General features: G+C 42.3%; 1 protein-coding gene, 1 long non-coding RNA gene and 1 other non-coding gene across 3 annotated transcripts; all 3 read left to right on the top strand.

Moving 5' to 3' along the window:
- Positions 1-2,033: 2,033 nt before the first annotated feature.
- LOC114435972 (uncharacterized) lies at positions 2,034-7,635 on the top strand. Its single transcript, XR_003670667.1, has 3 exons — positions 2,034-2,338; positions 7,377-7,449; positions 7,554-7,635. It is a non-coding gene; the product is annotated as an uncharacterized LOC114435972 (long non-coding RNA).
- A 13-nt stretch (positions 7,636-7,648) lies between these two features.
- On the top strand, positions 7,649-50,699 carry col7a1 (collagen, type VII, alpha 1). The gene is made up of 117 exons (XM_028405202.1): positions 7,649-7,734; positions 7,816-7,972; positions 8,055-8,148; positions 8,241-8,399; positions 8,530-8,687; positions 8,998-9,127; positions 9,210-9,329; positions 10,611-10,766; positions 10,892-11,011; positions 11,095-11,244; positions 13,252-13,368; positions 13,712-13,858; positions 14,007-14,132; positions 14,255-14,401; positions 14,712-14,834; positions 14,916-15,182; positions 15,271-15,414; positions 15,503-15,634; positions 15,733-15,879; positions 16,090-16,227; positions 16,305-16,454; positions 16,552-16,688; positions 16,763-16,889; positions 16,967-17,110; positions 17,492-17,661; positions 17,745-17,786; positions 17,876-17,902; positions 17,984-18,028; positions 18,146-18,265; positions 18,349-18,420; positions 18,513-18,548; positions 18,617-18,670; positions 18,769-18,843; positions 18,952-19,065; positions 19,786-19,812; positions 19,908-19,961; positions 20,071-20,142; positions 20,220-20,279; positions 20,418-20,453; positions 20,534-20,578; positions 21,341-21,376; positions 21,479-21,523; positions 21,598-21,633; positions 21,775-21,810; positions 21,909-21,941; positions 22,027-22,098; positions 22,192-22,251; positions 22,427-22,462; positions 22,551-22,631; positions 22,909-22,944; positions 23,080-23,124; positions 23,245-23,316; positions 23,468-23,512; positions 23,588-23,623; positions 23,726-23,767; positions 23,893-23,973; positions 24,131-24,166; positions 24,297-24,332; positions 24,507-24,587; positions 24,674-24,709; positions 25,807-25,878; positions 25,993-26,037; positions 26,376-26,411; positions 26,657-26,692; positions 27,214-27,318; positions 27,400-27,465; positions 28,429-28,464; positions 28,554-28,589; positions 28,689-28,736; positions 28,827-28,862; positions 29,367-29,492; positions 29,628-29,837; positions 29,913-29,948; positions 30,030-30,074; positions 30,168-30,284; positions 30,360-30,431; positions 30,637-30,681; positions 31,765-31,800; positions 33,206-33,241; positions 33,319-33,363; positions 33,452-33,484; positions 33,599-33,661; positions 33,803-33,838; positions 34,437-34,517; positions 34,616-34,684; positions 37,832-37,867; positions 38,003-38,062; positions 38,140-38,184; positions 38,264-38,299; positions 39,035-39,070; positions 39,143-39,202; positions 39,289-39,414; positions 39,513-39,584; positions 39,663-39,698; positions 39,795-39,854; positions 39,959-40,003; positions 40,290-40,325; positions 40,460-40,495; positions 40,778-40,834; positions 40,930-41,001; positions 41,748-41,819; positions 41,950-41,985; positions 42,080-42,160; positions 43,512-43,565; positions 43,705-43,758; positions 43,854-43,916; positions 44,129-44,191; positions 44,296-44,412; positions 45,255-45,332; positions 46,005-46,058; positions 46,169-46,217; positions 46,458-46,466; positions 47,829-47,912; positions 48,543-48,671; positions 49,327-49,494; positions 49,858-50,040; positions 50,107-50,699. Exons 1-117 carry the CDS (start codon positions 7,649-7,651, stop codon positions 50,130-50,132), a joined length of 9,105 nt encoding a protein of 3,034 aa, XP_028261003.1. The 3' UTR covers positions 50,133-50,699.
- LOC114436961 (U1 spliceosomal RNA) lies at positions 45,498-45,662 on the top strand. Its single transcript, XR_003670846.1, has one exon. It is a non-coding gene; the product is annotated as a U1 spliceosomal RNA (small nuclear RNA).
- Positions 50,700-54,395: the final 3,696 nt, after the last annotated feature.

Here is a 54,395-nt window from a genome sequence, read left to right on the forward strand (position 1 = left end):
CAAGGAAGGCAGTTGTTGTTTGTCATCATATACAACCTTACAATTCTCTACTCATTCACAAAGCAAGAAAAATACCAGTAATGTTGTAAACCTTCACAGGAATGATACAGATCATCTTCCCAATAAAACTATGTTGGAGCAGTAAAGATGAGGTTGAATAATAACTACAGTAAGTAGATGAGCTATCAATGACATTAATAGTGAAATTATGAATCATATGTTCACTCTTGATAATAGCAACTTGCAAAAATATTTAAATACTACAGCATCACTTTCTGCCAGCTTCATCGGCAGAAAGGCCCTGCTGCCTGACTGTCATTTGCCACTGTTTGCCAAAGTCTATTTTGGGGGAGATGATATCATCATGGTATCATTTGACTGATATCTCCCTGCACATGCTGCACATGTACGACGCAACACTGTGCACACATATGCTACACATAATACTCATTTTTTATTCCATTTTTGTAAGTCACGTTTGCTGAGCAGGCAGCACGTTTGTCACATATTCACACACTGGTAGTAAAATCACATCCTGTTCTGCCCATTTCAGGAGGAATTCTGCAGACCGGGGGAAATTCAAACAATACACCCCTCAGCCACAACCTCAGGCTGCTGTAGGATTTAGACAGAATGGTGTATATGACAACATGTTGGGAAATCATGTACAAACTAAAACAATTAAAACCACAAGTCATCTTGTCTCGTTTGTCCCTGACCAGCAGAGGCTAAAAAGGCAGTGTCAGGAGAACATACATTCTAGTGCTGGAATGTGTTTTTATTAGTACAGCATGGTTATGGTTTCAGCTTTGTTGGCTGGTTCAAAAGATCCAGAGCTGCACGACACATCTGCCTTGCACAGATTTCTTTAGACCTCTGTCTGCCTTCCTGCCTGCCTGTTTACACCAGCCTCTGTCTGAAAGCATTGAAGAAGCCGAGCTTTAATTTTGAGACTAAAAACACTAAACATTAACAGGGCTTTTGTCATTGTTTCATTTTTCAGCAATGTATTTCACACAACACTGAGTGTCTTAACATGAAGATGTCACTTGATTCTGCACCACCCTCTGCTCATGTGTAACATGAGTGTGAATGGGTGGCTGTCTGTATGTTGCCCTGTGATGTACTGGTGACCTGTCCAGGGTGTACCACGCCTCTCACCTGTAGTTAGCTGGGACAGGATCCAGCACCCTCGTGGCCCAGCACTGCAGGACGAAGCAGGTTCAGATGATGGATGGATGTGTTTAATACCACAGCACTTCAGATTCAGATTGATGAGTGTCAGTGTTGTTTACCTTAATACCACAGTGGGGACAGTGAACACACTGCTGCCATTGTGCAGGTATCACTATGGAAACAATAAATAGCAGACTAATAAGAGGTAACAGTGGAAAGTTGCTCACTAAAGAATGGTGAGGAGTCTAATTAGTGTTGATGTGAATTACAGAGGCTGGAGGGGTGTCAGCTTCTGGGAAGAAGAATCAGGGAGTGTCTGTAGACCGAGTCTAGCAGAGTTCATTTTTGTGAAAAACAAAATCTATATTATGAAGAACCTCGATTTGTTAGGCTACTGACGATCAGTCGCTCTACTCTACCTCCAATATGACACTGTTGTGATACAGCAGGTTTACTTCTCAGCAGTCTGGAACCAACAGTTTTTACTGTAGTAGTACTTCAGGTATTTTGGTTTAAGATTTTGATGGAAAATATATCATTGTCATAAAAAGTTATTTATACCTCTAGCACGGGTGAAAATAAAAGGTCAGATTTTCTTTAACCTCACTTTAAATTGGAACAATTTAGTATCAATATATTGATACTCTGCATGAGCTAATCAGCATGATGTCACGTGACCCTGAGTGGCCACTGTTACCTGCAGGAGCAGCGGAAACGTTTGATAATGTCTCAGCTCCTCATGGTTGCACCGGCAGCTCTACAGTCAGGAGCAGGGAGGGACATGAGGCTGAAAAAAACTGCAGAAAGGGAGCGCTTATAGGACTCTCCTTCAGGCATCCCGACAAGTCTGGACTGTTCTGCTGCTGCCTGTGTTCAGCCTGCGCGGAGCAGGGAAGCCTCTGGAATCAGAAGCAGCGTTCACAGTCTTCAGTCCCCTGCAGGGATGCAGCGACAGGACGGCGCTTTTTGAGCTTCAGTGCAGTGGCTGACCGCTGCGTTAGTGGAGTTGTGACGCCGGACACTGGGAACTGTTGGTACTACTCTGTTTGTGCGTGTGTGTGTGTGTCCACCCACTGCACGGAAAGTCTGGGCTGGATATGCCACAGGTGGAAAGGTGGGGAGCGGCAGGCTGTGGCCCGGTGCACGGAGCAGAGATCCAAAGGTAAGAGCAGGCACAGCCGGGCAGAGGATAGAGGAGGGCTGCGCGCTGTGCTGGCGCCTCTGTATGGATTTACTTATGCAGGACTTCAAAAACATCTTCATGTTGTGTTTGTGTATTTTCTCTGCACTGTTGAGCTCTTATTATTGATCCAACCAGCAGTAAAAGCCTTGACTTTGAACAAGACCAGACAGAACATCCATCACCTCATTTCTGTCTGTTCCTGAAACACACTTACAAAGAAACAATCAGAGGACTCCTCTGAGTGAACAAACTAAAAGCACCTTTATATGAACACCCAGACCTTCTGCTCCTAACAGCCTGTGTCAGAAGAACATAACTGTACAGCCACGTTGACCTCAGCTGAACTCATTTAGTGAGAGGGCATTGTTACACCATGATGCTGCGGCACAGAGAAAGGGACTCTCATGTCTCCTTTTCCTCCTCTTCCTCCTCTGCCTCTGAGTCTTCATCGTCTGTTCTACTTCTAAAGGGCACCCATGTCTTTGTTGTGGTTTGGCTCTCACAACAGAAACAAAAATCTTCCAATAAATCTATAAACTTCCTCTCTGCCTCACCTTCACCGCCTCTCTCCTCTTTTCATTCACTGCATTGTTGCAGACATGCTTGGTTAAGTTTTTGGCATGCCACTGTGGCAGAGGATCGCTCTGGACTCATCCCAAGTGTGTCATCCATGAAGGGCTGCTGCTGGTTACTGTGTGTGTTTATTTGGAAATATTTTCTGTTGTCCTCACATGAGGAGAAAATTACTTTCAGAAGTTCACCATGTTTTATTTATAATGATTAACTGTGTTTGTATTGGATTAAACCAGCTATAAGCCAGGCTCATTTCTGTCCTTCCATGCCCTTGAATGAGAGGGAGAACCCTTTGATAGTAAATTAATTCATCATTTCCCTGATTTGGTCCATCTGGTGTTAGGAGTTACACAAAGCTCGTGAAAGATGTGAATAGGAGGAGCATGGAGGATTATCTGATGCTGCTGTTTATATCTCCTTTATTTAGTTTGGAATAAAACCATTATTGTCTGAAGTGAGAGATGTACTTGATCTGAGAGGTTAAAAGTGAATGGAGGTCTCTGCTGGTTTGTGTCCTCTCCACAGAGCAGAGTTTTCTTCTCTCCTTGCTACCAGCAGCTTTTTAGTTCCAAGTGCTCTGTGAGCCTTTGTAGTAATTCACTTTGACGTCTCACCCTCCTTAGACCCCTCCATGTCCTTGTCCTCTTATGTCACTCTCTGTCTCCTGGACTAATGTGGTGTCGAGGGGGCCTGACTGTTACACAGAGCTGCACTCTGTCACATTGCAGTGGCCCGTGGCCCACCACCCCCCTGGGAGAATGGCATCTCTGCTGAACCACAGCTCTGCCTGAGCGGAGCTTTTGGATCAGTCCTGCCTCTGTACAGCTCCCACAAGAAGCTCTGGGATAAATACTAAACTGTTGCTAACCCCGGAAAAACTTTTTTTTGAGTAAACATCATTGTTTCCTCTTTGAAGCCTCTCTTGAATCTTGTTAAGGGAGCACTCTGCTGCTGTCTCTGTGACCTTTTAACCCACTTGATTGGTTTAATTTCCCAGGTGGCCTATGGTGGGTGTAGTCACACCCATAAACTTCATAGATGTAACATTCCAGGTGTGCAAGCCACACATTTTAGTACTTTTTACATTTTTTTTAATAAACAGTTCAAAAGTGGGCAACTCCCACAGTTGGCATGTGATCTAATTACTGTATGTGTTGTTTGTGAACTTTTAGTTGTCAGCTGGTGTTTTTATTGGTCCTCGATATATATTAATGTCTTTCAATTATAATATGTTATGTCAGCCAGTTAGGCTGAGGATGTAGACTGTGGTCGGAACACCTTACTTAACCCAAAAATAGATTGTTTCATTAGATTTTACAATGGAAAGAGAAAAATAGCTTGAAAAGTCGGCCTGCTGATGTGGTTTATTGGGAGTTAATTGTACATAATTTTGTTTTATAGGTGTGGAAATCTTAAAACTTTTTATCTTAAAAAGGGAAAGGGGGTTTACATTTGGAACGTATTAAGCTTTATGTATATGGACTGGGTTTGGGACAAAAAAATGGGAAGGGTTGGGTTTGTGGGCTTCTTTTCTGAGGGAACAAATGTTAATGGGTAATAATGAGCTTCTGGTACCTTATATACCCTTAAATGTTATGATGTGAGTCCATATATCACTGTGACAGATATTATAGTTACATTGACTTTTTACACTGGTTGTGTATGGATCAGGCAAACACACCTGTCAGTGGATTGTGTTACTTTTAGACAGATTCAGGCTACAGTAGCTGTTTCCCTTTTTTCTTGTGAATACTTTAGATCACCAGCTGCTGATTACTGATGTGTATTTAAAGCTACAGTGTAGAACATTTTGTCTCCTCCTTCTGGCAGTAAGAGTAATTACACAAATCCAGAATATGCTTATGGCTCACAGAATATACTGTAAAACCAGGAGGTCTATAGCTCAGTCTTTAGGATAAAGCTAAGCTAACACAGCTAAATAAAAGAAATTCATTGGTTGTTGTTTTTGAGTTACACTTTTTACCGATGATAGATGATGCTGGCCCTGTCATTACTGTAGCTTACTCTGTTATGTTGGCTCCTAGCTTCAGTTATGGTTAATATTAGCACATCTCTACTGATGTGCCAGCACAAAGTTTGTCTCTTCTTTTAACAGGAAACAGATCATGTTAATGATACCAACTGACAATCACTATGAGAGGCTGTTTTAACGGTTGACATAGTCTTAATAGCTGTAATGTTGGAAATCACAGAACTTTAACAAAACAGGAGACCTTTAAATGTACGTTTCTGTTTTGTGTAAATGTTATCAAGCCTGTCAGCATGTATCAGCTACAGCTGTCTTTTGTGTGGTAGTTCTGACGGCAGCTTTCTGACACTCGGTCTGCTTTTGGTCAGTGTTTCAAACAAAATGCCAAGCCGTGAAACTTCCAGATGATGTTAATGTGCTTTGCATTCCTATACAGACTATAAAAGCACTCCTGTCTGTTGTTGTCTTGCTGCTCCTCATATACATTTGATTCAGACCTCTGAAAATGTTTTTTTTTACCACATTGTATATTTATCTCGGCTACTACCGCTCAACAAACAATAGAGATTATTTTCCTTCAGGACAGCGTCTTAGTCTTCGCGCGTCAGGCAGCTTTGTTTCTATCGAACTCTAAAATACTCCTGTGTCCATCTTAAAAAGTGCGTTCCTCGTCCACTTTGCTTTTTGGAACATGAAACATCTTTATTGTTCATAGCCGTACAACAATTAAAGCTCTGAGCTGCGCTCTCTCACCAACAACGGCCTGAGTAGGTGCTCCTACCTTTGATCTTTGCCGTTATTTTTGCTGCACACAATAAATCATTTTGCGTTAGTAAAACTGTGATTTTTGTTCAGTGGAATGTTTTGGGTAGTTTAAAGTTAGGAAACAAACATTCAGGCCAGATCATATATGTTTTGGACATGGTGGTGTGGGCCAGATGGAACTTTGGCTCAACATCTGTCAGCTATTTGCAGTATACAGTAGTCTGTGCTGTGCATCACTGTTGTGATGACAGTAAAGGTGAAAGGAAATGTCCCAGATAAGTAGTACTGTCTGTCCTCACCTGATGAAAGCTATCACTGAAATGAGCAGACAGTGATCATTCTGTTATAGCTGATGAATCTGATGATGGTAGTAGTGTGATTCTAATGTAATTTCTGCACTCCGTGTCAAAGATATGTTGCCTTTTTTCAACATCGTCCATAAAGGACCAAGGATCTGCATTCCAGACATACACCAACTACAGACAGATACAGAGACAATATGTCAAAAGTTTGTGCTTATATTAATATTTAGTACCGGTAGTAAGAATTCGTTATTTAAGTGTCAGCATGTCAGGGATCTGTGAAGTAAAGTGGCAAATACAAATTCAATGTATTACTAGCAGTTCAACTCCACCAAAAAAGATATTACTTAGAGTTTTCCTATAGATAGCTCAGCAGCCCTTTGTGTCAATCAATCCATGTATTCACAGGAAAAAAAAAAAAAAACATTAGATCCTTCAGACTGTGTGGTTATTTTGTAATTTTATGAACTTTTCTGGGCTGCAGGTCAGTTTAGGTGACTTGTTAATATTTTGTGAATAGCTGAATGATAGTGAAGTTTCTTGATGATTGTTCTCTGAATTATTGTGGTGCTATTTAGGCCTTATAAATTACATTATGGAGGCCTTATTTGTTAGATTTCTTATTTCTAAGAAGAAATCCCTCTTGTCTTGTTTGGACTGGAATGAACTGTTCATACAGTGAGTATTGTTGTCATATACAACTTACATGATTTATTCATTCAAAGTTAGGAACATTTGCTTTTACAGCAGCAATATACAGGCACTGTAAGCATACTAAACATATACCTCTAACGGTAAAACTAAACAGTATAGACATTATTTACAGAAAATAGAAATATAAAATCTAAGTTTCAAATTTGAAAAGCTAAATCTTGTGCAAACTCAGTCAGGGTTTGACTGAGATTCTGCCACAGAGTCTCCCACAGAGACTCAGAACCGTGCTTCAGAAACCACAGAAGCTTCGACCACAGTTAGTCTACATGCTGTCTACATGAGGAACAAATGACACAGGATGGGGACACTGTTATATTTTACTGTTACTGAAAGACTCCTTCCAACATAAAACTGTTATCCTGATTAACCTGTGTATAATGTTTTGTTTTATGTTCTAGACCAGCAGATTTTCACCATGAAACCACAGTGTAGCAATGGCAGCCTGAAAAAAGAGCCAAAAATAAAAGCCAGGCTCTCATTTATTAGAGGGAAACAACATATCTAATAGTGATTAAACAGATACTCTGTTCCTTCTTTTATGTAATAAAAAGAATTCATTCACATGTGAAGACATGAACGAATGTACAAAATAATAGATAATTACATGGATATTATTCTCAATAAGACAAATTGGCGAGGCTGCTTTGTGATCACTTTTTCCTTTGTGTGTCAGGTTGTGAAGATGTGGAGCTGGATTTTTATTCTGGCTATCCTGCTGTCTTCCTCGAAACAGGCTAAAGCTCAGGGTAAATCCACTGCATGTTTAACTTTAATTATCCCAAACCCTGCTTTCATCTTCTATGCCTGTCTGTTTTTTATGTGCTTTATGTGCTCCCTTGTTACTTTGCAGGCAGGTGTAATAATGTGCAGGCAGCAGACATTGTTTTCCTGGTTGATGGGTCTTCCAGTATTGGTAGAACAAACTTCCTGCAGGTGAAGGGTTTTATGGCTGGAATTGTGAAGCCATTTGCCAGCTCTGTCGGCGGGTCTGGGATCCGGTTTGGGGCCGTACAGTACAGTGACACATCAAGGTAAATGGGGAGGTGAATTTTTCTGTGGTACTGTAGAGCTGATGTAGATTTATATATAAATGCACACTTGTCTCGCTGCAGAGTTGAGTTCACCTTCAGCACCTACCTGAACGGGACTGAGCTCGTCAACGCTGTGCAGAATCTGAACTATAAAGGTGGAAACACTCGCACTGGTGCTGGTCTCAAGTTTGTTGCTGATAACTTCTTCAACCCTACGTCTAGTCGGGATGTCCCAAAGGTCTAAGGAGCAGCAACTTCAGAGTATTTTGTATCATTATTTAAGAATGTGTATTTTACATGGTATTTGTTAATTCTTTTAGATCACAATCCTGATCACAGACGGGAAGTCGCAGGACAATGTGCAGGAACCAGCGCAGAAGCTGCGCAGTCAGGGAGTGCACGTCTTTGCAGTCGGTACGTGCCTTACATGCAGTCTCTCTTACTCAGAGTGGTGTAAATTCATTTTAGGCTTGTGTCTGATATATTTCTAACACTGTGTTTGTTAGGAATAAAGAGTGCCGATAGGAATGAATTGGCTCAGATCTCCTCCCAGCCCAGCAGTGATTTCACCTCCTTTGTCGGAGACTTCAAACTGCTCAACACACTTCTCCCTCTAGTGAGCCCTCGAGTTTGTTCAAAAGCAGGAGGAGTCTATGCCAGCGATGGTACATGTGGTCAAAATGACTCAACATGAGTAAAATAAAATTCAATTCATAGTCACATTTATGTATTAAATATTATTATGTGACGATATAAATCTCCTGCCCACTTCTCTCCCCTCCTCTCACTTCACAGAGGCTTTTTCTGGTCCATCCAACATTCAATTCAGTGGCCAGACGACAGACTCTCTCAGGTTTCGCTGGAGTCCTGCCGGAGGACCTGTGAGTGGCTATGTGGTCCAGTATGTGCCACTCTCTGGCCTGGGTCAGCCAATCACAGCGGAACTGCGTCAGGTGAGCACAGGTGTTGAAGAATATCATGTTGACACAGAGGCAGGAAGCAGCACATTCATATGGCCTAGATTGTTTTTAATTGCAGTTTTAGAAGCCAAAGTCAGTCCTGCTTTTGTAGAGGAGCGTGTGCTTTCAGGCTGAGTATAAACATGCCTAATGGGTGGATCTTTTTCATGGAGACACTGCAGAGATTAAAGTGTGGCATAACAGAAGCTGAGAAATTCCATCTGTGAACCCTGGCAGTCAAACACTCTGCAACAACTTGTTCCAGGTATGACTGTTTACAAAGGTGACCTCTGTCTCTGTGCAGGAGACTGTCCTTGCCAGCCAGAGGACCTTCACTGCACAAGAGCTGAGGTCAGGAACTGACTACCTGGTGACGATCATTGCCCAGTACCCTAACAGTGTGGGAGAATCTGCTTCTGCCAAGCAACGGACCAGTGAGTGAAAAAATGAAGGACTCAAATGTCAGCCAAGAGACATGTGCCAAAAACCCTAACGCAACTGTCTCCTCATACTCAGGGTCGTTACCTGGTGTCTCCAGCCTTCGTTTGGTCCAGGCGGGCTTTTTCTCTCTCTCTGTTGGGTGGGATCAGCCGTCATCTCCTGTCCAGGGCTACAGACTCACCTATGGACCACGAGGTCAGGGAGTGAAACTTTGATCACCTGAATTAGCTCAGAATTACTGTAGGTTGTCACAAAAACTCAAATCTTGTCCAAAAGGATTAAGATAAATGGAAAAGAGCCTTACCAGTCAATAATGGTTAACTTCTTGGTGGCAAGTTGGAACCACGTCAAGAATGTGTAGCAGTCTGGGTTGAGTATGATGAACATGAGCTTCTCTAAAACATAACTTCCCTCAGGCACTGGCTGTCAGTAAGGATTTTTTTACTGGCCAGACCTAAAATTGTAAATACTTTTATACATCACTGGTAGTTATGAAATTAGGCAGACCCAGAAAACCTTTTAACATCAGTAATATCTGTCCTTACATTGTCAGAGGTGTGTCTGTGTTTTTGTGCCATGCCAGGAGAGAAAAGTGGCCCCCCGGGGGAGGCTGATAGAGAGTTTCTCCCACTGAACATGCTGTAGGAGTGGCAACCTTTGTTGTTTTTACTGGAGGGGTCTTACTGACAAGTTAGACTGCCACGTGTGTCTAAATGATGACAGAGTATTATCCTGTAATGAGAGGATGGATTTTTCTAGCTGTTTCTGTCAGACAGGGGAATGTTGCCAATAAGTACAGAAAATGATTGTTGTTGTAGTGTTGCAGTAAATTCTTTAGTTGTTAGTTAAATGAGATCTCCTGCTGGCCTACGTGTACCAGGATGCATTGCATGAAAGCATCCAATGCATCCATTATAAATCCCTCCCAAGCCCAGGCCCAGCATGATTGTGGGCACGTTTAACATGATTTTGTGTACAAAAAGTTATCGTGTCTGAAATATTGCTTCACTGTTAAACTAGACCACACAAAAAAACATAAATAACATTAGAATTTGTTGACAGGAAGCTATAATCTGCCCTCTCAGTCCTGCTGGTCTTACTGTTTTTTCCAGTTTATATTTGAGAAACTGATAAAAGGTCTTCTGCAAACCGCTGTCCATCTTTACTTTGGTAAACAAATCTCCTACATTCCCAGTGAACCAGCTTGTTCTTTGAAGAACAACAGTGTGACTGAGGAATCATTAAAAGCAATAATGTTGCCCACATTATACACTTATTTAAACATACAAATAAAACTAAAAGTCATTTGCGCTCATTACACTATGTAAAGGTTTAACTTAATGAAGACAAATCTCATACCCGTGCCTCATTTGCTCAGCTTATTCTGTCTGATGACATACTGTATAACTTGTGTTTGTTCTTAGGACACTGATGGCTCCTCTGCATGTTTTCTTGGTTGTTGTTTTGGAAGTGTAGGTCAGCCAGCAGCTCAGCTTTTAGAGCAGTCACTGTCTGCAGACTCCACATCTGTCACCTTGGAGTCACTTCAGCCCGACACTGAGTATGTCATCAGCCTCTACCCCTTGTTTCCCCGAAACTCTGCATCCCCGTCCATCCTCAATGCCCGCACTTGTGAGTAGAATGTAATTGCTAGTGACTGATGCGTAATAGTGATACAGTCTTCTTGTGGTGGGAGCGGTTTTCAGCATAGTTAGCAATTATTAACACTGCATGCATCGTGTTTGTACTTGTGTCAGTGCGGCTGGAGGCGGTGCAGCAGTTGTCAGTGGAGACGCAGTCAGAGGGCAGCGTCCGTGTGCGATGGAGAGCTGTCAGTGGTGCACGGGCCTACCGTCTAGTCTGGGGACCATTTACAGGTAAGCAGAAGGTGAAGTTGCAGCAACAGAAAACATGTTTTCCAACACGCATAACTATATTCTTTTTTTTAATGTTCACTGAGGTCGTAATGTTGAAACTGTGGAGGTTCCTGGTGACAGCGAGTTCCACACTTTGTCTAGACTGCAGCCCGATACTGAGTACATCATCACCATCATCCCGCTGTATGAGGGAAACGCCGAGGGCCCTGTGGCAACTGCCAGATTCAAGATAGGTAGGTGTGCTGCACATCGTTCACCGCAACATAAAAACATCTCTGTTTTCTGTGAATGTGTCACACCCAGTTCTCATTTTTTTCTGTTTTCCGTCATGTTTCCTAAATTCGTAATTCTAGTTTAAGAATGATTTTTTAGAAGATGCTTTCTTCCTGTTGTTTCCTGCCAAATACAGAGACAGGAAGCAGAGAGGGGAACAAAAAACAGAGATAGAAAAGATGGCCAGCAATCTTCCCTGCTGTTTGTCTCTCTTCTAAAATGTCTGCACATGTTACTGTTTAGCTCTGTTTGAGGAACATTTCTGGCACACCTACACACTCATTACACACACACGCACACACACTTGCACACCATCTGCCTCTCGTCAGTAATACCCGTATGGTGTCACTTCAGTGGGACCAGTGTTATTTGAATGAAGACTGAGTCACTGCAGGGCCACCGTACAGAGCAGAGAGCAGCCTGGCAGGAATGGGGGACTGAAAATGTTTGTGTGGCCATGTTGTGCTCTCAAAGTAGTGTGTACAGTGATGTACATACTGTACACCACTGTAACTTAAACTTTGAGTCCGCTTGATTGTCGCTCTTTGTTGTGTGTTTGTGGTTTGAGATTTATGAGCTTTCTTCCTTCTCGTGAAAAGAAATTTGTTTGACTCTTAAAAACCACAGTAAATGAATTCTTCATTTAATGCAATGAATCAATTAATTAGTGAGTCGTTAACATACATAAAGACATTTCCATTTAAAGCTCATATAACTTTCAATAGCGCTGTATGCACATTGAGGCATCAAGCTATATTATAGAATAACGCATTATTCGGTAAAATGCTACATTTATTCTTACATTGGGTCTAAAGGAGTTCTCTTCAGCATTGGTCTGCTTTTGTCCTTTGACTTCTTTGCCTTCTGCTTGACAACTGGCACTTTACATGCTGATGTATTTTCTTCTCACTTCTAAGAAAAAACTTGTTCACATACAGTATTAGAGGGAGTGTAACCTTTTGCTAACCATTATAATAATGTGTCATCCACTGCAGCCTCAGAGCAGAGGTGTGGCGTCGGGTCTGATTTTGAATATTGGCATTGTTAGTATCATTTCACAACAAATCCCTGAACCCTGAAGATGAAAGATTTCGCAGGAATGTGTGTGTGGGAATGTTACAGCTTTTTGTTGCACAGATGAATTTTGGGTTTGGAAGAGTTTTAATGTGACATGCGTATTCATGATCATCCTCTTTGTTTAGTTGTTCTCAGATGTTGTACACTGGGGGTCCATGTCAAACAGGAAACCACACATGCCCCACAACGTTCACATTGACACAATCTGTCAGGCACAACAACGCAATGAAAAACCATTTTTCCTTAACCTTCATTCTCCACAGAAACTCTCTGAAAACCAGTAACAAGATGTATATCTGAATTAACCTTTAGCACATGTATCTTTGTTGCCTTACAACTTATATTTTTTAATTAAAATGTCAGCAGAAAGTGCAGATTCAAGCAGTTATATAAGTAACGATGTGGTGAACCTAAGCGAACCAAAAATTAGATCCATCATAGTGTTTTCCTGACTTTTAGGCAGTACATCATGAATGTTCTTTCAGTGGTTTGTTTATTTAGACTTGCTTAGAATGCAACAAACAGATGCATACATACTTTGACCTGCCTCTTCACATTGTACCTGGAATACAGATTTTAAGACCATATTATTTTCCCTCTCCACTGAGACACAGGCTGCTGCACTCACAATACACTTCTCAAAGCTAAATGTGTTAGCTGACGAGAATCTGTTTCAGAGTTTATGAATATCAAAAAATATGATTTCTTGGTCTCATCCCTTTTCCATTCAAACCAAAATATCTTTGCTCATATCAAAAGCAGGAGGAGGGAGTAAAATAACATGACTTGACTGACTTTAAAAATTGTAACCTGTCATTTTAACATTTTTTGTTGATGGATTGATGGTAAGAAAGCAATACTTATGACTTATTACATCATTTGTGTTTCAGAGCGTCAGGAGCAGCAGGTCCTCAGAGCAACTACGACCGGCCCCTCCTCCATCCGCCTCACTTGGAGAATCATTCAGTCCTCCCGCGGGTATCGCCTGGAGTGGAGGGAGGGAGCAGGTAAGATGTTCATGCGACATAGATGCTCATTTACCTGTCACTCGAACGTTTGAGTAAGCACAGAGTTTCTTTTAAAGCATGCTGGCCAGTGTTGACAAACATATCATTGAGATTGCAGCATATTTCATGTCAACACACAGAGGGACATATCTAAAACAAGCTTCACACCTCACTGTGTGATAAAGAAATAGTCATTTTTCATCAGATCAAAAATAATATGATTTAAAATCTGACTTCTTTTCTTCATCAAGGCTTCACTTTCAAGTTGCAATAAATAAAAATTCATACTGTATTGATATTATAAGTGCTGTCTCTGATCTTGGAGTGTTGATTTGTCCTCCAGGAGGCCGCGTCCAGAGCCTGTCCTTTCCTAGAAGCACCAGCAGCTATGAACTAACAGGCCTTCAACCCAGTACAGAGTATGTCATCACCCTGTACACCCTGTATGATGGTCGTGAGGAGGCCACACCCGTCTCCACCACATCCAGAGGTCAGGCACAGAACCTGAACTCCTGCTGAGTTTGATTTATGGGTCATAAATGTGCTGGATGTGTTGGATTCCTTGCACACCTAAATATGGTTTCATTTAGGCATGTGTGCTTCTCTTATCACTTTTGCACGACCTCTTGATGTTACAGAGGAGCAGCCAGTGGGAAGGGTGTCCAACCTGCGGGTGGTGGAATCTCTGGGCAGCACCGTCAGACTCGGCTGGACAGGTGTGGCTGGGGCCACACAGTATCGAATCATTATCCTGAACACAGACGGTACAGTACACCCACTTTGTTTAGTATTTTATAATTCATTTTGATTTCTATTGCTCTGATTGTAACTTTAAAAATGCCTTTGGTTGCCTTTTCTGCATGTCGCATGTCTCATGTCATGTCAGAGGGGACTGAACAAATCCGAGTTATCCCCGGAAACCAGACGACCCTCGACCTCAGAGATCTGACAGTGGGCGTGTCGTACGGCGTCAGTGTCACAGCACTGGTGGGAGAAAATGAAGGCGACCCAGTTACTGTGTACATCAAGCCAGGTGAGTTAGGCAGCAACATGATGTACTGCTGTGCTGACATTTCACAGTCAGTTCTCATTTATATTTGTCTTATCTCAAACACATGAAGTACAATACTGAAATCTTTACACTGTAGATTCTTCAGCATTTCTGTGGATCTCTTAGTTAATGCAAAAAAATAATGTTTGCATCTTTGACAGTCTGCAACCTTGGGTGCATTTTTTTCTCTCTGTATTTGCTCTAGAAGTGGGATACTCAGGCTCTGTAATGTTTGGTTTTTCTGCCACAGAAATATCAAATATTGATCCTATCATTTTATTCTCTGTCACAGAGCAAAGTGCAGGGAGAGTGACAAATCTCAGAGTAACAAATGCAAACAGTCGGAGGATTCGCATCGCCTGGACAGGTGTTACTGGGGCGACGGGGTACAGGGTTACATGGAGACAAGGCAGCGGTATGTTTTTTGTATTATCACCTTCTTTAACTTACTGATGATGCATAAAGATGTTTTAAAATTCCATGATCTGCCCTCCAGGTTCAGAGCAATCCCGTGTTCTGGGAGCGGAGCCCACGGCCTTCACCATAGACAACCTGCAACCAGACGAGGCGCTGGTGATTGGCATTGCAGCTCTTGTCGGTCAACGTGTTGGTGAAGTGGTGACACTGTCTGCTCGGACTAATGCCCACAGTGGACCACTGTTGGGGCTTCGCATCACTGATGTCACATCACAGAGGGTACGCATCGCATGGTCACCATCCTCTAGGGCAACTGGCTATAAGATCAGCTGGCGTCGTGGTGATGGTAAGGACACTTTGTGACATGAGACTGATGTGTGTATATGATTACAAGGCAATATAAGGACAGGTATTATTTATTCTGCCCGGTCCAGGAGTTGAAACGATTCGGAATGTGGCTGCTGACGTCTCTTCCTACACCATTGATGGACTAGAGTCAAATTCAGCCTACACTGTCCTAGTTTCTCCTCTTTTTGGCTCTCGAGAAGGAAGCTCGTCCACTCTGAGTGTCACAACGGGTATCTAAATGATTAATTCCAATACATATTACTGCCGTTAAACTTTTTTAGGAAATTTGAGTGCATTTTATTCTGTCCTGGCTGGCAGAATCTGACCAGTCAGTGGTCGGGACTGTGACATCACTGCAAGTCCAGGAGACTCGTGGAGAAGTTGTCAGAGTCACGTGGGTTGGTGTGCAAGGAGCAACAGCTTACCGTGTCACTTGGAAGAGGACAGACGGTCTGTTTTTCATTTTTGTTGTGGTTCTTTTACTTTTACTTTAGGCTAATCTTGGATGTAACACAGTTTAAGAAAATTAGACATATTTTCTACTGCAGGTGGGGAAGAGAGGAGTCAGATGGTGAGTGGAGATGTGACAGCAGTGGATTTAAACCAGCTGGACCCAGGAGCTCAGTATGAGGTGCAGGTCATGGCTTTAGTTCAAAACAGAGAGGGGAATCCTGTGTCCGTCAGAGTCACCACCCGTGAGTCCTGTCTTCACGCATTATTTAATCTCACCCTTGCTTCTGGTTTGAACTTGTTGCACATATGCATTAAAGTGATATGTGGACTAATGTCTCTAAAACTTGACAGTGTTTAGTGAAACATGAAGTCACTTGGACTGCTGTCTTTCTTGTGCCGATAAGTTGTGCACCATCTTGCACAGCTCTCTTGATGTAATGTTGATCTCACAGCTCGTGATTACACCCCATCACCCTCACTACCAAGTGTAACTTTAAGAGTGGACGAGGTTACCCAGAATTCTGTGAGGCTTGGCTGGAATCTTGTGGCAGGTGCTACAGGATATATACTTCGCTGGCAAGAGGAGACAGGTGAGGAATTTTCTTACACACTTGAGACTGTTGAATGCACACTCTCATAGTGATCTCATCATTTTAACTGTTCTCAGATGTTGGACAAGGCTTGTCCGTTACGCTTCCAGCTTCCTCCAGTTCTTACCAAGTGACTGGGCTACGTCTGGGTCAGCGATACAGATTTACTGTGGTGCCCACTTTTGAACGTGGACTTGGATCAGAGAGCTATGTGGAAGAACGCACTGGTAACCAGCATGTGTTCCTTCATTCTTACTAAACATAAAAGCATTTTTCTAAATATTTTTTATTATTTTCAACACTCCTAAACTTCTCTGTTTGCAGTCTGTGTGGGTGGGCGTCTGGATGTGGTGTTTCTGGTGCCTGCATCTACTGATCGGATCAACCTAGCAAGACCTCTGCGTCAACTCCTCACTAGTGCAGCAGGGTCACTCACTGCCATTGGGTCCCGAGACTCACAGGTACTTTTCATTAAACACAGAAGCACAAGGCTGCAAGCATTGTTCCTTTTTTGATCATGTTTTAATTGTTTCAGGTGGGGGTTGTAGTATATGGATATAGACCTAAGATATGGTTCCTGCTCAGTCGCCACAACAGATTTGACACACTGCTTCAAGACATTCAGTCCACACCCTTTGATGAAAGCCCAGGGAACAACATTGGTCAGTTTTTTTGTCCCTTCCTTTGCAGCTTCTCATTATTGTGTGTATTGTGTAACATTGTTTTTCCCCCTCTGCAGGTGAGGCAGTGACCTTTGCAAGGCAGTACCTCCTGACCCCCTCAGCTGGACGGAGACCGAGGGTCCCTGGTGCTGTTGTCATCATTGCTGACAAACTGTCCGCAGACAACCTGACACTTGCAGCCAGCAGCTTCAGAGCAGCAGGTCACCAATAAGCTAGTTATCATAAAACATTGTGTTTGTTTAGCTGGATGTACCAAGTCAGCAGTGGGGAAGATATCAGCCACAAAAGCCTTGTCTCGGAATAAACTAAGGCTGAAGTCTTTTCTGTAGTAGTCCTGGTTTGAGTCCAGCCTGCGACCCCCCCTCTCTTCATCACTGATGATTCTGACCTCTCTCAACTAAAACAAAACAAAAATGCTAAAAATTGATGCTTCTTAAACACAGTTTTTGGTGTTTTTTTAAACACTTAAACAAATCAGCATATGTTTGAACATACATTTAGAATGCTTAAAACACACACTGTATTAAACAAATGCAAATAACCTGTGGAGTGACACTTATCTGGGGCTGTGTGTGTGTTAGGTGTGACAGTTCTAGGAGTCGGTATAGAGCAGGCAGATACTGAGGAGCTGCGTCGTGCTGTGACGGACAGCAGCATCCAGAACATCCTGTATGCTCGTGATGCTGCGCAGCTGGACACTCTGCACTCTGATCTGGCAGACTTGCTCTGTGGTATCGCCAGAATACCAGAGGTAAGAAAAAACCTGGGAAAAAGTTGTGTTCAAAGATAATCTGACATTATAACATTTGGATGTACTGTGTTTGTGTTGTTTAGGTAACTCCAGGTACAGACCAGTGTACCATTCAGTGCCCTCAGGTGGGTTATTCTGCTTTTTTTATTACTTTTAATCACTTGTTGGCCAGACTTACTCCAAGTTTCATATTAATCTTTATTCATACATTTAGGGTGAGAAGGGAAATCGTGGGGAGAAGGTACAGTCCAACATTTTTATTCTTCTTCTTTGAAGTCATATTTCCAGCTGTAAAGGTGACACCTTTTGTTTGACTCCACAGGGTGAGAGAGGCAGAGATGGTGCAGATGGAAGAAAAGGAGAGCCTGTAAGTCATCCTAAACTTTATTTATTCATTCATTCTAATCGTTATAGTGTCATTTTACATTTTTATTTATAATACAGAACAAAACATTCTCACTTACAATATGTATGGATGATGTAGGGCCGTGATGGTTTGCCAGGAAGGGATGGGTCCAGAGGCCCTGAAGGACGCCCGGGTCCACCAGGCCCACATTCCCCATTTGACCCTTCAGTGGTTGTGAAAGGGGAAAAGGGTGAAAGAGTGAGTACAGCCAGGGTCCTAGCAAATGTTTACATATTTGACAAAACAGAACTAAGGTAACAAAGCTTTTGTTTTGTGTGCAGGGTTTCCCTGGTATTGATGGAAGTCCAGGGTTGCCAGGTAGACCAGGTGCCCCTGGAAATGCAGGTGTCCCAGTGAGTAAACGGACAAGAACCCACAGACTGAGTGGATGTGTTCATGTTGTTGTTTCATTTACTATAGTGTTAAAAACATTTGTGTCCTGCAGGGTTCACAGGGTCTGCCTGGTGCCAGAGGAAACCCGGTAAGTAACCTCCTGACCTGCAGAAGTGTCTTGGTAGATGCATGAAGTACAGTTTTTTTTGTTTTTAGGGTGAACCAGGAGGAGCAGGCTCACCAGGGCCAAAAGGAGATAAAGGTGAAAGGGTGAGCTAAAAACCCAACTTTCCAGTGTGTGTACACAAATGAGTGTGCTCAAGCTTGAAGATAAAGTGTGTGTTCACTGTGTGTGGGTGGTGGTTCAGGGTGAACCAGGTTCAGCTGTACCTGAAGGGGGTCTTCCAGGGAGGAAAGGAGAACCAGGGATCCCAGGAATACCGGTAAGAAACTATAAAGCCAGAAAAAAAGATTAGTTTGGCTGTAGCTGTTGAAAGAGGACTCGCTAGCATCCACTTCTATGCACTAATATTTTTATATTGTATGTGAAGGGTACTCCAGGTAGACCAGGCAGTGATGGAGCCAAAGGAGCTCTTGGAGCTGCAGGGACACCAGGTCAGGATGGGCGTCCAGGGATACCAGGAACACCAGGACTTCCCATCAAGGAAAGTCTACTTCCTGCTACTCTCATTCATAAATTCACCTCTTCTCTCAGTCAAAATACTGCAGATTACTGCTGTTTTCTGTCCAGATATTTGAGATTTCTTTTATGTATACTATATATTTAAAACTCAATGTATGTTTGATAGGTTTCATTGAAGCACTTCAGGTTCCTAACTGTTGTTGTCAGACTCATGCACATGGTGGTAGCATTGAGCTGCCTACATGTTTCTTCGGAGGAGCTGCATCCATTCAATGTAGTTTAGAGGTCATTTTATGTTACACAACACAATTTCTAATGTATAAGTTTTTAGTTAAATGTCAGGTTTTTATGAATATATCACAGATTTAGTTTCATTTGAGAATATCCAGCTCTGTCCACAGTTTTTGGCAGATCATAACTGATGCTGATGGCATTTATTCTCATTTCCAGCACACTACCATTGTAGCTGTTTTCAGTTTTTTAATACTTATGGTGGATTATTATTATTATTATATGGTGGTTCTGTTATGTTTCCAGTTACTGTGACTATTGGTCTTCCAGTGTGCTTGAGATAACACAGTATGTGCAATAATAGAGAGGAACAAATCCATCTTCTGGGAAGGTTATCAAAGAATTTTATTCTAAATAAGAGTTCAGCATCCTGTTTGTTCCCTTACCCTCTCTCTCTCTCTCTCTTTCACTGGTGCTCAATGTGTCTTTCTCTCTTGCTATTTTTCTGCAGGGAGATAAGGGCAGCCCAGGAGAGAGGGTGAGTCACACCATCACCAACTTCCTCTCAGTGCAGAAATATCCTAAAGAGCACATGAGTGCAATGATTCTCAGCTCTTATCTCTCTGCTGACAGGGACCTCCAGGAGTAGGCAGCGGGGTGGCCATAAAGGGCGAGAAGGGCTCCCCAGTAAGTGCTGTCAATCACTGGCAATGTGCTGACACATGAAGTGTGCCTGGGAAACCTGTGTGCACACGAAGTGTGTTTTGCATTTACTAATTGCTTTTCTTATTATCAGGGAGTTCCAGGATCTCCCGGGGCTCTGGGTCCTAGAGGGCCAGCAGGAACACAGGGCAGCAAAGGAGACAAGGTAGCTGCAGATTGATTCAGTGTGACTGAGGAATGTGAAGGGCTTTTTTTTAAACAGAATTTGTGGTTGTTTTACAGGGTGATAGTGCTGATGGGCTGCCTGGACTTCCAGGCAAGCAAGGAGAGCCAGGGGACAGGGTAGGCCAATAGCAGTTCTTGAAGAATGGCTGATGGTTCAGAATGATGATGACAGCACACAGCACATCTGCTAAAGCAACACAATGCAACATGTATCTTCAAAAAAAATGAAAACCCAAAATGGTACCTTGTTTTTAGGGTCCCCGTGGACCACCAGGAGAGATTGGCAGTAAGGTAAGACAAAGATGAGAAATATGGGTTAACAGCAGCGTGAGCAGAACAGTGACCTCCGTTAATCTCTTCTGTTCTGATAGGGCAACCGAGGACAAGCAGGTGAACCTGGGTCAAAGGGAGACAGGGTGAGATTAAACCTGTCTGTGGATGTGTGTGTAAATGTGGATAGTATAATGACTGTCGGCAGTGATGCAGGTTTAGAAGTTACATTTGCCGGCAGGAAGAGAAAAAAATAAAAAGGAAATGAAAGAGACTGTGATATTAACTGTCTGAGCCAAACTATTCATTTAAAAAGTTCAGGTTAAAATGTTTAGGGTGGAAACACAAGGGACCTCATTTTACTTCAATCCAGTAAAAATATGCTGCAGAGGCTCAGGGCTTTTTTGGTGAGTTGGAAGTCCTGCTGTGTGATATTATTACTTATTATTACTAGGTGCAAAACCACTGAAAGCTTCCTGATTGTGTCAATAGATGATTTGACCCCCCAGTAATTTAACTAGCTCCAGAATTAAAATATAGACAAGATTCTGGCATGACAAGAACATGTAAACAAAAAGTATTTTGATGGTTAAACTCGACTTGGAGTGAGTCCCAGGAAACAGATGAGCTCCCACAGTTGGTGATGGATCTTTGAGTTAGCAGAAGGCTTTGGTCAGGTGTAAATGGGTTACATGATATGTGGCCTACAAGACATAGTGACATCAGCACAGCAGCCACGCAGATCATTGGATTAGATCTGCTCAGTACTGTATATCTGCATGAAGATCACGACTCCTGCTCATGATGCTGCTGATAAATTTGCAGCACTCACAGATTAGGCTGTGTGCATGTGCTTGTAAAGGAGAATGCAAAACAGCTGATGAGCCTAATTATTTGTGCCCATGTAGGGGGAGAGAGGACAAGCTGGTGAAACTGGGGAGAGAGTGAGTAAAGCGATGCCTGTTCTGGTCTTCATTTAGGTTTTTAATCTTTGACACCCTTTTGTCTTTAAAGAGACTCTGTGCTGAATAAAGTTGTCTTCTCAGGGGGACGCAGGAAATCCAGGCCCCCAAGGACTGCCAGGGTTGAGAGTGAGTGACAGACTGCTGTGTATTATCACTTTGTATTTGTTGCACATTTTGTGAGCGTTTCCATTTGTCGTCAGGGTTTGCCGGGACCCAGTGGACCGCCGGCAGAAAAGGTGAGGCTAATTCATCTAAGTGCAATCACATGAGAAGCAGCAGGTCAATAGGAACGTGATTCCATCATTGAATGATTCATAATCTGATGAAATGAATTTCCAAGCAAAGATGAAAGACCAAGTGAACGTGTCTGTTCCCAGGGAATTAAAGGCGCACGAGGGGAGCCAGGCAGAAGTGTGAGCAATCTGATAAAGAGAAAATCACAGCATATATTCATTAATCTGTCTTTGCCTGTGTGTATGATGACAAGTTTTTACTGTATTATTCAAATCAGGCTCCTGGTCTGCAAGGGGAGAAAGGAGAACAGGTGAGGTATAACACTCTTGATTTTATACCGCTTTTCATTTTAGCAGAGGTCACCTGGAGGTCATGGGTCTCTCCTTTTCTCACAGGGGGAGCAAGGCCAGCCTGGAGTCGATGGTCAGAGGGGAGACAAAGGAGAGCAGGGACATAAAGGAGAGAGAGTATGCTGAATGCTGTGGCAAAAAAGCTTAGTTTGTATTCATAATTTGGTTTGTTCCCAAGTGACACTCTTCATTTGTCTGTCTCTCTGCAAGGGGCCTCCAGGTTCAGGAGGGTCAGGTGTTATTGGTTCAAAGGGGGAACCCGGAGAGCGAGTACGTTCACACTGAAGTCATCACAGTTCAAAGAGCACCATCACAGAGTTTACAGCTGATGTGATAAACCTCTGACAATAACATGCATTATTCATAAAGCTTTCCCTGATACCACCTGTTGGTGCCCCAAAACCCCTCAAACTGAGAATACATAAAACATGTTCTCTTTCCTCAGGGACTTCCTGGTATTACCGGAAGACAGGGTGCCAAGGTGAGGGGCCCACTGTGTCTCCTTTGACCTTTCTGTTTACTGCTGTGTATTTGGTAATGGTAAACCTGTCTTCATACTGTTTTGTTAGGGAGATCCAGGAGAACCAGGAGAGAGGGGAGAGGATGGGCGCCCAGGGGTCCCAGGAAAGCCCGGTCTTCCAGGAAAAGAGGTCAGAGGGGTGTTTCAGATTTGTGAAAAGTGACAGGAGTGCTAGCTGGTAATCCAATTTTACTGACAGGCAACCCTAGCGGTCATGTTGTACTGTAAGTTACTGTATTTCTATTTGAAAAATCAAGAGTGTGTTCAGCCTTTTTCTTTTTTTCAACACGCTGCTCTTTCTAATGATGGCAATTTAGAGGTAAAAAACTAATACAGACTGTATGTATGTTTGACTGCTGGGTTTCTTCCACTGGAATACATTAATAAATAAGCTTTTTTTTTTACAGGGACAGAATGGAGAAAAGGGTGATGAAGGCACTCCTGTAAGTGTGTGCTTTTCCTTATATTTTTTTGTGAATGCCAGTTCTGTCATGCATGGATCAAAAAATCCTTTTGTCCTTGTAATGTTGGAGTCAACATTCATCTCTGTGTAAGGCTTTGTTTTTATTTTTTATCAGGGCGAGTCTGGACTTCCAGGGAAGCCTGGAGAAAGAGGACTGAGGGTAGGACAAATATCTTTGTAGCCTTTTTAAATTTCAGCTTTTCATTTTAAACTCAACAAATGCCTTGTTACAGCAATGAAAAATTCAGTTAATAGACATTGTTATTGACTGCACTTTCAGGGATTGACTGGTCAGCCGGGACGACTAGGAGAAAAAGGAGACATGGGAGACCCTGGAGAGCACGGACGAAATGTGAGGCATACATTTATGTATCCTCGTACAGACAGCTTTTCAATATCCTCTCGCACTATTCTGCACTATTATTGGGGCCTTGAGAGGGGGGGAACCTGTGAGGAAGGTCACCTGCTCAGCATCTTTATTGATCCGTGTGTTACGATTGTAGGGCAGCCCGGGACCTGCAGGACCAAGAGGAGAGAAAGGAGTACAGGTATGTTGTCCTTTTTTCTTTTTCTTTAATGTATCTATCGATGGTGTACACAGACATTTCCATTTCTTCTGCTAGGGACCTCAGGGGCCTCCGGGACCACCAGGAAAAGTGGTATGTCACATAGTACTTTGTAATACAGGTCTCTAGCATGTTCTTAGTACTCAATGAGGCAGTTAACACAGAAGAGGTAAGACTACATGTTTGTATCAACAGGCTGACATCCAGGGCCAGCTGAAAGGAGAAAGAGGAGACAAGGTATGCTCTGAGAGTTTATGCTAAAGAACCAAAAAGCATTAATTTTGAATCAGACTACATAAAAGTTTTGTTAAAATAAAAAAATATGAATATGTAGCACAGCTGAAACATGTTGTGATTCTCAGGGAGACGCAGGTGACCCAGGAGAGCACGGCCAGAAAGGTCAGAAAGGCGAAGCGGGGACTCCCGGAGCTCCAGGTCTGCAAGTGAGTTTTCCTCATTCTTATTCTATGAACATGTCCAATGAGTATCTGATGAGCCTCCATGTATGCATCTGTGTGCACACTGGATGCTTTCTGTGTATGGTATACATGAATGATGATCCTTTTTGACTTCTTACTCTGTCCTATACTGTCTATAAAGGGCCCAGAGGGACAACGGGGACCTGCAGGCACAAGAGTGAGTTTGCTTTCTGTCACTGTTTCTCTATGTCAATTCTTTGTGACTGCAGTAGTTATGTGTCTGTGACTAGATTTACTCAATGCCTTTCAAATTTTATTTACATCACTTTTTCTTCTGATATTTCCAGGGTGACACAGGGGACAGGGGAGCACCCGGAGAGAAGGTTTGGAATTGATCAGTGTAACTACACAATCTGCATAATCTCAGCTGCTGTACTTTACTGATCTGAGTAATTTAATCAAGATTTTAAAAAAGTATTTTTTAACCTTAAACTGTGCACTGACTCGTTCTTGCCGTAATATACACACAATCTCTCTAACCTAACTCTTTATGTCAGGGAGAAAGGGGGGCACCTGGCTTAGACGGACGTTCTGGTCTGGATGGTAAACCAGGCGCTCCTGGAACACCAGGACAGAGGGTACCTCTAATTCTGCCATCTTTATTAAGCTTTTTATGCAGCTCTTCTCTGAGCGGATACACTGTATTTTGTTCTTTGTGTTACAGGGTGATCCTGGCAAACAGGGAGACTCTGGCAGAGATGTGAGTCAAATTACAACCAGTCCTAATATCATATGATTATTATGTTGAGTTTAGTAGAGAGATTTCTCCCTTTTAGTATGTTTCTTCTATAATTCTCTATTTAACATAGTATTAAACACATGTCTATCTCTTTGTTATTGTAGATCAAGTGCATTTTGGTGCATATGCTGCAGAGGGCACTGTGGAGATGCTAAAACATTGTTTTTACCCCTGTGGCCAGTTGCATAAGGTGTAGGGAAATGTATCTACAGACCAGTCCAGTTCACAGGATATTATTATCACAGGATAATATTATGTAATATTGACTGTAATATTGTGCTAATGACTCAACAAAGTCCACAACTGCTCTAAGTCTGTGCCTGTCTTTTCTGAATATATGACACAGCTGCACTGAAGTTAAACAGAAGCTGCCCTTTTTGAGACTTGCTGTCCTGTATCCATTTAATTTAGATTGTATCCGAAAATGCGTTATTTAAAGGACCAGTGTTGATTGACGATTAGTGTCATCTAGTGGTGAAATTACAAATTGCAGGCAAATGATGATCACTCCCTCAACTTTCCCTGTTTGAGCATGTAGAACTTACAGTGAAGTTTACACAGGGCCTACGTAGAGCCAGTTTTGCATGCAGCCCATCTTGTGCAGCATGGATAAAGACCAAGAACCTTTAGAAGAACAACTGCATCATGACAGTGTGATAAGACAAATGCACCTTCAAATGTGGCCTTACTTTAGCGTAGGTAGATCTTCTGTGACTCATCTATCCCAGTAGGGTCACAGAGTTCTCTTTTAAATGCAGCTCTGCATTAAAGGAGGAGTAGCATCACAGCTGGTGATGCAAATAGGAACTTCCCCATAGTCCATACTATTTCATTTAACAATGCTTGATGCAGACTGTATTTCAGTCTTCAAATGAAGACACAGCTAATGTAGCTAAGAGGGGCTCCTTCTAAACACAGTTTATCGTTTGATGAACCCTGTATTCAATTCATGCCAGTCAATCCCCTGATGCTCACTGGCCCATTAATGTAATGTAACAGTGCATAATCAGAGAGTAATTAAAGCTGGAGTTGCACTCTGTTGTGTGTTGTTCTTCCAGGGACTTCCAGGACTAAGAGGGGAGCAGGGTCCCCCGGGGCCTGTTGGGCCTCCAGGCAATCCAGGGACTCCTGTGAGTGAGCACACTCCCACACACAATTTTCAGGCTTTGTTTGTTTCTCTGCTCTCTTTCTGTTTTCAGCCATATTTCCTCAAATGTGTCATGAGGCTTGCTGTTATATTTCAGGGTAAAGCAGGTGAAGATGGAAAACCTGGGTCTCCTGGCAAAACGGTAAGCATGGCTCACAAATCATACAGAAAACATCCACATGTTCAGACAGAGTCAACAGATTTACCAGTGATATGACTGATATATTTTATGTCAAAGTCCAGTAACAGTATAACTATCGTCACCTCTCTGTATCCCTTTATGTTATTCTCTAATTGTAATAGCTTTGGCGTACTCTTTGCTGTTTACTTTGGGAAAGCAGTATTTATTTCAGGGTCTGCTGCATAATGGATGTATTAAGTGAGTCTCTAAAGCTGTGGCACTGAGTGCTGCTACAGCAGACAAGCCATTATTCAGCTGGTTCCTGTAAAGTCCGTAATGCATTTTCTTTTTTCTCACAGGGTGAAGATGGAGTGCCCGGTGAGGATGGGAGAAAGGTCTGTGGCTGTTTATCAGGTTATATGATCAATGGCTTGATGAGCTTTTGTCAAGTAGTGTTTCACAATTCTACTCCATAAAAATTATTTTAGGTGACCAGTAAAAAGATCTTGATAATACATTCCTATGACAGTACAGTTATTTTTTATGATGCCGTTTTCTTCTGCTTGATTTCTACATTGTACACAAAAAAACACAGATTGGCAGGGTATCTGAATCTGACACTGCTGTTTCTAATCCACAGGGTGACAAAGGAGAAGCGGGAGCAGCTGGCCGAGATGTCAGTTTTTTTTTTTTATTATTCTTTATCTTGTGTGTTTTTTTGTTGTCACAACACTGAGCACTCTGTGTCTTGACCTGATCTGTTGTACCCCTTCTTTTTGCATGTTTTCTTCAGGTCTCCTTTTACTACCCTGTACGCCCTCTACTCTTCCCCTGCTCTCTTTTCTCCTCCCCTCTTATTCCCCCTTCAATGTATATGTATCAGCTGTAGTTTTCTCTGACACTGACATCACACTCTCACTCAGTGCTGAATCAGAAGCAGCAATATATTTTCACTAGCCTCTAATGATCAAGCTTAGCCTTTAAGGGGGAGCCACTTCTGACAGGAATCCAGAGGGGCACCAAATGTCAGACTGCTTTTTTCATGTGCAAATTCATATTAATTATCTCCAGCACATCAGCGGAGGGGTGGCAGCAGCCACCTGCTTTGATTTTATAGAGTTATCCTTTACTATAGTGCAGAAGGAATTAACCCTGTATAGATGGAGTCTCAGTTGCAGAATTGCATGTGTGTTTCAGGGACGTGATGGGCTGAAAGGGGAACGTGGTCCCTCTGGGCCTGTAGGACCCACCGGACCTCCTGGACCTCCTGGTGTCCCTGGAAGCATTGGTCCCCCTGGACAGGTGACGATAACTTGGACATCTGAAAAAATTGTAATGCTAATGTATTGTTTGTACTAAAGCATGAACTCTATTGTCTGTCAGGTTGTGTATGTAAAAGGAGCTGAAGCGACACCAATCCCAGGTCCACAGGGACCTCCAGGAACACCTGTGAGTGTGCATGACTCTTAAGCATTATAATGTTGTTCTTAATGAATTCTTTTCACAAAAAAAACTTCCTACACACCTAAGTTGCTGTTTAAAAACGGTTCTCACAGGATTCTGTTTGGCACTGCTTTCAGCACTTTTGTCACTGCTTAATAGAGGTCTGTCTGTGTCTGTCATCTCTGGCTGCTGAGGGTGCGGGTAGGTGCCCTCAGTGATTACGCAACACCTTATTGAAACACTGCGTCATTTCGATTCATGCTTCCCCTTCAAAATCCCATCTTATGGAAAAGCGATGGGTACGAGATCCGTTCACCGACCCAGATATGAGTGTCACCTGATCTGCCACCTGTGGTGCAGGATAAACTTCTGGAGCTCTCATGCGATGCTGGTCTGCAGTCAAGATTCTGTCGGCTTGCTCTCTCTAAATTCTCCTGTCATGCTGCAATGAATATCCCCAGCTGAGTGAGATGGCAGTGAAAACAATGATCCATTTTCATTCAACATACCTCTGCCAGACCGTATTTGGCACATTTGACAGCCACAAACACAAAATACTATAACAGGCTCAACACAGAAAACAAGCTCCAAACGGCCTTGTCACCACAATTTCCTCATTTAAAAAAATATATAAAGTGAAAAAAAATACTGTCATGCTGGCACTACTACTAATACTAGTGCTAATAATAATAATAATAATCTATCTATCTATCTATGAAGGAGCAGATGGGGGGATGAGGCCTATGCAGGTCCCACTGGGCTAAAGAGCAAAAAAGTTTGAGAAACCCTGTGGGAGGAAAATAGGCAGTTAAAATATTCTAGCAGCTTTAAGAGGGGCTGCTTTGTCATGGGTGATCATTTTACCTTTCACTGCACTATGTGTTTTATCTGCCCCTGTTTCTGTATGCTGCTGCATCCCCCCCATCGTGTCTTCACGTTTTTTGTCTTTGTCCTCCCTCTGTCCTTCAGGGTGTCCCTGGGATCCCAGGAACTGCAGGAGGCAGAGTAAGTGGTGGTTTGTTGTCTCGGTTTACTTTAAATCACCCACCACTTAGCCTGTGTGTGTGTGTGTGTGACCTTCTTCTTTGTTCCAGGGGGAGAGAGGTCTGCCTGGGCCTAAAGGTGAAGCTGTAAGTTACACTTCCATTCCTGTTATAATGAAAGTGTGATATTGAGGTGAGGTGTCATTTGTTTTGTGTTGTTGACCACTGGATCTCTTGTTATTATAGGGAGACCCTGGAGAGGATGGAGTTCCGGGCAAACCTGGTACAGCAGTGGTAAGACGTCAGCACATAATAATCTCATGATTCAGTATTTTTAATTGATGCACCGGTGTCTCCTGATGTTTCTGTGTTTCTTCCTACCAGGATGTACAGAAAGCTCTGACAAGCTTTGGTATTCAGGTATGTGGTCTCTGCATCAGATTTATGTATTTATTGATGGCTGGATAGAAAGAAGTTCAGTAAGAGCATTTGCTCAGGAACCAAATAGAGTTACTTTCAGCTCGTGCAACAATTATTCCTCTACAGGTAAATATTTTAGTGCGTTGATCTGATGAAATTGTGTCCATGTTGTCCGTTTGATCATGCAAACGTCTTCACACAAGCTGATGCTTTTCATTTGTTGTACTTGCTTTTTTCAGTGGATTAACAGAGGCGTCTCATTTAATATTCTTACACACCTACCTTCAGAATTTATGCCAGATATATTTAAAGTGTCCATCAGGCTTTACTTTTCTGGACTCAGAAGCTGAAAGCGACATAAATAACAGTGATTATGACCACCTTTTAAGCCTGTGGGATGAATTCTGAGTGCCTGGTCCTAATCTGAGGTCTGATTTCACAGACACACCTCTGCTGCTGAAAGCCACGAAGCTCTTGCATTTCTGATTTCTGCCCTGCACGCAGGTGTCTGATCTGAAGGTGGTTGTGGACAGGAAGGACAAACTACTGGCTCCAACAGAGCAAAAGCCAGAGAAAGGTGAAAAGGGGGACAAAGGTGAATCTGGACCACGAGGACCATCTGGTGCCGATGTAAGTGTCACTCAGAGCATCTTGGAGGGTAAAAATAAAAAGACCTGATGAAAACTTTCAGTCAAATTGTGGAAAGCTGGACTTTTTTATGTTTATTAATCTAACTCAAAAGTTTTAATTCCTGTTGTGCTTTAGGGTGTCCGTGGTGTTCCAGGAGAAAGGGGAGCCAAAGGAGACCAAGGGGATCGAGGGCCTGTAGGAGCAACTGGACCTCCAGGACGAGCCATTGGAGAACGAGGGCCAGAAGGACTCCCAGGGCCTGCTGGAGAGCCAGGCAAGCCAGGGATACCAGGGGTTCCTGGGCGAGCTGGAGAACTGGGGGAGGCTGGAAGACCAGGTGAAAAGGTAATGGGGAGTTTCTGGAAAACAATTTGGATTTCTTATTGGACTCGACATGACTGTGATAATACTGTGTTTCAGGGGGAGAGAGGAGACAAAGGCGACAAAGGAGATTCTGTAAGTCATGATATTAAAATGACGATGATCAGTACATGTTTTTTGTTTTTCAGTCACGTCAGAATTTTCTCTGTTTATCAGGGTAAAATCGGGTTAACTGGACCAGCTGGTCCACCGGGTCAAAAGGTGAACTCTTTTGTTGTTCATGTGGTGATAAGTGTAGCAGCACTTGCAATCTAGTCCTTATTAATGTAGGATCTGTGTTTAAATGCACTGTAGGGAGCATCTGCTGAGTCAGTGCTGGTTGGTTCCCCTGGAGCCAGAGGCCCTCCTGGACTTGCAGGACAGAAAGGGGAGCCTGGTGCACAAGGACCAATTGGACCCAAAGGAGAACAGGTACAATTTAACACAGTACTAACATAATGTCATATCTTGTGTTTTGAAACCAAGTCATTTTAATGCCTCTTACAGGGTTATGTGGGACCTCAGGGTGGAAAAGGCGACAGAGGAGCGGCTGGTGAAAACGGGCGTGATGGTTCTCAGGTGAGCGGCGTTCAGATGAAGTCTTGTTTTAATAATTAATATATTTTTTTTCACAATCCTGCCTAAAGTTTTTAAGAGCACCTCAAAAACTCACAAAATTGACCATCATCTCATCAAAAATAAAAAACATTTTTTTACACTCAATGCACCTCACTGCAAAATTATTATGCTGACATCTCCGTAAAAATAGGATTTATAATTCCAGGGAACGCCAGGAGAACCAGGAAAACCTGGTCAAGATGGAAAACCGGTAAGTCCTTCTGGGCTACAGTTATACTGAAATCAATTGACATAATGATATTATGCCTTTACATTGCTATGATATGGTGATGACTGATGTAAAAATGTATTGAACATTTAATTCAGCAGACCTGGTAAGTACTTTTTTTTTATACTGATCAAATTGTATGTCATTATAATATGACATCCCAGTTAACTGTATAGATAGTACACTAAAGTTTGTATCTGTTATTGTAAATGAGGGGTGTCCAAAGTCCGGTCGGATTTTATATGACCCGCGGCTTCTGTCTTAAAATGTGGTGTTTTTGGCCTGCCAGCTAAACAGAATCAAATCAAACACAAAATTAACAGAAAATGACTACCACCTATAATTGACTTCATAACATTTTATTTACGTCTGCTGCTCTTAAACCAGACCTCCAGTAGTGTCAATAACTTTCCTGTTGTTCAATTATCACAATCACACAGTTTCTGAATGATTGTGATGTATGCTATAAATTTCGATATCTTGTATGTTCATCTGTTCATCTGAATGCCTAAATGTTGTTACACATTCGCATTATAAAGTCTTGCCCTCCCTGAAAAAGGTTTTGGCACCATTGTGGTAAACAGTAAAGGCCAAAACATGCTGTGGTTAAATTCTGTAAATCAGCACTGGTTGTGTGGGTTGAAATATATAGGGAGAGAAGAAGAACGATATTAATGGTTGCTCACATATTTTATTTTCCTTCCCTGCATGTTGGAGCAGGGTACAACAGGGCCTGCTGGTCCTCGAGGCCAACCAGTGAGTAACATGTAACCCAGTCTGCTTCAAGGCTTGATCTGCAGAGTGAAACCACTGGGTTGGCTGCGAGCATAAAGCCAATGGAGCTCTCCTTTTCCCCTACCTGGGCCGAGGCTTCATAGACCCTTACAGAATAACCTGTTTGCAGCTGTGCGGCTAACACCTCGTTCTCTGACTGCCTCTCTCTCTACATGTGTGTCTTATCTCTGCTCATTTCCTTTTGTTTCCCCCTATTCCAACACTGTTCTCCACCCAACTGTTACCCCACCCTACTGTCCTCCACTTTCCTTTGTCTTTCATCCTCTCCAGGGCTTGCCTGGGTTCCCAGGAGTTCTAGGCAGACCGGTAGGTTTTTTCTGCTGCTGGCTGGCACACTTGGGCTCTAGAGGAGGGAGGGTTGGGAGGTGGTGTCCCTGTCGTATCTGATACACGAGTTGCCACTGGGGTATAGCTTAGACAGCAAATGGTTTGAAAGATGAATCAACAGGAGAACAACCTGTCATCAGAATACAGACACTGTCATGTACCTTCCAGGCAAGTTTCAACACTTTAATCTTAATTTATTCATATTGGAAGCATCCTTCTGGGAGCTGAGGTCTGGGATAAAAGTCAGACCTTGATCGGTTGCCTATGAAATGTCCTCAAAGCATCCATGTCAAACTTAGGAGTTAAATTTTGAAGTTGAATTTTAAATGTATAAAACACAACTCATTTATTGGAGTAGATGAAAGGAACTCAGTTAACATCCTGAGCTGGAGCTCATCCAGTATCCACAGCACAATAGCGGGGATGAGAGTGTACTGAAGTGGGTAGACTCCAGAAAGTACTATGTCCAGTTGCCTTGAGTCTGCTTATCGTGCATGCAGCTGTGCCCGGTATCTCTTGTGTGCTTACCCCCTTGCACAATGCTGATTTTTTTTAGAGCTTACCAAGTGTTGACATTGTTGATCCTCTGTTTGTATTGTCCTTCCTGTTGTCAGTCATTTCTGTCTGTCTGTCTGTCTGTCTGTTTGTCTGTCTCAGCGAGGAGCCCATGTCACACTGTCTGTGTCTGCAAGATGTTTATGGCCTAATTCTGTGTTGTCCAGTATTGAATACAGAAAAAAACATATTTATGCATACAAATATGTTACTTCCACATTTTGGGAAATGTCAAACAGTTATTTACTTTCTTGCTGGGAGTTAAATGAAAAAGTCACTGCTACCATTTTATTACATAGGAAGTTACTACCAGTCACCTGTTACCTTAGCATATCTTAGTTTAGCTTAGCTTAGAGACTGGAAACAGTCTAGCCTGGTTCTGTCAAAACCTAAGAAAATCCTTACATTATCCATCGTGATCCTGAAGGGTGGAGTCCAATATAAGCAACGAAGTGGTGAGTGAGTGGAGCTGAAGCAGGGAGCCAGCCTTGTATGCACAATATGAACTGCTACCTACCTGTCAATCAAAGCAGCCACATCTTTAAATATGCATAACTTTAAATGTTATGAGGGCTTCGGGCATCAGTGCCTAGCAGCCTAGGTGCCTCCCACCCAGCTCAGCTTCACCTCTTTGTCCAATTTTAGATCCATGGCTGATTATGCCAAGGTGAGCACTGAGTTTTAAGTTCTGTTCTTTGGCAACACCAGTGGTAATCTCACCCCTAACAAGAAAGACAGTGATCTTTTCCAAAATGTTGCTTTACAATGTTGCCTGTGGGCAGGATTTAGTTTCTTAAACCTTTGTCATAATAGAACTTTTTGCTTGTAGGGAAATCCAGGAGAGCCAGGCATGAGGGGGCCAACAGTAAGTATGACTTCCAGTCAGCCTCTTATTAACAGGACAGCAGCAGTTTACATGTTGATGACATGTGTTTTCACCAGGGTCCCATGGGGCCCAACGGGCTGCCAGGTCCACCAGGTGTGAAGGTGAGTTTACTGTGCAGCCGGTTACTGCATGTGCAAATTATTTTGTTACCGACGAAGCAAAGTCATACACAGGTTGTTTTTTTTACAGGGTAATCAGGGAGAAGCAGGTGTTGGCATCCGGGTGAGATGGCTCAGACACAAGATTCAGTTGGCTTGTTCCTGATCTTATAATGGTTCAGACAGTGTAGATGTGTTACAGATACGCAGTGTGTGAGCTTGTTTCTCCTCTCTACAGGGTCCTCCTGGTGCCCAGGGTAGCACAGGTCTGCCAGGACCACCAGGTCCTCCAGGAGCTGTGGTGCGTGTTCCCATAAATCACAGCTTTACTTCAGGGGGGAAAAACTGCTCTTATGTTTTCTTATGAAATTCCTTTAAAAAAATCTCATGGTGTGTATTAAAACATGTCCCTTCACACCACTGTATTTATTTCTCCCTACAGGGTCCACAGGGCCCTCCGGGACTGCCAGGGCAGGTGGTGAGTATGCTGTCCTTATCTGGCTGCTGATGTAGTTGCAAAGCAAGGAAATGTGAAATTGAAGCAATGTTTCGACCCCAAGGCATTTCAGTTGTAACTGAAAATAGGAAGCTAATTAAATAAAAATACCAGAACATCTGTACACACTTGTTGATAAATGGCTGCACCAGCTCCACCTTGATGTTTGTTTTTCTAGTGGCAGGCTCCACATGTACATGTACACACTGCCTTCAACATTCCGATTTCCTGTTGCACATTGTTGCACTAAGATCTGACTATAATAGAATAAGACCTATTTTTATTATTATTAGTATTACTATTGGGAGGGAATGAAAATGACAGAAAAATACACCTCAGTGCTGATGCACTGAAGAATATATAAAAAACAAACAATGTGATAGATTGTTCAGGAGCTCATCTATGGGCTCTGTCTTCAGTATTTCAGTGTTCTTTAGTAATTGATAATAATTGGTGATTGTGTACAGTGATCCAGGTTTGTTAGAAACCAAATTGATTTGTGTTCAATTTTTCACTAAATTGCTCAATGTGACTGCACATTCTTCTTATTAAATAATTACTGCATTTACATTCTCCTCAGGGAGAAGCAGGTAAACCCGGAGTCCCTGGAAGAGATGGGGTGCCTGGAAAAGAGGGAATCCCAGGGCTACCAGGAAAACAGGTACAGTGTATGTGTGTGCTGGTGTAATATGTTGTGTCGCGTAGCTTTAGCATGCGCTGCGTTGTTTTATGAAGTCTGTGGTGTGATTCGTTTCTCAGGGCATCGCTGGACCTCCAGGCCAGCCCGGCTTAAAGGGAGAGCAGGGAGATAGCGGTCCTCCTGGGAAGGTGAGAACATGCAACATGCTGTATTTGCTGAGGAGCCTGTGGCTAACTGGAGAGTTAATGGCTTTGTGGTTGCTTTTATTGGATATGAGCTCCACTATGGCCTGATTTGCTGTGTAAAGTGGTTGAAAAAACATTTCTATTACTAGCTCCCTCCTGCAGGAGTTTTCATCTGATGTACAGCACTGCGTGGTCTCACTGCTGTTGCCTCTAGCCCAGATGGTCCATCAGATAAATCCCCCTGCAGACCCACTATAGGTTGGCCAGGATACTGTATGTCGAAGCTAGTTACCACTGCAGGCTGATAAACTTAGTTGGCTGCAGAAACACAGACAGTGGGGTTGGCTGTGTACTTCTGACCTGGGAAATGGTTTAGCCATGGTCAGTTTTAATAATAAATACCCAGCATTGACATTCCTTGCACTCTGGTGAGTGTTTTGGCATGAGATTATGTGGTAATACACAAACTCCATGTTTTTCTTACTGTTATTGATTGATGTTCAAAGAGCAAATTCTCTGGCATTTGCTTAGCCAGTGAAACAATTCAACTGCAGACATTATCTGTTGCAGTACAGCCCTGGATTTTATGTTTCTGCTGAATTGTAGCTAATTGGGGGAAAACCCTGTGGAGGTCTCTCTGTCTGGAATTTTAAAAAAAGAGGCCAACCATGAATCTGAATTACAGCTAAATCCTTGCATACATTTTGTAGATAATTGCCTTGAGTGCTCTATTAAGGATTCTAGCAGACTGCCAGTCTGCAAATGGCACAAGCTACTCTGAGTCCTTCCACATATACCTTCTAGTAAACAATATCTCATCCACAACATCTCAGCCTGGACATTTTTTTTTCGTTTTGACAGATACAGTGATGACCTGACAGTTGCACATTTTGGAATGAGATCAAGTGACTCACACAGCCAGTCAGATGTTGTCCTTCACCCCAAAAAAAGCTCTGTGTTTGCTTTGGCTGTATGTTTTGAGTTGTTGCCCACCTAAGGTGCAAAAATCGAGCACACAGCATTCATCATGTTGCTAACATCAGCAGTGAAATCATCAATAAATGCCAGTTCAATTGGCAGCCATAGACTATAACACACCCACCATGGTTGACAGATGGGGTCAGATGCTCTGGGTCATGAGACATTTTGAAAAAAGGTTGATTCTTTCTTTATTGATTTTTTTTCTTTTTTTTTCTTTTTTTCTTTTTTGATTGAGCATTGTTTTATGATTTTGTGTTTCTGAGGGTCACCAAAGTTTTGTGTCTAGTGGTGAATCTTCTCCACCTACATCTTGCTGGTTTGAAACAAAGGTTATTTATGTTACATTTTATTAACTCTTTACTAACTACTCATCATCTAATATTTCTTGGTGATACACAAACACACTTGAGTTAAACAGGCAGATTGGACAGGATGTTCTAGTGAACTGCTGCCATGTTAAGGTCAAGACATGCATTACTTGTCACGTTTTCACTAATTATTACTTCAATTGAGCTTGAATTGATAAAAATGAATTACTGTAAGCTCCACCTCTGCTCGGCTGTGATTTGTCAGTGGCCTTCACCTGTCTCAGACCCTGACATTATTGCCTGCTAACGGTTGTCTGTGTTAGACCGACTGCAGACATCCGCTAATATGATTTGGCTGGGTTTGACAAGGCCAGTGCCAATTCTGCCGATGAGGATCTCAATTAAGCCGAATTTCATCTCAGTAAGGCTGAAAATGACAGAGAAGGTCACCTATCCTATCACCTATCAGGCTCGTCACATCATCACAAACATTGTTTAAACTTTAATTATGGAAATATCAATACAGTTAAACCAACACCAATGAGATTATCACACAACATCTTTTATTAAACTGCCACCTTTTGTCATGCATTATTCAAAGTTTCCTCCAGTGCAGACACAGCAGATTTATTTTGTCTAAACCACAGGCCATCAAACTTTTTAGCCTGGAGCATCGCTTTTTGTAATGCAAAGTAAGTCTGCAGTGTCAGGTCTGTTGCCAGAATTTATAATGACACACACCCACATTTACTGCGTTTTAGTAACCCCCCTCCTCTGCACAGATGTGAGACTGCTCTCTGTCAGTGACAATGACATGACAGTTTGGCATTGTTGTTGTAAGGTTTGAGCTGTTCACAAACCAAAACACATTTGTTTTCAACCACAGAAACGCACCTACAAGGAAAACAAATCAACGTTTGCTTGTTTTTCCTCTCGCGCAGTTATTGTTTCCAGTGGTGCTGTTTGCCCCAACCCATTTATTTCTTGTCAGTGTTCGCCTGTAAAACAACATGATGTAATATTTTAATCAAATGTGTAGAAGAAGATAGCTTTCATCCGCACACTGGAATAGATTCTGTGACACATCTTTTCCTAAATTTCAGCTTTTATGATTCAAGGAATGTTTTCCTGGAGTTAACATTTAATTATGAATCTTCATATAATTCCTACATTCAGAAACAGATGTTTTTTTCATTTAGTCTGCAGTGAACTTTATGATCACATGAAAGCATTTTGCACAAAGAAACATGCAGTAATGGGCTATCTGGATAGAATGTCTCATTCTCATCTGGAGCGTCTGTCAGCCTCTGTTGTATTTTCTCTCACCTGGTAAAAATGCTTCTGGAGAAAAAGACAGAAAGCTGGTGCTTTGTTTGTGAGATATTCACTGTTCACTGCCAGTCCTGCTGTTTGTTATGTTGACATGAATCGTGACGAGTGTCTTGAACAGCTCCTCTGCGCTGCTGACGGCCTCAGGTCCAGCACCTTGGACAGAGCCACAGTGACACTGTCAGCGAGTTCACCAGTTTGATGAATAACCAGACGACACTTGTCCATCTGCTCTGGATCTTTCTCCACCATTTGTTTGTCTCACACACATACAAATGTGTTTTCATTACTTCAGAGGACATGACACTGATTAGTTTCAATCTGTCAGAGTCCGTGTCTCTCTGCTTTATGTAATCTCAGAAAAATATCCTTGCTGAAGACATTAAGACTCTTAAGACTTTTCAGTGCCAGAAAAGATAATGATCATCATCTGAAATAATGCCAAGGCTTTTAACGTCTTTGTTCCTTTTCACAAACAATAACCCACACTGTGCTTCACATGTTATTACTATTATTTTCTGCACTCTTACAGTCTGTGGCCGGCCCCCCTGGACCAAAAGGAGAGAGGGTGAGTCACTGTTATTGACATTAGCGTGAAAATGGCTGTCGTGGAAGTAACTGCTTCCTCTGACGAAAAGAGAGAGAGCGAGAACAGAGTGGCTGAATACAGCTGACAGTCCTTTCATGGCATTGATTGATGCAGGGTCTTCCCGGTCAAACGCTGCCAGGCATAGCTGGAGAAGGAGGTCTACCTGGTGAAAAGGTGAGTCTCAGGCTGCAAATGTGAAAGTGCTTTTTCATTAAAGTTGTATGACTGAATGTTTAACGTCTGTCATTCAGGGTAACAGGGGAGACAAAGGTGCCTCTGGCATCAAAGGAGGAAGAGTGAGTACCATTATAGAGCAGAATATAGTTAGCATGTTAATATGCAGTGTTAACAGTGTGTTATCTGTCATCATACAAGGGAGAAGCCGGTGAACCAGGAGAGCCTGGAGAAGATGTAAGTAATCACCCCTGTCTGCCTTAGAGCGTGATGTCATTTTGTTAAATTGACTGTACAACCAGTGGCTCTTTAAAAGGTAGACAACAAGGTACAGCCTCATTTTCCTTTCAACCAAACTGGATGGATAACACTGATAAGTGTATGGCTGGCTCTAAGCATAAAATAATGATGGATTAACCATTGTTACATCCCTCATACATTTTCTACACTCCATCTTGAAACTAGCCTTACTTTTATTACATGACTTGTTTTCGTATTCATTTACAGCTTGTCCTGTTTGCATTGCATATACAGCCTGTACTTAGCTTTTTCTTACATGCTATTGCTCTACATATAGAATCTTCATGTTTCCACCAAAATCAATCCAATTACTGAATCAGATGTTTATCTGTAACAAATGTGATTAAAGTCTCCAGACCTTTTATCTATCTGTCTATCTCAATTGTCCAATCACCTCTGATGCTGGAGGTTTGGATTATTTGTCGTCCTTGAGATTAACGAGGCATGTTAACTCTATCGGCAGACGAGGCACCAATACTGATGGAACGTGTCCTCACTAGCATATTGACTGTAGAACTGATATTTGTGGGATACAAAATGTGAAGCCAACTGCAAGCTCTTCATTTATTATTAATGTCATTAAAAATAAATTGTAATTCAATATTTATTTCTGTTTTCTTTCGTTATTTCTTATTGCTTTAAATATTTCTCACCAATTTGTTTTTCTTGCAGGGGCAACAGGGACCCTCTGGTCCAAAAGGAGACAAGGTGAGCTCTTTGTTTGATTGGCATGAACTTAAACAAAGTTTAGTTCCATAGTAATGACAAAATGTGTTCCAGGGAGAGAAAGGCATAGGACAGCCAGGTCCTTCAGGCCGAGATGGACCTCAAGGTTTGAAGGTGAGCACCAGCATGTGTAGCGTGGGTCTGTGTTTTTTATTTCTTGTCGGGTGTGCCACAGGATAAAACCTGTGACTGCATTTCAGGGGGATCCAGGGCTTCCAGGTCCAGCTGGACCTCCAGGGCCTCTGGGGAAGCCAGGGAACGCCGGACTACCTGGTGTAAGAGGAGAAAATGGACAACCAGGACCTCCTGGCCTGCAGGGGGAGAGGGTGTGTGGAGCCGCTGATAATATAAAAAAAGACTGCAGGCCTTTAACCATCATCTGTGGTATGATTTTCCATTATTGTGCCCTCATCTTATTTTTTAGGGTCTCCAAGGCATTGCAGGGCGTGCAGGAAACGTTGGATCCCCTGGTCCTGCTGGAACTGCTGGAGAAGCTGTGAGTTCTGTTCTTATTACACTATGATAAGTATCCAGGGTATCATGCCTGGAATATGACCAATGCCTTGTTTTCTAGGGGCCTTCTGGTGCTCCAGGGGTCAAAGGGGACAAGGTGACTATCCAAGCCGTCATATACAATGTTGCTCTCTAGTTGCACAAATGTTAATGGATTTATTTTGAAGGGTAAAACTTGTATTTCTGCTGCCAGGGGGAAGCAGGTGTTGGGACTCCTGGTTCCAGGGGAGAGAGAGGAGATCCAGGACCTAGAGTAAGACACTGAGGTTGTGATGTATGATCAATGTGCCTTCACAAAAGAGAAACTAACTGTGGTGTACCTCCACATTTTTTTGTGGTCCATGCTTTGTCTTTTAGGGTGAAGAAGGCCGAGCCGGCTTGGACGGGGAGAGAGGAACAGCAGTAAATATCAAGTGTTTCTTGTTTTATCTGCAGATGCAAAATTTACACTAGCAGCACCTTTCCATCATGGCTCTCTCTGTTGGATAAAAGAAAAACACAGACATTGTCTTTATATAAAAATTGTTATTCCCAAGTATGCAGCGTGTTTTATACACTCTGAAGGCATCACCCTGTAGTCAAACTGTGCACTCTTGTCAGGATCTTTTTTGCCATTTTGTTGTCTGGCCAAGAAAAACCAAACAGTGTGTAGCCACATAAAATGTGTGTGTGTGCATCTGTCAATCAGGGGCCTCCGGGGATCCGTGGTGCCCGGGGAGAGAAGGTGAATACTACCAGTCTTTTTCCATTTCTGTGTACCATCATGCTCGCTGCATTCCCTGAGCACACATGTAAAGTAGTGAATTAAATTGACACGCTTGAATGAAATGTTTTACTCTCAATCCTTTTTTTTTTCAGGGAGACAGCGGGCTGCAAGGTGACAAAGGAGAGAAGGTGTGTGCATTTTAATGTCTAATAAGCTCCACTGCAGCTTGCTCTGTTTCTCCATCTTGCTGATGTATTTATATTTGTAGAGACGACAGAGAAATGTGTTGGCAGTGGTTGCAGTTTTTGAAAGGGTTCTTTCAAGAGATTTATTCTGCTGAGAGCAGGAGGAATATATGAATACACACAATGCTAATGGCGCTAATATTACAATTCACAAAGTGTAAGAAGATAACACCATGTGTTGGTGTTTCTGAAAGCAGATGTTTACAGCTGTAGTAACACTTACAGGGGGACACTGTGCTGGTGGGAGGACCTCCTGGAGAAAAGGGCAACAAAGGAGAAACAGTCAGTGAACAATGAATGCATCACACTGATTGTTGTAGTAAACAGTTTGTTGTGACAGTTTTTGCTCTAATGGTTTTTACTGCTGTCTCATACAGGGTGACAGAGGACCCAAAGGTGTACAAGGAGAAAAAGGGGCAAAAGGTCAAGATGGTCCAGCAGGGGAGCAGGTAAGCTGCTCATGAATGGACAGTCCGTAAAAAGTAGGTAGAAGGAGATGTGTTTTATAGCTCTTATTATATGCACATGCAGTTCAGCCCTTTGAGCAGTTATCCACCTGGATGGTATCTGCACCAGTCAGGTCTGTTTCTGGACTGCATCCACCCCAGTATCAAGAGCCTGTTACTGAAGGAGGCCCATGGTCGTAACACAGTATGAAGGTGCTCCTTATTACAGCCTGGTGAAGAAGTGGGCTGCTGAATTTAAACTTAGCAAAGAGAGCCAGGAAGATGGCGAACCATTGACAAGATCTATGACGTACCTTTGACAGAATGAACCACAGAGTGAGGTATCTCTGAGGAATGTTATCCACATTAACTCCACATGACCAAAGTGTCATCGTGCTGGGTCCTGAACCTGCTTGGACACGATAAGAAGTAGATTCAGCACTGATTTTTTTTTTTTAGGTTCATCCTGGAAGCTTTTTTTTCCAGTAATTTGTAACCACGGTCTTGAGTCTTCCAACCAGAGATGAAAGAGCAATAGAAACACATGAAGAGAGAGGAGTCTCCGACTCCCATGACAGTTAGATCAATGAAGTCTGCCGGTGAGGTGATGGCCTTTGTATTCTGCAATGCAAAGAGGGTGCTGCTGGTGGACTAGTAGGAAGAGGACTCTGACCAGCACTTGTTCTCTAAGATACAGCAGGAGCTCTATAAATCAAATCTTAAAATAAAACGTCTGTGTTTGTCATCAGGGTCTAAGGGGAGAACCAGGAGAACGAGGATCCACTGGATTCCCCGGTGCTCGTGGTCCTGGTGGACAGAAGGCATGTGACAGTACATAGGTGTTGATTATTGGGATTACATCGGTATTAATTAACAGCGAAAACAGTCAGAATTGAGTGCAGGTATCAATTTCAGTGCTATAATTACTGTTGTATGGTTTTCCCTCTGCAGGGAGAAGCAGGCCAGCCTGGAGTACCTGGTGAATCGGTGTGTGTCTCTGTGCTTCTCTGTGTTCTGAGGGTGGATTTCTGTCTGTAGTGGGCGGAATGAGGGATGATTTCTGTTTTGTTTTTTCTTTCAGGGTTTACCAGGAAAAGATGGACTACTGGGCCAGAAGGGGGGCAAGGGAGAGATTGGGATCATAGGAATGAGAGGAATCAAGGTATTTCTATGTGTGTGTGTGTCTGCAAGACAGCGTTTGTTCATTCTTTGCAGTTTCAACCTTGCAGGATTTTTCATGGATGGCTGATGACAGTCACAACTGCATAATAGCATGAAATTGAAGGTTAGGGAGAACTGATACAAATTGTGTCGAACATCAGCGTGCAGAATATTTCATTTCAGCTTATTATTATGATAATTATAATCTGCAAATGGGGATTTTGCTCAGCCTGAATTTCCATTTCCTTTCACTTCAGTCATTCGTTTGAATTCTGTGTGGAAACATTTTATATTATCATAACCTAAATTTAATCAGCTGATCTACAATAGACATACTTGAGGTGGTAATGTTAAAGAGGAAATAATAAAGTAGAAACACACTTTACAGTCACAACTTCTTTTCTGTCATGTACTAAACCATGTGCTGATAACTATGTATGGAAAAATGGCATTTAAAGGAAAGTCCAAGGACTATGAGAAGATGTAGAGAGCAGTGAGTGAGTGTCTCATGATTGATCCCACTCTTGTATGCTTTGCATGAATATAGTGGACTAGCAAACAAAGAACACACCTCCATAGGGTGTCTCCTTTAAAACATGCCCCCGTATTGAGGCACATTTATTTATTTTTGTACACTATTTTTTTATTTTTGTACACTTGTATACTTTATGTATTTATATACAGTATTTAACAGTAAAGTTCTTTATCCTACTTCACATGCTTTTTGCACACACTAGCACACACATTCCCTAACCAACGGTGTAACTTCAGGTTAAGTGTGTTGCCCAAAGTCACAATGGCATGCTGCCAGAGATGGGGATCAAACGGCCAACCTCTTGGTTCATGGACAACAGCTCTGCCACCTGAGCCACAGCGACCTCGTGGTAGGGTGTGATGAACCAATTTTAATTTGAGACACTGACATAGCTTCACTGGGATGCATTTATAAACAACAAAATGCATCTTGACAAACAGCCTACTAATGAATCACAACTCCATCAAGCTGTAAGAACAGGAGTGCTCCATATCTGCATTGTTCTGTACAGATGTGATGTTCAACTTCACAATGGTTCCCCATTTATCATGTCATAAATGTCTTAACACCCGCTAACAGGGAAACAACAGCATTTAGTTCTGCGTCATGTCTGTTATTGGGATGTTGTTGCAGAAGGTGTTTTTTTTCTTGTTCACACAGTTTTAAGTGATTGTTCATGTGCGCTGTGATTCAGTCTGAATGACAGATAAAAGGACAGTCCATAAGAATGGAGGGGCTTGTTTGTTGAATTTTGCCACTGAATCACAAGCCTCTTTGTGTGTGTTTCTGTTATTGATAAATGTTTTTATGTTTCCAGGGCGACAGAGGGCCCAAGGGAGTGTGTGGAGCTGATGGACCCAAGGGAGAAAAGGTAAGAAAGTGAGGCAGAGAAATAGGAACTTGTAGGAGGAAGAGAAATAACATTAAGTTTTAATAGTCTGACTCACACTAGTATGAGTCATTTCATGTGTGCTGGGTAAAATGAAATGAACGTCTGTGCACATGTTCAGGGGGACAACGGTATTCATGGACGTTCAGGCCTACCAGGAAGAAAAGGTGAACAGGTATGACTGATATCTGCAGAGAGTCAGGCTTCATGTGACGTACAGAATGTCTTTATGTGCTGGTCGTCATCAGCAGAACTCTTGGTGTTTTCTAGGGTGACATCGGACCTCCTGGGGCTCCTGGGACACCTGGAAAAGAGGGACTAGTTGGTCCCAAGGTTTGTTTTGCTATTCATGCCTCTGCTGACGACAGCTGTAAAAGTCGTGGAAGTTTTTGAATTCAGTAATTCCACTGATTAGGAGAGCATTTGTTACAAATGTTCGATAGAATAAAATCATATACGGTAATCTTATCTGTAAAAGCTCAGCTTAGTTGTTCCAGTTTTGTTTGTTGTAAATTGTCCACATGAAAAGTGTTTTTGTCATTCAGGGAGAGCGTGGTTTTGACGGGGTTGCGGGGCTTAAAGGTGCTCAGGGAGAGAAAGGTGAAAGGGTAAGTTCCTAAACCTGCATACAAATATGAAAAAAGATATCTGTATCCTATTGCTGGCTTCAGCTCCCATCAACTTTGAAACTCCACTATTGTGCTTCTTGTAGGGTCCTCCTGGTATTCCTGGACCCCCAGGTCCCAGAGGAGTGGATGGCCCCCCTGGTTTGACTGGTCTACAAGGACCACCAGGTGCTAAAGGCCCAGAGGGGCTCCAAGGACAGAAGGTGATGATCCCTACTTTGGCTTTAGGATTCTCCACAGCTTTGACCGTGATCTAGTATAAAACAATCTAAGGAAAGGATAGAAGAAATGATTACATCACACACTAAAAAAATCAGCAGTCAGGTATCTGCGCGTTGTGGTGACAACAAAGATGAAACTTAGACAGCTTTGACATAAAATCAATGATGTAAGACTCACATAAAAAGGAATGCAGTAGTTTTGTAATTTGCCTTTTATTGCTGTAGTCTCTCTTTTTCGTTCTCTCTCCTCTTCACATGATTTTTTTTTTTTATTGCTGTATATTGCCTCATGATGATTGACAGTTTGATGGGCCCTGTGTGTGACTGGCTTGTCTGCTTCATCATCAAGTTAATAACGAAAGCTGCTGACAGGAGAGCAGGGCCACATCAAGTGTCTCTGATAGATGCATCTTTTTTCAGACTCTCTTGATTTAGCCTGTAGCATTATTTTTCCGAACACTGACACTCCGTCATGTCTCTTAGGTGCAGCCTGCGGATCTGCTAAGAGGATTGAAAAGCAATAAATTAAAAATAAGTCCAAACCTGTAATGTTACAGTGATAACATAAGCCCTTTTCCACTCAGAGCTTAATCTCACAGCAGTTCTTTAAATTCTGAAAGAAAAGTACCCTTACCTTGAGAGGAGGCTGACATGACAACAGTCCTGCCACACTGTAAATTATGCATTTGTGACCCAACAACAGTCCTTTGGACCAATCGGTGTCCTGTAAAGGTTATGTGTGCTGAGGTAGTACCTTTATGTGAAAACTTTCTACAAGTGTCAGTGTGCTGTGTGCTGTAATGTTGTTTCTGTCTGTATGTCAGGGAGAGAGGGGTCCCATTGGTCCTGCCATGGTTGGCCCACGTGGTATCCCAGGAATCCCAGGAGACAGAGGAGAGGCGGTCAGTGTCAAGCCTGTTCCTCTGGTCATTTTCTTGGCCAGCATCTTTGTTATGACTTTCCATTGTCTGGGAATTATGCCCAATACCATTCTTATTCAGAAGGGCTATATTCTCTTGCTTTATTGCTATGAAGTTAAATGTTTATGGACCAAAATGTGGAAATTATTTCTTACCTGGCAGGGGAGATACCATGATCAAGAAGATGGTTCACCCAGGGCGAGGCTCAGCCATTGCACTCTAGGTTGTGCTGACCCCTGCGAATTCCCCAAATGTGGGAATCTCGACTGCATAATTTCTGGTAGTGGGGGACTGCATTCGCGCTCTCCCCTCATTTTTTGGGGACAACAGTGGCACAGTGGTATAGCAGGGTTGTCTAGTAACCGGAAGGTTCAATCCCAACTCCTCCCTAGTCACTGTTGTGTGACAATTGGGCAAGACACTCCACCCTAGTCATTGTATGACACTGCTGTAAAGAATTTCCCTCTGGGATTAATACAGTATCTAAAATAAAAATAAAAAAAATTATGAATAAATAACTGTGACTCAAATTGGCGTTTTAACCTTCCACTTTAAAAATGTGAAGTCATCTCACCTGTTCTCAGTCTAATCGAATTCATACACTGTAAGCTTCTCTGTGGGTTGTATGTGTCCTAATACCTGTCCACATTGCAGGGAGAGATGGGCCCAGATGGAGCCAAGGGAGACAGGGGAGAGCCAGGCATGACGGTCAGTGCCTGATCCTTACTGCAGGGCTCAAACTGACTACAAACACACACATACACACTGACATGATACTGGGGTTGCGTTTGTAAGTGTCCTTTCCGTTTTGAATTCAGGAGGATGAGATCAGAGAGTATGTTCGCACAGAGATGAGTCAGCACTGTGGTGAGTCTTTCAGAATGCAGCTCGCATTGCTAATTTGTAACAGTGTTGTCCTCAAGTTGAACTTCAGTCGGTAATCACAGCAAAATGAGTCATAGCCTCAGCTAAACTGTATGGAAGTATAATAGAGGAGGAGCTGGTGAGAGTGAAAGTGATGCCATGACTCTTTAAACTGACCTTCATTATTTTCTCTCTCTGTCTCTCCCTCTCTCCTTCCTTCCTGTCCATCTGTCTGATCCTCAGCGTGTGGAGGTGAGTGAGCCATTCAGCTGCAGCACAAAAGAAAAAAGGCAGATAGTAGGGCTGTGATATAGCATGAGTCACAGCAGGAAACTTTATTACATATGCCACTGCAGAGAATGTAGCAGAGTGTCTGTACAAGGAGTGATTGATAGGTTTTTGGTCTAAGGTGGAAGAATAATGAGTTTCACAGCGTTAAGCAGTATTCATCAGTAGCTTCAACTGACCATGGGGTCTGCTCTCTGTGTCCTCAAGCTCCATAGGCCTGATGAGAAAGTAATATTAAGGGACAATCTTTTTTTTTTTGATGCAGATCCAGGTAGATTTCTGCACCAATTTGTAACTATTGAGGAGACTTGGTCCATGACTTCCAGCCAGAGATAAAAGACACACAGAAACACATTAAACACACAGAGTCTGCAGTGCCCAGCCAAAACAGTGATGTCTGCAGGGAAGGCTGTGGCCTCTGTGTAAAGGGAGTGCTTCTGGTGGACTCACTATTACAGGGTGGAGAAGGGTCACACTATTGCTGAGTGTCGTCCCTTCAGGACCCAAGTCCACAGTGGTGATGATGATAGTGGAGCATTTTCTGGATGTCAAAAACTTATACCCAAAAATTCTGAACTGAACAGCAGGAGGGGACCGTGCTGTAAAATACATGTGATAGGTATTCTAGAATTTACTACTTCACCGTTATTCACATATCAGTCACCCTTTTCAATCAATATGACATCAGTTAAACTCATGCACAAAACCAAAACTTCTCGTTTTTTTAGACCCAAATCTGTAAAATGTCGGGATGTTTAATGCACCAATTAAATGCATTTAAATTTACAGTTAGCAAAATAATGTAAAATTAGTGAAAACCTCAAACTGTTGTGTGTTTTTCATCTGATAAGTTAATCAACGACCACATAAGTGTTGCATGAGATAAGTGATGATGAGGTGGCTGTTAATAAATACAGCAGATGAGGGCAAAACGTCCCTCCTGTTTTATGTGTTACCTAACCCTAAATAATGCATCATAATAAGTCCGGTCAGCACAGTTTTCATGTGGAGTTGAGTCAAAAAAATGATGACTTTAGCCCTCAAAGGATTGCGGGTGGTTTCTGAAAGGTTTCCAAAGACCTGGGGAATCTTTTCAGATGGTGTCTGTGTTGGAATGGTGGAATGTTTTTATTCATGTGGTGCTTTGGGGTTTGTTTATGTTTTTGGTTCATGTGTCTAAATGTTTTACTACCAGAATGTTCTGTCCTGGACATCCTTTCACTCTCCTCTGTAATACTCACCCGGTCCCACTTGCTCTCTGAAACCCTTTCTTTGCTCTCTCGGTGTCCCTGTGTGCTGTCCCCCTGTCCTTTCCGGCTCCCTCAGGTTCAGGCCCAGACACACGGTCCACTCCTGCAGTCAGGGCTCGGCCTGCTACAGAGCAACAGCTGGTACTGAAGGGTGAGGAGGGTGAGTGTTTTGGTCCATCCCTCTGCCTGTTGACCACAGTCTGTGTGTCTGTCTGTGTGTGTCCATCTCTAACAGGTTTAACTGGTGGTGCCACATTTGGAGACCTCTGAGGAATGGGTGGTTTTCTCAACAAGAAAACAGAGAGCTCCACTTGTGTCCTGTTGACAAATGATATATTTGTTTATCAGAACAGAAAGACAGAAGGGCTCAGGCTCTACTTGATTGATTTATCTGCGTTTGGAGACTTTTCATGTTGAACATGGTCCATATAAAAGTACAACTCTACATGAAGAAATGTTCCGTACGTTCAGCTGAGAAAATGTATGTATTGAGGTTATGCAGCTGATTGGTTATTGGAGGTGTGCCACATATAAAGTTTTATGCTGATACCTTCCAAATCCAAAAACAGGTTTTGTATTAGATAAGATGTATGGGTGTGAATCTATAGAGAAAGGTTATTTATCATCATATTTGTTAAAAGCTCAGCTTTTTTTAGCACTACAACTGTCAGGTACCATCACACTACACTGAAATGTGAGGGAGCTACCATTTGAAGGTTGGAGAGAAAAGCCATCTGAATGTCGATTGAAGTGAGGAGTTTTGACCTGTCTGATGTTGCTCTTCTGTCAGGCCATGAGCTGCGTGTGGTGATGAACACCAATGACCCAGACTACGAGCACATCTACTCCATCGAGGCCTACGACGACCCTCTCGACGAACTGCTCTACTTCTCTGCTCCCTCTGCTAACCAGAGTGACGGTACAGTACTCTTTCACACTGTGACCAGTGCCAGCATGCTGTGGAGCAGCACAGCTTGATAACATGACTGGCTGTGAAATGAGATCATCCATTAAAAGCGGAGAGGAGGGGAAAATAATACAAAAGAATGTTTGTTTTTTGTTGTTTTGAAGAGTCATAAATGTATTTATTTAACCCTCGGGCGTCATTGGGGACTTTTTTGTCTCTTTACCTGGCCACCATTTTATCTGTGTTGGTGCATATGGCACAATTTTTTGTAACATAGACTCTCTCTAGACACATTTTAGAATTCCAATTTAAATTTTTTAAATACATCACCAGAACATGGTGAAACAAACTACCCTTTTGTGTCATTCGGGGACAAAAAGTGAGTGACGCCTGAGGGCTAAAAGAGCTTCTACTTAATGAATCTCCACAGCTAAAATAATATGCAGGTATATATTATTTATGCATATGTGGACTCCGATGATTCAGAGGAAAAAGCCATCTCATAATAATCAAACTGTATTCATGTATGTCTCATGCAGCCTGCTGCAAACACATGGACCTTCCATGATTATAGTGTAGAGTACAAATCTTAACCCACTACTGTCATGTTTTTCCCTCTTTTAATATGTCTGCTGTGTGTGTTGTGTGTGTTTCTGTGCGCTGACAGGTGAGGTTGACAAAAAGGCTTCTGAGAAAACAGTGACAGTCAAACCAAACAAAACAGCGAGTGCTGTTGCTCATGAAACAGCCGATGATCAAAAAGCAGTGAAAGGTACACCAGTGAAAGCAGTGAAGGCCAGATCAGTCAGGTCCAAGAGGAGAGTCAAAGGGGAAGGTAAACCAGCTGCTGGTGTCCTGATCGGGTTAATTCTGCCTGCATGCCTGGTGTCTGGCTCTGTCTGGATGTCTCAAGCTGCACTGGCTCTTTGGCTGTGGACTTATTCTTAAAAGGTTTTATAAGATATTTTTATTAAGGACATGCATGCAACTAAGACAACTAGTACAAACAAAACAAAATTATGTTTTGTGCTCATGTGGGATCACTGAGATCATACCAACCTTGGTAAACGGTGACTTTGGAACCATACCAAAGTCACTGTTTACGTTCCTGCTGCTCTGCTTCTGCTTATTATTGCCTGGCTTGTTTCTGTATCTGCATGCAACTTTGTCACATACTGTGTGTGTGTGTGTGCTGCAGCTCCAGCGGCCCTGTGCCTGCTGCCCATGGAGGAGGGGAGCTGTGGACATTACACTTTGCGCTGGTACTTTAACAGTCAGGTTCAGGCCTGCAGGCCCTTTATCTACAGCGGTTGTGAAGGAAATGACAACCGCTTCCTCCACCTGGAGGAGTGTGAAGAGGTCTGCCTCGGGGAGGTTGAAGGTACAAAATCACAGGCACACGCACCCAGCCAGACATACACAAACTAACATGGCGTCTGTCTTGCAGGTCCTCATCCCATGCAGTCTGCATGACGACTGTGGCCAACTCCTTCTTCATAGATTTTATATGTTATTGTTGTTGTTGTCAGAGGTTGTGTTTGTTTTTGTTTATTTATTGTTTCTTTGAATCCAACCAAAATTTACCCCACTTTTAAAGGGGATACCAGAATGCCTCCTCAGTTTATTGCAAAAAAAACAAAAAAAGTTTTCTGTAGGTCAAAACATACTACTTATTTGTGTAGTAGAAAACAGATCAGATTTGCACACTTACTGCTACAGTAAAGATGTTTTATGTACACTGTTTTTTCAACAACAGAGTTGAAAATAAATAAATAAATACATTTTCATGCACATCCAAACTATAAAGGGCTCTAACTGCAAGAGATGACTTCCACTTTTCAAACATATCTCTTATATTCTCTACCCAAATAAAAAAAATAGCTCTGCAAGAACAAATATACAGTTTTCTTTACTATGGATATAGTTTTAGCATTTGTATTGAATATGAAGAATCAGGCACGATATTTTGTACATATTGTTTTTATTATTTGGGGGAAGTTGTGTTTCTGTTTATGACTGCATGTTTACCTGTCAGAGAAAAAGGTGCTATTTTTAAAGGTATTTTTGTACTGTGTGTTGAAGGTGTAAGCTTTGACTGTTACAAATGTGTATGTTTCTGTAGAATTATGGGAAATTTCAATAAGCATTTCCAATAAACCAAATGTTGGAGTAAAAACAGGGTTGGTGTTATTTTTCCTTTTTTTTAAATATATCACAGTATGTGATATATATATACACACACACACACATACATATATATATATATATATATATATATATATATATATATATATATATATATATATATATATATATATATATATATATATACACACTAGTTATATATACACACTAGTTTATAACGATCTGTTTATATACAAGAATAGAATATTTCCAATCAAAGAACGTTTCAGTGGATAAGATGAGGACATCAGAAGTGTGTGTGTAGGTGTGTGTGACTGATTAGATGTTCTAATTTCATCAGCAGATTTTATTAATGAGAGGATTTTCTGCTTGTTGGCCACGACTCGTTCTCCCTTGGTTTTTCCATGCTCTCTGCCCTCGGTTGATTTCCCCGTGGGTCGAGTCACACACAATGACTCGACATCAGCTCCATCACACTTTAGCTGGCCGCAGCTTCATCATCTCCTCATCCTCTTTCCCCCATACAACCTCATTTCAAAAAAGTTATCTCAGTAGGCTCCTCATCAGCTCGAATGTGCCGGTAGAAACTCTGCGACAGCTTTAACAGATTTATGCACATGGTGGCACGGACATGATTGTGAAACACTGACAGTGATTATGGATGTAAAGATGAATTAGTGAAAAAGACTTGAAATTGTTCAGACAGGCCACTCTGCACTCTGCTGCAGTGTCACACTAAACTGCAATCATCAACGTGACTGAATGGTTATTGTGTGAGAAGCAATGTTGACATTTTATCTGAAGGCTGATAATGTTTATTATTCTGGTTTTCAGTATTAGATTTGCTTGAATAATGCTGTCAGAGCTACTTTGCAGTTGTAATTGTACCTTTCCAATTAGCCTCTCCAAACTCAAAAGTTTTCAGACTTGGCATATTGTACAGTAGGTGTATATTTATTCCAGAATACCAAAATATTACCACAAAGTTATATACTGCATAACCACACAGGTGTTGTATAACTGTTGCTCTTCTTGACTATGAACAGCACTTTGTACACAATGACTATATGACAGAATGATAACATTATAACTAAATCTTTAACTATGTCTTTAACATATCTTATTTTTAGAATTACTTAATTAGAAAAGCAATAATATTTTCTCCAGCAGTCAGTTCTTAGAGGGTATTTGATTATTTATAGACTCATACTTAGTCCATAGGGTGTTTGCAACAAGAATTAATGAATAATGCAGTTCAATTAGATGTGTTTTATTGAAAGTCTTTCTAAAGGCCCTGCAGGAGTCCGCTGTGCAGAAAATGAACCAGAAAACCTGTATCTGTTGGTAATTAAGTAGAATGACCTTCAGATTTCAAAGCGTCAGCACCCTGTGATGCCCGGCTTGAAGCTGCCCTCTCTCAGTGTGTTACCTGTGCATGGAGGCATCATCATCCAGGCAGGCTTACTCTATTTAATAAGTTTTATAAGAGACAACAAAATGCAGAAATCAACACCTCATTCAATGATATGTCTGAGTTTAGACACTGAAATCTGCTCTCTTCAGAGAGTCAGCTTTACACAAGGCACCAAAGCCTCTTGAGCAGTCTCACAAGTCTTTGAAAGGACATGTGAAGACAGTGTATGTGTGTGTGGGCCTGTATATGTAAAAGACTGACTGCAGTTTCTTGCTCTATGAAACAAGGGGAGCTTTAATAACCATAACTGATTTGATATTCACTCAGCGACCTCTGAGGTTCCTAAGGGCCTTCTCTCTGAACACAGACATACACATTCTGATGCTGTGACTCAGGGTTGTCCTTCACAGACTTACGCTAATGTGTGTGTGTGGAAGTTAGATACAACTGAACTGTAATTTAATATGAACTATGCACCACCTTACTGCAATGTGTACTAAGCTTTATTGATGCTATGTAATTCCCACCATAACAGCAGTCCTGGTGCACACGTTTAACTCATGAATGAATACTACTGAGACTATGAGCATTTGTTACATAATAAAAAGTACTCTGAATTCGAATAGTTCCAGTTGCAGTGAATAGTTGTGGCTGTTATTATTGCTATAAAACTAGAAGTGTTAGATGGTGCCTTCCAGATGACGTACAATATAAGGATTATGCTAATGTTTTTGTTCATTTTGTAGATCTGTGACCGTTCAAGGGTATTTGGGAGCGTCCATGATTCTTCTGCTTGTGGAGCCGGCTCATGCTGTGAGTACACAATGGTGGCTCCCTCTGCCTGCATGAGCCGTAACTGCTGTTTATCGGCGCTCTTAGATGAGGAGTATGCAGAAACACGTTCAGAAGTTGTTCATTTTTCCTCCTCAGTGACCTTGACAGATTAAAGCCCCGGGGTCTTGGGCTGGCAGAGAAGTGGATTGGTAGAACCTCGCCAAGAGAGAAGAGCAAGCCAAACTCTCTCTCTCTCGCTCTCTCTCTCTTTCACTCTTGCTCTTTTTTTCTGCCACCCACTTCCCTCCACAAGTACAAAGGCTGTTGCTATAGCAATGAAACATGCTAGAGATTCTCAATTTCACTTTTACCCTCTCTGCCATATTAGCATGTGATCTACTGTATATATCGCTTCTATCTTTATATGCGCTTGCATAAATTGCTCATCAGAATAAAACTCAGGAATCGTTCATGTGTGGGTCTGCTGCTCATCTATAGGCACACACGGGAGAAAAAGAGGATGCATCATAGGATCACAGTAAAGCTCATGTAGGTTCCCTTGATGCTTTGACCCTGTGTGGAGTTTGCATGAGTGTGGACATCAGACGTTTACTGTCCTGTAAGATTTTCACCTGAGTTGTGAAGACTAAGCGTTTATTCAGTGTATTGATCTGATCATTTGGTTATAACCTCTCTGTGTGTCTTGGCTCTGCCGAGAACTGAATTATGGTCTGAATTTCAAACAGGTTTAACACACCATCTCTCTTCATGAACAGATGTTTATGCATGGCAGATTTATGCTTAATTTCAAAAATGTTCATGCTTTGAGAAGAAAATACAAACTGAAGGTTAAACAGGAATAAGCTGTACGTCAACCGGGTCTAATTTTTTAAAAATTTAAAAGAGAAGAACTGCTGATGGTGAGAAGAACTTCCTCCCTCTGTGCAGCTTCTCTGCCTCTTTCTCACTTTGTCTCCTCTGCTGTCCATCTCATACACAGAGTGGAGCGGAGGTGTTGTTTACTTTGTTTAATTTTTCCTCCAGCAGATGAGTCACCCATTAGCATATTCTCTTCATTATGGCAGTGATGAGCATGGGCCACCTCAGCGTCACAATGCCTCAGCATTATTAAAAGCCTCTCATGGGATACCTCAGGCATTTAGACCTATTAATTAGCATATGCCATTTTTCATCTCACCCTGCTGTCATTCAGTAGCCCATACACTATTTCAGCTTATGTTCAAACAACTGATGGCCTCAGATCGTTTTTAGTTTCTGAGCTCTCCCCATCTATTACTCTCTCCCTCCATCCTCCCATCTTCCTCCCCTCCAGTGATCCACTTCCCTCTCTTGACTCTAAGCAAATCTGTAATCTGTAATTTTGCAGCTGACTAGGAAGGAAA

Source organism: Parambassis ranga, chromosome 5, assembly GCF_900634625.1.
Source record: "Parambassis ranga chromosome 5, fParRan2.1, whole genome shotgun sequence".
Classification (NCBI taxonomy): Eukaryota; Metazoa; Chordata; class Actinopteri; family Ambassidae; genus Parambassis; species Parambassis ranga.

Coding starts and splice junctions, on each gene's coding strand:
- col7a1 (XM_028405202.1), top strand. CDS start 7,649: ATGGCTGGAATTGTGAAGCCATTTGCCAGCTCTGTCGGCGGGTCTGGG. Junction 44,192..44,295: donor AGGGAGAGAAAGGTGAAAGG/GTAAGTTCCTAA, acceptor TGCTTCTTGTAG/GGTCCTCCTGGTATTCCTGG. Junction 47,913..48,542: donor GGTACTGAAGGGTGAGGAGG/GTGAGTGTTTTG, acceptor CTCTTCTGTCAG/GCCATGAGCTGCGTGTGGTG.